At 35.9% G+C, this 72,089-nt stretch overlaps 2 protein-coding genes across 2 annotated transcripts; one reads left to right on the forward strand and one right to left on the reverse strand.

Annotated features, from left to right (window-relative positions):
- The first annotated feature begins 24,343 nt into the window (after nt 1–24,343).
- On the forward strand, nt 24,344–53,778 carry LOC131950896 (ATP-binding cassette sub-family C member 4). Its single transcript, XM_059313099.1, has 30 exons — nt 24,344–24,424; nt 36,366–36,476; nt 38,445–38,562; nt 39,352–39,600; nt 40,947–41,036; nt 41,461–41,630; nt 41,732–41,857; nt 42,159–42,408; nt 43,374–43,484; nt 43,840–43,890; nt 44,305–44,346; nt 44,646–44,837; nt 45,236–45,330; nt 45,527–45,613; nt 45,871–45,967; nt 46,388–46,633; nt 47,304–47,450; nt 47,636–47,673; nt 47,818–48,065; nt 48,948–49,024; nt 49,389–49,539; nt 50,110–50,260; nt 50,570–50,655; nt 50,904–51,010; nt 51,112–51,321; nt 51,627–51,782; nt 51,995–52,084; nt 52,351–52,523; nt 52,654–52,759; nt 53,094–53,778. Coding segments are annotated over exons 1-30 (4,101 nt in total). The 5' UTR covers nt 24,344–24,422; the 3' UTR covers nt 53,418–53,778.
- Nucleotides 53,779–58,984: 5,206 nt separating this feature from the next.
- Nucleotides 58,985–67,394, reverse strand: LOC131950897 (protein inturned-like; the record flags this gene model as incomplete). Its single annotated transcript, XM_059313100.1, has 12 exons — nt 58,985–59,023; nt 59,285–59,501; nt 59,778–59,879; nt 62,155–62,204; nt 62,710–62,997; nt 63,350–63,403; nt 64,087–64,363; nt 64,456–64,545; nt 64,721–64,836; nt 65,428–65,595; nt 65,835–65,920; nt 66,499–67,394. Coding segments are annotated over 12 exons (2,383 nt in total), but the record flags the coding sequence as incomplete, so codon positions are not given.
- Nucleotides 67,395–72,089: the final 4,695 nt, after the last annotated feature.

Consider the following 72,089-nt stretch of genomic DNA (forward strand, 5'->3'; position numbering starts at 1 on the left):
GTTCCTTCATCCAATATCACTACCCCCCCTTTAATATCTTCCTTTCCATCCCTCTCATGGTTCTATTTATTACCTTTCCTCGTCTACTCCATCCCACCCTCTCATTTTAGTAACTTCCCCCACATCCCTCACATTTGTATTATTACTTTCCCTCCTCTACCCTCTTTCCTCTACCCTCCCCTCATCCTCTACCCCAACCCCCCCCCCACCTCGTCCTCTACCCTCCCCATCATCCTCTACCATCCCCTCCCTCCTCTACCCTCCTCTACCCTCCCCATCATCCTCTACCATCCCCTCCCTCCTCTACCCTCCTCTACCCTCCCCGTCATTCTCTACCCTCCCCTCCCTCCTCTGCCCTCCCTCCTCTACCCTCCTCTCTCTCCCCTACCTTTATCTTCCCTCCTCTAACCCTTCCTCTCCCCCTCTCCCCTTACACCTACATCGATCCAATCGACTTACTACAGCTGACGCCCCTTATATCCGTTTTCTGGTGTAACAGCCACACTCCACCACACTACCACACCTCACCACACGCCTCGCCACACCTCGCCACACGTCGCGTGTTCACCTCCATCATGTGTGTTACTATTCTGTTACCGGTGAAGATGTGTAGCGGTCAGCTCACCTTGCGTGGTGTGTTGCGACGCTTGACCAAAACATACGTCACGCACTTAACACAGCAACACGGATAATTAAAGCCTCCTTTACCAGGTCAGATAACATAATTTTGTTTTTCTATCGATCACTTAAAAAGCAGATCAATTGTTTTCTTAAGTTCAACGTAACATTTTTCGTTAAACAACCAGTGGTAAAAACAAGTTAATGAATTAGGTCTAGTCTTTTGAAAACTTGAAAAATAGTAGGACTAAATAATTTTGTAAGTTAGTTTTTCATTGTATAGGAAGGGTAAATTACTAGTTATATATTTTTTTCCTTCACTTCTGTTGTTTTTATTTGTGGAGCAGAAATAACATTGATTGGTTAGCTTTGCATTATTAATGGACGACCCTTTGTTTTATTTTTATTAGAGGCTTAGTGTCTGAACTTATAAATTTTATCAGCGTATTAATGAATGAACTGAAAGGGGGGGGGGGGGGGGCAACACTGCAGTGTAGAGTTTTTAAAAATGTGACTTTATAATGAGTTTTTGTTTAAAAACAAAACTAGAGAAAGTCTATTTAGTTCCTTAATTTAAAAAAAAAATTCATTCATCCAATAAGCAACACATATCAACAGCTGTGAGAGCAGCTGTATGTGTGGTGAGAGAGGGATGTGTGTGTGTATGAGCGTGGGCGTCTGTGTGTGTAGAGAAACGAATGTATTCATCATTCATACATTGAATGTGTTCTGACACTGAGTAGCTGTGCGTACTCAAGAAAAAAAAGTATTTCTCAACCACCGCTAACGTAATGTATGTAAAATAAAACTTTAAAAAATAAATTTCCATTAGTATTAAAATTAGATTTTCCTGTTTAAATAATTTAGGAATAAATTGATGTTAAAAAATATAAGCTGCAATATTTTAGAGGGTTGTGGGGGGGGGGGGGGGTTGTAGACTGAAGAGTGACGTCATTTTAAGGGGTCTGGCATTTTGTGACGATTCGTGATGGATGGAGGGGGGGGGGGGGGGAAGTTAAATCGTCAAAAAAGTGTGACGTCATTTAGGGTGTCCCCCTTAATCAGAATGTTTTGCTTTCTCCTTAGTCCCAACCTTTAAACCAATCCAATTACATTACATTACAGCTGGTTAGCACATTACGACCGCTTACCCGAAAGTCTCGAGTTCGGATCCATGAGTCCGCGCAGCTATGGGTACCTCTACCTGACTCACGTTAGGGATACAAAGGCGTTTGTCATAGTGCTGACCACACTATCCCCTTGTATACCGAGGTCGTTGAAACAGGTGAACTCTCCTTCACCTGCCCCATGTGTGCTAGGCACGAACGGGAGACGATGATGATGTGGCTAGCACCTACAGAGAGGATGGTGTGGTTTAAACGTTTGAATTTCGTCTCTGTGACTTCTACACATGCCAGAACGGGCTCTCCTCCCCATCCACACCCCTACCCCAGAGAAATTAGAATACACTGCCAGTAGTAGTTTTTAAGATAAATTGTAAGTCGTCGTGATTACTTGTCTTTAAAAAAATAGTAAAAGTAAAATACCCTTCAAACCCGAAAGTCCGTTGCAAGTGAAGTAGAGTTCGACTGTCAGCGCGATACCCATCTGTACTTACTTTTCCTTACGAGAGCCGGGTACACATCAGAGCTGAGTGGACTCAGGGATGTCTTCCTAATGGATTCGAACCCGGGACCAGACCTCGAGACTTTGGGGTTAGCAGTTAGTCTGATACACCAAAGTTATTGTACAATCAATGAATTTTATATACATCACCTTGGAGCGGTGTAGTCGAGCTATACACCGCGCATTTTAAAAATAAAAACCCAACTGGCTTGAGTTTGAAGCCCGAATCAACTCAGCTTTATGTGGTACCCGGTGTAAATTAGTAAAAAAATGTAACTGGTGTAGGACTAGCCACACAACACCCCCCCCCACTGCGTATGTTTAGTATAATACGGTAGTAAGTTAACTCTACTTTACCTGCTATATTGACTGGCAGATAGGACATACCTGAATATGTAATAGTCGACATAAAAATATGTATGGGAATCAATCATGTATTGTAAATGAATGGAAGACAGGCAGCCAATCATAAAAGTGGGAGAATTGGGGCTAAAAATAGCTTACACATGGCTGTGCAGGGGGACCACCCTACATCCGGTCGACCCCTAGACCATACAATCCTTAGACGGGCGACCCCTAGACCCGGGCGACCTCTAGACCCGGGCGACCCCTAGACAGGCGACCCATAACCCCGGGCGACCCCTAGACCCAGGCGATACCTAGACGAGATAACCGGTAGATCCGGGAGACCCTTCCACCCGGGCGACCCATAGACCCGGGAGACCCCTAGATCCGGACGACCCCTTGACCCGGGCGACCCATAGACCCGGGAGACCCCTAGATCCGGGCGATCATCTTTCATTCTAATTCTTCCCACAGTTGACACCATGAAACAATTAATTACTGCCATCGTTTGACAGACACTTGTTAATCCCGCTGGATTAAACCTCTTTTTTACCGGTGGTGTGAGGGGTGGGGGTGGGGGGGGGGGGGGGAGGGGGCTATGGGTGACAATAATAACAAAAAATAGATGGTACCTATACATGACGTCACAATTTTTTGCATGCATTTCCCTTCCATGTTACGGCGCGGTCTAGTGGTAGAACATACGACTGCTTACCCGAAAGTCTCGAGTTCGGGTCCCGGGTTCAAATCCGTATGACGCCCCTGAGTCCTAACTCAGCTCTGATGGGTACTGAACTCATATTAGGGGAAGTAAAGGCGGCTTACAATAGTGTCAACCACCTTCACATGCCGTAGGTCACAGAAGCAAGTGAACTCTACTTCACATGTTGCATGGACCTTCAGGTATAGTGCTTCTTTCAGACTTTTTTTTCTCCGGGGGTGGGGCACTTGAAACTTTCGGGTTTGGTGGGGGGGGGGGGGGGGGGGAAATGACAAAATTTTCCGGGGAGACGGATACTGGTAAAAACTCCATCTGTCACAGCTGCCCGGGGGTTTAAAACAATCATGAAATTTACCCACCTGACCACGCCGACCTCCAAGCAGTGTTTCTTCCAGATTTTTTTCTCCGGGGGGGGGGGGGGGGGGGGGGCACTTGTAATTTTCGGCGGGGGGGGGGCGGTAGACTTTCTTCGGGGGGGGGGGGCGGACACTGTTAAAAGTATATATTTTCTATATAAATTATATAAATTTCATTTCGTTCGGGAAGAAACTCTGCCTCCAAGGAAACATTCTCTAAACAACCTAGCTTATGTGCCATCTGTATAGTCGTGACCATTTCACGAAAGAAGAAAAAACAAAATCATGCATCAAAAGGGAGGTTACTCTAAAAATAAAAATAATTTTATCACTATTTTAGAACACTACCAGTTCTCGTTAAAATAACTTCAATTATTTAAAACAAAATAAAATATTCTAACAATTTTATCAATTTGCTTTTTATATAATCTACAAATTCCTCATTTTATCAGCGACAAAGTCATCTGTATTTAAACTATACATTCCGCCTTCTATAAACGACAAATTCCTCTTTATTTAACCGATAAATTCCTCTACTTTGCTTAAATAATGAAAGACTTAGACATCAAAAACATGAAAATTAGACGCGACATTCCGGGCAGGACCCAATCACGCTTGCCGCGAGCGAATTTGAATATTTACATTAATCACGGGCGGGCAACTTTTACGTTACGCTTCAGGGCTAGAGGGCAGGCCACGTTATGTTGACACCTGACCTGTGTCGATTTGTTTGTAGTGGGGTAGTTGGCACGATTTTTTTGTAAAGGTTGTTAATTAGTGAGTTAAGGTGAGGTGAATTCGTGAGTTAGGGCAAGGTGAATTCGTGAATTAAGGCTCAATTCGTGAGTTAAGGCAAGGTGAATTTGTGAGTTAAGGCTGAATTCGTGAGTTAAGGCAAGGTGAATTCGTGATCTAAGGCAAGGCAAGGTGAATTCGTGAGTTAAGGCAAGGTGAATTCGTGAGTTAAGGCAAGGCGAATTCGTGAGTTAAGGCTGAATTCGTGATTTAAGGCTGAATACGTGAGTTAAGGCTGAATTCGTGAGTTATGGCAAGGTGAATTCGTGAGTTATGGCAAGGTGAATTTGTCAGTTAAGGTGTTGGTGAGTACCCGGTGTTTTAAATGGTGTTGTTGGTGGATGGTGGATTTTTCGGTATTGTGGTGTTGTAGTGGATCATGATCATATGATGTGATGGGAGGCTTACGCAGTGGTGGATTATGGTGCTAGGACATTCTTGTGGAGTATAATGTTGTGGTAGGCTTACTCTCTGATGGATTATAATGTTGTGGTACCCTGGATTATAATTCTGTGGCGCTGTAACTTTGTGGTGCTGTGTGGTGGATTCTAATGTTGTAGCACTCAGTGGAGTATAATGATGTTATGGTAACATGTGGTGGATTATGAGGTCGACTGACTTGTGACCAATATCATCACAATGGCTGCAACAAACGGCACATTTCTCACTGAATGCGCTTTCCACAGTGCGTACATTGAACTACACATAGCACCCTCAATGCGCTTTCCGCAATGCGTACATTGAACTACACATACCTCACACAATGCGCTTTCCACAGAATGTACATTGAACACACATAGTCACATACCACACTGAAATCTCCTTACCCTCTATTAGCTCACTACATTAAGTACATACGACATGCTGATGTACATCGTTTTTTTTTTTACATTGAATTATTCACTCGCTTAACACGCGATTTAAATTCTGTGAGGTATTTTACATTCCCGAATTCAGACGTACAGGTAGCAGGTACAATTTCTGGAGTCGTGAATTGGAATTTAGATTTGGCAACATTTATTTTTTTCAGCACCGTTTATTTTATATTATATTTGGTTGCTACTGCTTTATAAAAATAACTATTGTTTCGTGTTTTTTTTTGAAGTAGTAATTATGTTTTTGCTTTATTTTCAGAAAAAAAAACCCAGCGTATTACACTACCAGGGGATCGCTTGAAGGATAAATAGATGTCAGATGGACGGATTTAATCACAGGAGTTGGGATTAATAATCATGGGATTAAGGATCACTGGATTAACTTTGATGGGATACGCCCACACGGCCGCGCGTCCATTATTCGACGTGTGACGTCACGTGTCCGCCATGAGTGGGAGTGACGTCACAGAGGACAACACGGGAACGAGAAGTCGTGACTCGTCCTCCCTCAGGACAAGGACTTTAGGACATGCAGGACGGAAGACCCCTGGGTTTTGGTACGTTTCCATTTCTTTTAAAAATCAGTAAATTTGTGGGCTATGTTTGATAGGTACTTTAGTACAACACACGATATAAATAGCACAGCCAGTGTCTATTTTTAGAAGATTAACGGAGACAGTCTATTATTTGAAGCAGTTTCCTTGATCCTTTAAGTTCTTCTCTTACGTTGATTTAAGCGTTTGTAGCGTCAATGCGTTATGTTTGCTTGTAAATTAGTAGACTGGCTTATGTTAATAGTCGTGGTCGAGGTATAGCGCACCCAGCAGTCAGATCGTCGTCTTTTCAAGCCGAATGGGGCAGATGAAGTAGAGTTCGTCTCTGCATATGAAAGGATAGTGACGTCAGCACTAGCCGAGTTGCATTTGTTTTCCCTAATGTGAGTTAGGTACCCATCAGAGCTGGGTGGACTCTACTGACGAACCCGTATTCGAACTAGGGACTTTCGGGTTGGAAGTCTAGCGCTCTACCGCACCGCCCATTTGTTATCAAATACTCTCTGTTTAAGAAATGCGGAAAACACGGATATAAATAGACCCAAATTGCCTCGTATAAACTTTACGCCCCAAGTGTTAAGTAGCTAGACTTAGGATTGAAGCATCCAAATCTGACCGCTGAAAAGAAAAATGCCATAAAATTTGCTTCATCAGACACAAAACAGGGTCTAACGCACGTCAGCGGTGACTGACGGTCCTAACTTTCCAACCCAGCGATAAAATATCCCCATTAGCATTGATCTACCTCCATCCCACACGTAATCAATGTTCTATACCACTTAATGAGTAATTTTCCTTTCCTTACGGAGCACAAAAGCTGAATAGAACGACGTATGCATGCTATAAGTGACGAGTGTGGTTGGGGGGTAACCCGCACGACTGCTACACCGCAAGTCTCGGTTTCAGATCATGGGCCCGAGTCCACTCAGCTCAGATAGGTACCTGGCTAATGTTGGGCAAAGTGAAGGGATCAATTTTTTTTTATAACGCTACTTAACGAGTAATACGGAAATAGTAGTAATCGTACTCCACATTATCCCTTCATATGCCGAATGCACAGACAGAGTTTCTTCCAGGCATCTCTTTGGGGGGGGGGGGGCCTACCCTCCCCCCCCCCCCACCCGAAGAAAGTCTACCGCACCCCCGAACGAAATGGAATGTATATAGATAACATATATTTTTACCAGTGTCCGCCCCCCCCCCCCCCGGGAAAATGTACTCCACCCCCCTTCCGAAAATATGAAGTGCTCCCCCGGAGAAAAAAAGTGTGGGAGAAACACTGGTCACAGAAACAGCGAACTCTACTTCACTTGCCCCATAGACCGCCAGGTTTGAAAGGAAACTTTAATAGTAGTAGAACTCGAAACTACCTAAATAACCTATTTTTATTCAAGAAATAATACCCCCCCTCCCTACGTTCGCCGACCCCACCTTCCAGAAAACTAACTCCCCCTCCTCCCCCGAACCCCAACACTGACCTCCTCGTACTTGTCCGTCTAAAGAGGTCGTGTTGATCTTGTCACTGGTAGAACGTAGACCGACAGCTTTGCATGCGCTTACCAAGACGCCCAAGACATCCGAGTGGTGATGGTGGTGATGATGGTGATGGCAGTAGCGTAGCGAGGGGGTGGGGGCGACGACGACATATGTTCCCGGGCGCCGACCTTAGGGGGCGCCAAAATGGGTTGGAAAAATAAATTGAAAGGTTGAGGGTGGTGCAAATCGAAAGTTTGAAGGGGGGGGGGTGCAAATCGAATTCTTGACGGGGGGGGGGGGCTTGGGTTCAAATCGAAATCTTGAGTGGGGGTGCAAATCTTGAAGGGGGTGGGGGATGCAAATCGAAAAGTTTGTCCCCGGGCGCCGGGTAGGGTCGCTACGCCTCTGGGTGATGGTGGTGCACTGTGCTGTAAGAAAACTACCAGCCTCAAACGTTACTTGGGCTGAGAAGTTATTTTTTTGTGTGTACTGGGCAGCGGCTTTTTACTTTCTCAAAACGAAGTATAGAGGAAATATTGTAATTGTGGAAAAAAATCGAAATGGAGACTTTCAAAAATCTCGACGTTTTACACCTCCGTGTGCCGGAAAATTAGTTTTGCAATTTTGTCCTTATGTCTGTGTGTATGTATGGGTGTATGTCTGTATGTCTGTCTGTGTGTATGTGTGTGTGTGCTATTGGTGTGCAATTCTTTTTTCTACGAGATTATATTCTTATTTTTAAAAGTTTAAGCAATTAAAAATGGATTAAAATCATGTCTATATCCCCAGCTTTGTTATATAAGAATAGTTGAGAAAGTTTAGGGGAGATCACTCCCACTTTATTTTTTACTTTTCAATACAGAGAAAAGTAGGGCGCTGTGGTTGGGAGCAGTGTTTCTTTCAAACATTTTTTTGGGGGAAGGGGGGGGGGGGGTGCGGGCTCTTACAACTTTTCGCTTTCCCCAAGGAGGGTGAGGGGTCGGCGAAGAGAAAGCTGGAAAAAAAAACTCTGGTTGGGAGGTTTAGCGCACGACTGCTACACCGTAAGTCTCGTCTAAGATAATGGACTCGAGTTACCTCAGCTCTTATTGGTACCTGACCTACGTTAGAATAAACTAAAGGGGTATAACTCTCCAGACTATTGCCTCCTAATGTCGAGGTCACGGTAACAGGTGCACTCTGCTTCACCTGCCATGCTGACCGTCAGTTTCGAAAGGGTATCTTAAATCTACCTTTTCTTTTAAAAAGAGAGTAAATAAGTTGTTTTTTTAACAGTGTGGTTATTACGACATTTCCGCTCTTTCCTCGATCATTTTTCTATAGCACTACACAACGAACTATTTCCCATTCCTTACGTATCAGAAGAGCTTAATAGTAGGGCGTAGGGGCGGGTGTAGCTGGGTGGTAGAGCGCATGAGAAGCTACAACTAATACTAGTTGCTACCTCTAGTACCAGTTGCTACCGTAAGTACCAGTTTCTACCTTAAGTACTAGTTGCTACCTCTAGTACCAGTTTCTACCTCTAGTACCAGTTGCCACCTCTAGTACCAGTTGCCACCTCTAGTACCAGTTTCTACCTCTAGTACTATCTAGTACTAGCTGCTACCTCTAGTACTAGCTGCTACCTCTAGTACCAGTAGCTACCTCTAGTATCAGCTGCCTATGTAATATTGCATGAGGTATAAAAACTACGCGAGTCAACTTCAGCTAGATTTTCTAAAGCTACATCGATCTAAAATTTCACACTGATTTTAGCACTCGGTTGATTAAAGGATCGGAACTGTAACATTTATTGATTATCGATAAGACTTTAATCTTTATTAGCTTTAGTTTCAAGAATAAGTTTAATCTTTTTACGGTGATTCTACTAAGCTCTGTATTATTTTTTTCCACTATAACCATTTTCAAGTTAGTTACGTTTGTTTTTGGTTTTAAACATGTCAGTTATGCCTTTATTAAATTGACTTCATTTAACAGACTTGCCACATTGGCACGATGACATTTTTGTGTAGTGCTTCTAACATTAAGCTCAATTTATGAAAGTTGTACCACAACCTGCATACACGAGGATTATCACGTGACTATGGTCTAAAAATAGGGTGGGTAATTTTCCTGGATTATGAAACAGTTTTTGGTTGACTAGTAAACATGAAAGTTCAACTTTAAAACGTTTAATTTACTTTGCGCGACTTAGATGTTACAAGATTTTATAAATTTCATACACAAGATGCAGGGCCGGCGCTACCTATAAGGCGAACTAGGCGGTCGCTTAGGGCGCCATCCGTGGTGGGGGGGGGGGGGCGCAAAAGGGTTTAATAGCTATGATAAAAAGGTACCTAATAATTAATAACTTTGATTATGCACAAATAATTTTTTTTAACTCATTAAAAAATTAGTCCGCAACACTCGGTAATGAACGATATAATAATAAATATAAACAATAAAAACTCAATATTTATTAGAATATTTAGCTACTCCCTATTTCACTGTACTTCCTATTAAATTGATTATCCCGAATTGAAGCGTTCAACTTCATGGTGGATATCACAAAGAAACTAAACGAGCTAAATGTAAACCCAGCCTGTATCCATGCTCAGTGCTTTTTTGTGAAAAAAAAAAAATAGGTGCCGGTATTCAGTGATGGATTGCCTAACTTTTAACTACCAGTTCGAACCTCGATGTAAGCTAAATCACAACTGCAAAGGTACTAAATTAACAACTAACAAAATAATAATATAGTAAATTAATAATAAACGTTAAAATACAAGAAAAGTAATAATTTTTCCCCACATCGAAAAAGGTGCCGGTACGCCGTACCGGTGCGTACCGTCACAAAAAAAAAGAACTGTCCTTGCTTGAGGAAGTGGATTGTTTCGAAGAGCGGTAAATTACTTCATTTCGAAAAGTCTGAAAAAATATCATGCTGAAACGAGTGCAACTATTAACATAAATTACTTTAGTATTACAATGAACAAAATGAAGGATGGATTCACTGAGAGATTTGAGCCATTCAAAGCAAATGCAAGTACGCTGACGTTCATAGTAGATTCTCTCAACACAAAAACAAATGAGATTAACTTTGAGCTATTTGGAATTGATGTTGGTTCGCTTCAATTGCAATCAGTGTTTCTTTCAGACTTTTTTCTCCGGGGGGGGGGGCTTTTGAAATTTTCGGGGGGCGGTCAACATTTTTCGGGGGGGGGGGGGCGGACACTAGTAAAAGTGTATGTTTACTATATAAAATCCATCTCGTTCGGGGGGGGGGGGGGGTAAACTTTCTTGGGGGGGGGGGGAAGAGCCCCCCCCCCTTCCCCCCCGAAGAGATGCCTGGAAGAAACTCTGATTGCAATTGCTGGATTTGAAAACAACACATTTGTGGAGTGGTAAGTCCACGGAACTCAAGAGCAAGTTAGAAGAGTTGGAGGGCAAGTAAAACATGCACTTTTTGCTGCACAAGTGGATAGCTCTAAAAGATATGCTGCGAGTTGAGGCATTATTAGGTGACGCATGGAACAGTCTTCCAGGATGCTACCCTGAGGTGAAAAAGTTGGCCTCTGGAGTTCTGACGATCTTTAGGTCAAAATATCCGTGCTAGCAAGAGTTGTCGTACAAGAATATAATAAAAAGTATAGTAAGAAGCAAACTAGCACATAAAATATCTAGAGGAGTGTTAAAACTGAAAATAAGTTATGAGCCAGATGTAATCAAACTTTCAAAATGCTTGCAAGGCCAAACTAGTGTAAATATTATTAAATAATTATAGTTATATAATTTGATTACTGATTTCATTATTCTAGCAGAGTTAACTAAAATAAAATTATATATATATATATATATATATATATGTAACGACAACGCCAAATGTTACCGAGTCCAACCACTCATTCTACACAACATCGACCACAGTATAGATACTCGAAGATGCAGGTTCGCTATTGATCCTTTTATTACATGAATCAAAGAAATGCTTCACAATAATATAATGAATCAAAAGGAATGCTTCACAATAATAGTCTGAATCAACTGACCCCCAACAGTCCTCACTAGTCTTCACATAACTGAATGCACATGTCTATCGTCCTTCTTAACACAATACGGCTAACCCGTTCAATAACCAACTTGATACTGCCTCACTGACTGACTGATCGAGAGAGAGAGCGAGAGACTGCGAGCTCAGCCGTCGCCTTCCTATATATCCCCTTCGTATTCGTAATCGTATTCGGTTCTATCATAATCGTAATCGTACTCGATTCTAATCGTTGCATCAGAATGTTAATTACGCCGCTTCTGTCGTACAGTCCGATTTAATAAGCCATCTGCATCCTGTCACATCAAAGTTGACAGACCGTATTGCGTTCTTATCGTATCGCTTCCCAAGATACTACGCCTTGGCTTTCTGATCGTTATCAGCCAACACCTGTGTTATTGCATCAGTCGTGTCAAAGTTGACAGCGCTGTACTGCGTTCTTATGTCTCTGGTAACTTCCCCTAGTTACATCCACCCCTGCCTTTTTTTGTGTGTTATCAACCACAAACAACGCTTGGCAGGTGCAGTCCTTGAAAGTCAATCGCACCACCGTAAAAAAAATGTATTGTTCCACTCACTGTCAATGTCGTCACATTCGTATAAGATTGACAGTTATCCCTATTTCACATATCAAATGTGTCTACATCATCTTCCTCAGACACAAAACAGTTCTAGAATTCACATCCACCTTTTTTCGTTTGGTGCCTTCACCAGTTCACTTTTATGACTTTTTGAACAGTCTGTTCTCATACCAGCGCGACCATGAAAGAATTGATGGTTGCTGACAAAAAATTTCGTATTCTTTCTGTTTCTCAAACTTCTCCGCGGACCACTTATCTGATGGTCTACTGTCTCTCTGCTTCTGGGAGGAACGGGATCCTCTTCGTTGCCGTTATCCTCCACTTGTGTATCGCTGTTGTTCTGTTGATGGTGACATGTTTCCGGGATGGGTATGTGAATTTCCGTTATAGTTTCCGGTTCCCTAATTGTCTTGGGTTTCCTTGTGTGTAACTGCTCTTCTTGACTATGACAATATTTCTTTAATTGAGCAATATTCGCCCACCGATCCGGTTTGGCGTGATCGATGGGTCTTATCTTAAAGGGGCCACCTGCTACTTTAGGCATCTCCACGACTTGCCATATCTCCTGTCCCCAGAGGTCGTGGATTTTGTTTCTGCCTAACGGGTGGCTACGCAGTAATACCCTGTCGTTCAGTTTGAGTGGCGGGTCCTTTGTCTGTACCGGCGGTTCCCTTCGCCGTGCTTCATGTTCTAGTCTTTCCTGTACTACCCTGTACATTTCTCTAATTCGTCTCATATGTTCATTCACATATTCCAGTGCAGTGTATGAGCCAGTCATACTCTCCTTTTTTCCTAGGAACAAGTCAAGAGGGAGTCGAGCCTCCCGTCCGAACAGCAACATGTGTGGCGAAAAGCCGGTTGTGGCATGGGGGGTGCAGTTGTATAGATATACCAACTCTGGGAGAAAATCAGGCCAACGTTTTTTCTGTTCAGGTTCTAGAGTACGCAGCAAATCATGCATGCTGCGGTTGAACCGCTCGCACTGTCCGTTTCCTTTCGGATTAAATGTGGTTGTTCTAGATTTGTTGATCCCGTAGTGGCTGCACAGTTGGTTAATTACTTCTGACTCAAAGGCCCTTCCTTGGTCAGAGTGTAATTGTCTTGGTATGCCATATTTGATGAACCAATGTTCTATTAAGACCTTTGCCACTGTTTTGGCAGTCTGATCTCGTGTGGGCACCGCCACAGTCCATTTGGTGAATACATCAGTCATTACCAACACATGTTCCGTCCCATCCGATGATTGCTCCAACGACGTAAAGTCCATAGCCACAATCTCTTCTGGTTTTGTCGCCAGTAAGTGTCCTGATGGCTGTCTCATTTTAACAACTGGCATTTTCGCATGCTGACACCTCACACAAGCCTCACAATGGCGTTTGACCTCCATCTCCATATTGGGCCAGTAACACCTCCGTCGTAATATTTTGTGCGTCCTGTCCTGACCCTGGTGTCCTGCCCTGTCATGTGCCAACCTTAGCACTTCTTCTCGTAATTGTTCAGGCACCACCACCTGGTGTATTGTCCCGTCTATTTGGTCATGAATTCTCCGCATGAGAACACCATCCTTTATACTGAGACGGTCCCACTGACTCAGTAGTTTCTTTGTTTCCCGACCAAACTGTTCTCTTTCCCTTCTTCTTGGGAATTTTTGTTCCTGGACGTGTTTCAACAGCGGCTGTAAGCCACTATCCGTTCTCTGGGCATCTCTTATCTCTTTGTGATTAAGGCAATTAAAATCACTAATGTCCATATGTCCGGGCTCTGTGGATATGTGCTCCACCCCGGTCTGCCCGTTTTGCATCACTTGCACCCCGTGAGGGATATCTGTTGACGCTCTGACCTCACATATTCCTGTCAGCGTTTCTTCCTCATCGCCCGGTCTCTCGTAAGGATTCCTTGATAAGGCGTCCGCATTGCCATTGGACCGCCCCGGGCGATATTTTATCTCCAGGTCAAAGAGTGCCAATTCTGCTGCCCATCGCTGTTCGATGGATCCCAACTTTGCTGTCTTTAGGTGACTGAGGGGGTTATTGTCAGTGTATACCACACAATTAGCACCTAATAAATAGTCCCTGAATTTTTCAGTCACAGCCCATTTTAATGTCAAAAGTTCTAGTTTCATGGCGCTGTAATTTGTCATGTTCTTCTCTGATTCCTTCAGAGCTCGACTGGCATACGCAATAACCCTGAAACCTTGCTCTTGTTGTTGTGATAGCACAGCTCCCAGACCTTTAGAGCTGGCGTCAATTTCTAGCCGAAATGGCTTGTCAAAGTCTGCGTATCCTAATATCGGCGCCTCTGTCAAAGCCTTTTTCAGTAGCTTAAACGAGTTCAGGCATTCATCAGTCCATAATTCACCTATCAGTTGTGTTTTACCTTTCTTTTTCTCCTTACTGTGTTTCTTTGTCATTTTGTTTACCAAGTCATGCAACGGTGCGGCAATTTTTGCAAAACCAGGTACAAATTTTCTATAATAGGAAGCAAAGCCCAAGAATGATCTGACCTCTACTGTAGTTGTTGGCTGTTTCCATTCTTTAACAGCTGCAACTTTATCTGGGTCAGTGGCGATGCCATCCGACGAAATCACATAACCCAAAAAATGTACCGATTTCAGACCGAAGCAGCATTTGTCTGGGTTCAGCTTTACTCCTATCTCCCTAAGACGGAGAAACACTTGTTCTAATCTTTCTAGATGGTCCTCCCAAGTTTTTGAGTAAACCAGTATATCATCCAAGTACACCAACATTATTTGAAATAGAAAGTCACTCATAGCACTCTGCATTACTCGCTGGAATGTAGCAGGCGCATTAGTTAGACCAAACGGCATACGGGTCCACTCGTACAGTCCCAGTGGAGAAATAAATGCAGTCTTATGTTGATCGTTGGGGTGCATGGCCACTTGGTGGTAGCCGCTAGCCAAATCCAAGGTAGAAAAAAATCTTGCTCCCCCCAACGCATCAAGACATTCATCAATACGAGGCAAGGGGAATGCATCCCTTCTTGTGATATTGTTCAATTTCCGGTAATCACAACACAGTCTTATCTCCCCTGACTTCTTTTTTACCACTACAATCGGTGCCGCATACGGGCTTGTGCTGGTTGTAATAATTCCCTTTTTTAGTAGATCGTTCAGGTGTGCTTTCACCGCAGAGTAGTGACTTGGTGGTAATCTTCGATAAGGTTGCGCCACCGGCTTGTCTTGTAGTAAGGGTATCTGGTGTTTTATTACTTCCGTGTAACCCAAATCACCCTCGTACGAGGCAAATATATCCCTGTACTTATTCAGCAATTCATTTAGTTTTGGGTCCTCAGTTTCCGGGAATGTATATGATCGGCCATCCTCTTTCTTCACCTCGGCCGTCACATTGACCGACCTAATTGTTACTTCATTACTGCTGGTATTGCTCAGTTCGATGCACTGTGCCGACCTTAGTACCTCGACGTTCTGTGGTACTCCTACCAGAGTATTAGGCGGTATAAAAATTTCCTCATCCAAAACATTTGCCACTAATCCTTGAACTAGTCCCTTCTCCGCTGATGTGTATGTCCGCAGTAACACGACGCCTGCCCTCAGTGCGGCGCCACATGGTTCTATCATCACATCACCATTCACGCTTCTATCACCAATTTGTAATGTGATTGCCTTGACCGTGTTTGCCGGGACTGATATCCTTCCTCTGGTCTTGGCAAACCTGGCCAACTTGGATCCCCGACCTGGTGTGGTCGATCCGACAATATTTGTAAGAAATTCTGGCAACTGGCCAAGAATATTCATGCCCAACAGGCAAGGTATATTTGACACATTTGTCTCTAGGTTGTGTTTCGTAACGAACACCCCAACCTGCTTCAACCTATGTCCCGCCACCACGACATCCGCCAGAAAATAACCACAGTATGGAATGGTTAGTCCATTAGCTGCCGTCAGGCGCATGCATGTGTCAGACCTCAACCTATGGTCTTTTCCTTTCATCCATTTGGTGTAAAAATTTTCCGTAATTGTCGTCACCTGGGAGCCTGTATCCACAATTGCCTTCACCGCGATGTCCCCAATCGTAATCACCATTTCGGGACAGACTCCCATCATTTTGTTTCTTGGGCCATAACCTCGCCCCTCTGTAGCCTGGCCCTGCCTTACATAAGGCGATCGTTTCCCCTGACAGTCCCGTGCCATATGTCCGGGTTGTGAACAGGACAAGCAAATTGGTCGACCGTCAGCCGTCCACCGGAGCGATGGACCGGCGGGTCGCGGCCGTCCAACCTGTCTCTGTTTTGTCCCGTTCTTTTCCTGATTCTCAGCTGTTGACCTGCTTTCTAACCTCTCCAATCGTTGGTCAACCTTATCCAGGTGGGCCAACAGTTGAGCCATCATGGTTTCCACCGTGCCGGTCCCTGTGGGTGGGAATTGTTTCTGTTCCGGCACAGAGACTTTGTCCACCGAACAGTTCGATTGGTCCTCATCCTCGGACCTGCGGATCGCTGAGTTCCTGACCTGAAGGAAGGTCAACTGCGGGTCTTTGTGGACCTCCTCTTTCAACTCTCTCCTTAAGATCGGGGTTGCTAGCCCCTCGATGAAATGGTCCCTCAGTAGGCGTACATCAATGTCAGGTGTTTTGCTCTTTACCGAATCAAAGGCCCTGTTCATTCGGTGTGAATACTCCATCACACTCTCCGCCATTCTCTGCTTTAAGCCTACGAACCCCGCTAGCAGTTGCGATCCCGACCGTCTCTCCCCAAAGGTCTCCATAATTAGATCCAGCACCTTATCTGGATCTGATTGGATGGTTTTATCGTGGCATTTGACCTCTGCCCTAACCGTCTCTCCTATACTGCCCATCAGCAGTCTTAATCTTTCCTCTGGTGACATCCGTCTCGAGGCCCAGGCCGCTTTGACCTCTTCACTGAACCTGTTGGTTAAAGCTGGATCACCGTCCCCGTACAATTTGTTAATGTGGGACTCTCTGGGCAGGACCACAATATGGGTCTGCTTCTCGTCCAGAGTAGACATTTTATTCCTTGAGTAAAAAAAAAAAAAAGAGTTCTTTCTTACCGTGTGTGTATGAAAAATTTTCCTCGTTCCTCAATTTTCACTGTTCCTGAATGTTCGAATTCACACACACACGAAACACAGTTATGAACAAGGTTGACTATGGGTGCCTCAAGCGGCAAGTCTAGTTGAATTCACCCTGCTCGCAGCGCCAAATGTAACGAGACTATTTGCCTGTAGTGCCAAATGTTAACGAGTTCTGCTCGACAACGCCAAATGTTACCGAGTCCAACCACTCATTCTACACAACATCGACCACAGTATAGATACTCGAAGATGCAGGTTCGCTATTGATCCTTTTATTACATGAATCAAAGAAATGCTTCACAATAATATAATGAATCAAAAGGAATGCTTCACAATAATAGTCTGAATCAACTGACCCCCAACAGTCCTCACTAGTCTTCACATAACTGAATGCACATGTCTATCGTCCTTCTTAACACAATACGGCTAACCCGTTCAATAACCAACTTGATACTGCCTCACTGACTGACTGATCGAGAGAGAGAGCGAGAGACTGCGAGCTCAGCCGTCGCCTTCCTATATATCCCCTTCGTATTCGTAATCGTATTCGGTTCTATCATAATCGTAATCGTACTCGATTCTAATCGTTGCATCAGAATGTTAATTACGCCGCTTCTGTCGTACAGTCCGATTTAATAAGCCATCTGCATCCTGTCACATCAAAGTTGACAGACCGTATTGCGTTCTTATCGTATCGCTTCCCAAGATACTACGCCTTGGCTTTCTGATCGTTATCAGCCAACACCTGTGTTATTGCATCAGTCGTGTCAAAGTTGACAGCGCTGTACTGCGTTCTTATGTCTCTGGTAACTTCCCCTAGTTACATATATATATATATATATATATATATATATATATATATATATATATATATATATATATATAATACTAATCAAATTTCATAATTTTGAAATATATTTGTTAGTGGTTCTTTAAAAACTCGGTAATTTGGTAAATTGTGACTTTTGGCTCTTTCGTCTCAAATGATTGCCGACCCTTTCTTAAAGTCCAGGGGTCGGAAACCTTTTGAGTCGGAAGAGCCAAAAGTTAAATATTACAAAATTTCCAAGTTTTTAAAGAGCCACTAACATTTTTTTTAAAAATATTTATGGTATTGATTAGATTTAGGCAAATACATAAAAATAAGTTGGTTTTAGTATGAAATAACATGTGTACTTATAAAAACATACACATGCTTCGCACAAAACAGAATAAAGTATTTTAGCTAGATTCTAGGTCTGCTAGGATAATAAAATCAAATGAAATAGCCTAACTATAACACTATCCCTATCCAAGTTAGAAGCTAATAACTAAAACAAACTATGTCACTCAAGTCAAATGAATGCACACTGACACATTAAACAAGTCAATTAAAAAAGTCTAGTGACATTTATGCGCAATTTCCTTATGTTATCTAAAAATAGCTCTGACGTATAAATGCTGGGGTGCGTTCAACCTAGAAGAACGATCGGTTTGTAGGTGTTTATGTAATTTTAAAATTTGTGACGGAACGAGAGGATATTTTTGAAAACTTTCTTCGGCAATATTGTTCTAAATTATGGCAAAAATCGATTGGTACATGTTTCAAGTCGCTAAGTGGTCTGGTTGCCGAGATATGGGCCAAAAACTGAATTTTTTCGAGGTTTTTTGGCTTTTCCGGGAAATACATGAAAGAAACCCGGAATTTTTATGGCCTATGCTCATTCTCGTAACTTGTTTAACATAATTGCTTTTGGAACTAGTCATCGATATTGCTTTGTTGAGGAGGAGATACGACTTAAAGCCCGGACACACATTCATCCATACATTCATTCATTCATTCATCCATCCATTCCCAGAAATGACGAGTTAATAAACGCAATTCTCCAGAATGGAAATTGCGCTAAAAATGCCTTCTGAATTAAATAATTACTATTTAAAATATTGGGGGAAAATGTGCACTTCGGTAGCGGAAAGCATCGAACCACTGCCACTATGCTTGCCACAGCACAGTTGTGGTGCTGGGCCTAGTACCTTAGGAGCTGTCTTTATACGATGTACTCCACATATTCTTAGTGTTTTTATCATGTTTAAATTTTATTTTTCAAGTTTAATATTTTTATAAGTTATGAAAATACAATGATATAATTTTTATGAAACTGGCGAGCCGCATATTGACACCAAAAGAGCCGCATTCGGCTCGCGAGCCTCAAGTTGCCCACCCTTGTACCAAAGTACCGGAATTATTTTTCTTTTGAAAGGTGTCCCTATATTTAGGGGATCCAAAATTTTGTATTAATAGCATTTTATTAAATGTTAGTCAATAAGTGTATGTCATCAAAATTTACTCGAAGTATGTTATAAAAAGCTACCGTATTCAGACTTTCAAACAAAACCTACAGTTAAGTAGTCAATTGATAAAATATATTTTTTTGACACCGTTACATAGCTAACATAAAAGATTGTATATACTTATTACGTAATGATATTTAAATAGTTTTATTGCGTTTTTCAAGCATGTCATAGTTGCAATTGGTTAATTTAGCTATTCTTTTGAAAGTTATTTCCCTTGAATAAATTTTTTTAAGTATTTTGTTTTCCGAACGTGAGATAATTCGTTGCTTAACTTTATTCATTGCAAATTCCTGCACCTTAGGTTGACCGCTTACACACACACACACACACACACACACACACACACACACACATATATATATATATATATATATATATATATATATATATATATATATATATATATATATATATATATATTATATAACTTTAAGTTATTATTTGCTATTGTAACAATTATATAGCGCAGAAGTTCTAAACAAAATAATTTGGTAGGTTTTTTAGCTTTATAAAGTTGAAAAACAAATACATCAATAGCCGTTGTAGATTGCAATACTTAATGTTAATTAGTAGACAAATGCGTCTAAAATAGTCTCAATCATCTAATTAATTGTCCTTTTCATATTTTTCACCCTCTCCTAAAGGATTCATATATAACAATTGTAGGCTGCAATCTTTAACATTTATAACCTTTTATTTTTCAAAAATAAAAATAAATCGTTACTTAATCACACAATACGGACATTTTACAATTATAACTAAAGACAGTCAAGCTTAAAACAGGTAAGTTCCGTTCTGGAACTCACCTTGGGAGTTCTGCAGAGAGCCCAAAACCACAAAAACTTGTTTTTCCAGTGTTTGTTTTCCAGACTTTTTCTCCCTGGAGGAGGGGGGGGGGGAGCATTTGAACTTTTCTACGGGGGGGGGGGGGGGCTATGTCGGTAAGTACAAAGTAGACTCTTGGACTTTCAATAGAATGTGATTACGCTTGCTGACTGGAATTGAAAGAATTAGTACAAACTTTTGCGACAGGGACAAGTAAAATTTGATTTTGATGTCTACTTATAAAGTGTATGCAATTGATAATAAATTGATATGTCACTTTTAATTGTTTTCTTATGCATGTTTTAGTAATTAATTGGTGTGAAAGGGGGCGTTTTAACAAGTTTTGCCGAGGGCGCCAAATAACCTGTCGCCGGCACTGACAAGATGGCAGGCTGCCAACAATCTCTACCCATCGCCATCCCGCCCTCACACGACAAATCACCCCCCCCCCCACATACACCCACATACACACTCCCTTCCGCGTTCACACCAGGATGAGCTTAGCTATTGTTAAAAAAAAAACAATCGAACTTATATAGGCACAAAGTACAGTGATTTACAAAACGCAATCGCAAAAAATCTTATGTCTGATTATGAAACTTCGCGAGGAATTCGTGAAACGATGTACTTGGTCGAGGTTAATTTAAATCACACGAATGCAGAGGCGTAGCAAAGGAGGGGGGGGGGTACATATGTCCCCGGGCGCCGACCCTAGGGGCGCCAAAATAAGCTAATTTTAGCTGCTATTTTGAATTATAAATATAAAAAATATAGGGGGGGGCGCCAAATTAAAAGTTTGTCCCCGGGCGCCGGGAGGGGTCGCTACGCCTCTGCATGAATGACGTCATCCAGTAGTCGGCTGAACGCTTGGCAATCAAATTCAAAACACATTTAGGCACGCGCTGTGCTGTAGATTAAATCGCCTCTGAGTCAGGCAGGTTCCCTAATTAAAATCAGTCACGAGGCTTTTTAATTATCGATGATCGAAGCTGTTCGGAATTGATTTGAAATCAATATCGGAGACAGGTTGTTCTGTGTTACCACGTGGTTCTGTGTACAATAGAAGGGATGGGGTGGGTGTGACCCTAGGGTTGGAGATTAGTGCAGTGTTTCTTCCAGACTTTTTTCTCCGGGGGGGGGGCACTTAAAATTTTCGGGGGGGGGGGGCGGTAGACTTTCTTCGGGGGGGGGGGCGGATACTGTAAAAAGTATATATATTCTATATAAATTTCATTTCGTTGGGGGAGGGGGGGGGGGCGGTAGACTTTCCGCGCCCCCCCCCCCCCTAGGAGATGCCTGGAAGAAACTCTGGATTAGAGTGTCTAGGGAACAAAACCACTTCAAACCGAGGGGTCATCGTGAGCAGGCAAGGAACAACAGTGCATCTGTTTAAGTGAGTAGGCCTAGTACCACAGTAGATTTACCTTTGTGAGTTCGAGATGGAGGAATTAATGTTCAGCACTATGCCCAGTTATCTTTATTTGCTCCAAACTATCTCGGGTAGTAATTCGAGCTGGATGAAACTCAGGGGACTTCTTCTTACGGACGCAAACATGAGGCTTTTGGTTTGGCAGTTGTGTGCCTTGCCTCACCGTTCCACTAGTAGCTTTTAACACCTTATTTTTAAAAATTATTTAATTAATTTCATTCGATTCTAGCTTATTTCATCTTAAAACATTATCAATACCATAATCGAATATACCCGGACGATCCCGAATAGTCACGCTATTGAACAATCGATCACTACGTTTATAAAAGTAGAAATTAAATGTCCGAATACGATTAAAAGAAGAAAAAATCTGGGTAGAGGGTAATGTCCAAGACTAGCTTACTGTAATAATATATTATTATTTATGAGAGGTGGGGGTGGGTTAAGATGTGAAACATGAGATTAAATCTTGTACCGCAACAACAACAACAAAAAAATCAATAAATAATTTTTTTTTTAAATAATCCGAGAAGTGACGAGATCAATTTTTGTGTGACGCCTTTCGTCGCTTCTTTATTCGTAACATTAGACATTTGTTATAGGCCTAATGAACATGTAGATGGGGGGTGGGGGGGGGGGGGGGGGGTGGGGAGGATCTACCGATTCAAACATGCTTGTTAATACAAGTTATATTTAGTTCATGTGAAATAAACTGCTGACGTACATTTTGTTTTTCTGTTTAATTTGGTACTTGTACTACAATTATGTTAAGATATATTATTAATACGATGAGGATTAATCATGTAAGTTTTCATTTGTCTGATGAGTTTTGTCAAGTGATTTGTATTTCCTTAATTAATGCAATAGTTTATATCCAATCTTGCAATTGAAATTATATATGATGTTGCGTACTTATAGTTAATCAAAAAATTAGTTTTAGTTATATGAATCTAACCCATCGTTAAGAGATGTGCAGTGTAGAATCACGCTGTTGTACGATCTATTGATTGTTTAATGTTGTATAGTCAATGCTGTTTAGAACTACACTTCTATATAGGCGTACACTGTTATATTATATTGTATCTTGTAAAACTACACTGTTATATAAAAACGTTCTTTGTAGAACTACACTGTTATATAATACTGTACTATAACATTGTACAATGTAGACGTAAACAATTGTAGGTTATATTGTCTGTATACAGTTGTACAACTAAACATATTGTAGGACTACACTGTGTTATAATACTGTACCATAATATTGTATCCTACTGGCTGTATAAAGTATTACAACTACTGCTATTTTACTATAAAGTAGTACGGCTACAACTTCTGCAATTGTACAACTACACTGTACCATAAAGTAGTAAACTAATGCTATTGTAGAATTACACTGTTTTAATACTGTGCCGTAATATTGTACCGTGTAGATTTACATTGCTGTAAGCTCTACTGCCTGTATAAAGTAGTACAACTACTGCCTGTATAAAGTAATACAACTACTGCCTGTATAAAGTAGTACAACTACTGCCTGTATAAAGTAGTACAACTACTGCCTGTATAAAGTAGTACAGCTATTACCTGTATAAAGTAGTACAACTACTGCCTGTAGAAAATAATACAACTACTGCCTGTATAAAGTAATACAACTACTGCCTATGTAAATTAATACAACTACTGCCTGTATAAAGTAGTACAACTATTGCCTGTATAAAGTAGTACAACTATTGCCTATGTAAAGTAGTACAACTAATGCCTATGTAAAGTAGTACAACTACTGCCTGTATAAAGTAGTACAACTACTGCCTATATAAAGTAGTTCAACAACTGCCTGTATAAAGTAATACAACTACTGCCTGTATAAAGTAGTACAACTACTGCCTATATAAAGTAGTTCAACAACTGCCTGTATAAAATAATACAACTACTGCCTGTATACAGCAATACAACTAATGCCTACTTAAAGTAGTACAACTACTGCCGCTGTACTGAAGTCCACACTAGGATCTCCTACTCTCACTCAACTACATCATGGTCGCATGTTTGATCTGATAGCAGGCTTTAAGACACGACATTCTTCTTTAGAGGAGAATATATGTGTGTAAGTGGGACGGTGTGTGAGTGGGGGGGGGGGGATAATTAAAGAAAGGGTGGGGAGGGGGAAGGTTAAATGACAAGGTCGACAATATTTTGGGAAATTAAAACAGAAATGGTTAGCAGCGGCTTATAGGGAAACACTTCACATAACCATCAAAGTTAGGTATTGATTGGTTACAGATCTATGTAAGATATTGTTTCAGTTTTGTAAACACTAAACTTGCCCCAGTCTTAAAATCTCTACGCCATCTTTTCCCTCTCCCCATCCGGCTTTGTTAAGCATCACTATACAGCTTAACTTTTTATAAAATTTGACCTCTTGATAAAGTTAACTCGTAAAACCTAACAACTTTATATGCTTTAGGCCTCACTCTATACAGGTTTTTTAAAAATCTATTTTTATTCTTATAATAAAAACACTTAGCCTAGATCGTACATTGTTTTATGAGCCTTAGTTTTCCTTAAGACTCGCAGTTGACAATTGCATTCAGTGTATCTGTCACACTTATTGTGAGCAGGCTAAAACGCCGCTCGCACGCCGGCAGTTCAAGTGACTGAGGCAGTCTATAAATAGACTGACGACGACACTCAAGTAGTGTGTCCGTAAGAATGTGTTGAGCGACGGTGAAATAAAATGTGCTCAAAATGGATTTACATTGTGCGCTGCATAGTTACATAGGATTAACGCAATTATGTATGTATTGTACTAAGCTCGTAGCTTAATATACACATATGTGTATGTGATATATATACATTATTTGTCCCAATATAAAATTATAAATATGTACATATTTACGTATATAAGTATATATTTATATACAGGTCTATATATATATATATATATATATATATATATATATATATATATATATATATATATATATATATATAGTTCTATATATGATATATAATGAGATATACGTGTAGATACAAAAAATTTCTCGCCCCATATATATATATATATATATATATATATATATATATATATATATATATATATATATATATATATATATATATATATATATATATATAGTATATTACGTGTATATGTTAATGTTTATGGGTGTGTATTATGTATTGTTTTTTTTTTACATATGTAGCCTCACTCCAGTGGCGGAACTAGAAAAAATGGGCCACCCCGCAAAAAATTTTTTGGGCCCCCCATATATGTATATATATATATATATATATATATATATATATATATATATATATATATATATATATATATATATATATATATATATATATATATATATATATATATATATATATATATATATATATATATATATATATAAAACAAGGTTCGCTCTCAATTTTTAAAAAAAATTCCATCTGGTACACGAATAAATCAGAGGTTTTCCAACACACGAGCTGGCCCCTTTCAGTTTTCCAAGTGAGAAGCACGGACTTTCTAAATCTAGTCCAACACACCAAACTGAGGCTTTCATCAAAACGTTACTAACCGTGTGCCCTGTTTTCCAGAAGTTGAATTAAATGTTAACAATGTCGGCAGTTCATTTCTTGAATCTTTGGGCGCGGGTTTGTCCACACTACCAACTAGACACGCCAAGGCATGCTGTAAATCCCTCGGCGACGGTCCAGGTGTCAGGGGAGTCACGGGGCTCTTGGAGTTACCGGTTACATTACTGCACGGGTGATGGGTGTGACACATTATTTCTTCCGGCAGAGCTCCCCCCCCCTCCCCTCCCCCGAAAACAGTCTACCCTGGAAGAAACATTGGTGCGACACCTAATTAGATTTAGTCTTATTTAGACTTATTCCTAGTGTTGTGGGAACGACTGTCTGTGGGGGCCAACTTGCTCATATGTGATGCGCTCAGGATGACATTGACGCCGTTTGTATTCAAGTAGTAACCTCATCCGCTTATGCAGGATCACGGGGCGCTAAATCACATATTTCCGTTAGGAGTCCCCACTCCAATAAGTACAAATGTTAGGCCTATGACAGAAACCTTTGCGGGGCTGTACTCAACAGCTTCCCAAGTTTTCATGGCGATTGGGTGAATGATGCAGTAATGCATAATAGAGAGAAAAATGTTTTTCACATGTACAACTGTATGTGGCCAGGTCACGCGTTGGATAACCTTCTGATTTAGGGGAGGGGGGGGGGGGGTTAACAAAAAGCCAGACCCTCACACACCCCCACCTCAATGACTATTAATAATGTTCAATTAATTCTAAACGTTCTAATTAATTTCTAAATAATTATATAAAAAATAATCTTACCTGCCCTGTTTAGTGAATTAGATGTGCCTAATACTATGAAAGTAAATTAATATGTGTTGACTAGATCTAGTGCTGTCTAGTGTCTGACAAAATGTACTGAAGTGGTGAATCGTACGGTTAGGAAGCAGTTCATAAACGATACATTTATCTCCTCGATACTTGTGAGGCTAAGAAAGAGGGATGGGATAGGGGTCGGCTCGGGAAAAAAACTTGAAAGAGACAACAAAACGCCTTGATCTATGTACGTCAGCATCGCCCATTGTAAAACTTACTCAGGGTAGATAATTTGAAGTATAGGCCTTAAAAGTTTACTATGATATTTCTTGTAAAATCAAAAACAAGTAAACGTATATAAAACTGAAGTTTCTAGTATTATATTATTTTTTAAAAATTATTTGTAGGATACAAGATAGTACAGGATACAAATTCAACCACTATCACAAACACATATTAACATTGAAAAATGTACAATGGATTTCGGGTCCCCTACCAATGCCGCAAATAAAAACCGCGCATCATGAAAGCCCACTTCATATGTAGCGGCTTTTCGTGCTATGGACTTTGTTGTTTTTTTAAAAAGAATTTTGCCGGCGACAGCGTGTTTGATTGTAGGGAAATAGAACTCGGCCTTGACGATGGTTAAAAAATACAACTATAAATAACTGTTTTAAATATGTAAAAAATTTGTCGACAATTTTTAACCCCCTTTTTGGTCCCCATCCCCTGCCCCATCCGCCACAGTACAGTTTGGAGGATCGGTCAAACAGTTACGTGTCCTCTATTTCGCTATCAAAGGGAGGGGGGGGGGGCAACGAGTCAAAGAAGTCATTCAAAATTTGAAGAGTTGCCTATATTTTACACTGTAGTTTGTGTAATGGATTTTATCTTTTGCGGAAGACCGTGGTATAGTGACTGTAAAATAAAGATAATCGTACCGCAGCTACAGTGTTTTTCTTTTACAAACCAAATATTAAGGCAAAAATTAAATTCAAAATTTTTAAAAAATATTAATTTTGGTCAGCCGTGGGCCCCTAAACGGCCTGCCCCCCCCTCCCCCCCCCCCTCCCCGCGCGCATTGCGGGGTCTGGCGGGACTGTAGTTCCGCCCCTGTTCATCAGGTAAATGAACAACTACTGACTAGTGTCTTTAACAAAATATGCAGAAGTGGTCAGTTTACAGTTCATAGACGGTTCGTTAATCTATGCATTACATCTTATTGTAAGAGTAACGGTGTGGTGAGGGGTAGAGGTGAGGGGTAGGGGGGAGGGGGGGGGAAGAGAGAGTTGGGAAGGGGACAAGAAAGCGCCGATAAACATCTACATCAATAGTGCCGACTTTTTCCGATCGTCTAGAAGACCAGGATAGTCGCCTCGCCGCAACATTTCCCCAGCCCGATTTCAAAGCGTACCGGCACAGTCAAATTTCAGATGCTTCGTCTTTGAAGTTGTCTATATGTCTGGCGGTCTCTCGAGCTATAGTCTGTGCATTTTTCTCACAGACGTTTGCCGACTATCGTGTTTGTTTGTAACTGTAGAAGAAAGATAATTCGACCTCCACCTAATTTTTTTTTTAAATTTTTAAAAAAATAATTTAGCCAGGATTTTTGGGCCCCCAATTGGTCTGGGCCCCCCCGCATTGCGGGGTCTGGCGGCACTGTAGTTCCGCCCCTGCCTCACTCATGTATATCTATAAATATTACATCACGACTATAATAATATTCATGTCAACATTGCAAATCGGGCACAAGCATGATTTAAACAAAAGATTTTTTTTCTAAACTCCACCGTAACAAATACAACAGGACTGACTTCCTAAAGCTTTCGTTTAATTAAGTCAAGGGTCCACTCCATCCCCCAATCTTTGAGTGTCAGAGCAGGCAAATTGTGCACACATTTAGCACAGGGTTAAAATATTACACCTACACTTGGGGGATACACACATACATACACACAAACACACAACACACACACACATATATACACACACAACACGCACATATACACATGTGTTTATATATTTATATATATATATATATATGTGTGTGTGTGTGTGTATGTGTGTGTGTATGTATTTGTATTTAAATCTAGATAAATGTATAAATAAATGTATATATATATATATATATATATATATATATATATATATATATATATATATATATATATATATATATATATATATATATATATGTTTATATATATATATATATATATATATATATATATATATATATATATATATATATATATATATATATATATATATATATATATATATATATATGTTTATATATATATATATATATATATATATATATATATATATATATATATATATATATATATATATATATATATATATATATATATATAAATCCATCTATACGTATTACGAGGAAATACGTTCTACTGTGTGAAGAGGGTTTGAGAGTTTGTTAAGAGGTTATATAACTTGCATCACCATTAAAGACTGCAATGACTGCACTTTTAAACTTCAAATTAAAATCTGAATCCGAAGTGTTAATAATATACTGTCATCAGCGATATTAGTTACTCAAACCTACCTAGCTATTTAGTTACTCGATAAAACACCTATTCGCAGCCTTCAACCCATTCCTCCAGCCTTTGACCTAACAGCCCCATCCACTCCCCCCCCCCCACCCCCCCCACCTCCACATTATCTAAGGATTATATATTGCAGTATTTCATCGATATTTTCGTTGAGCCAATATTTGCACGAACCGCCGATTCGCTTCTATTTTCACTTTGTTGACTGTTCGCTGCGCGGCGATTCTCCCGAAGAATTCTCGTCTGCTTCCGTTGAACTTTGACGTCTGACAAGATCAAACGCGCGCGAAACGTTGTTAAAATGACGTTTTGTGATATTACTTTGTTACATTTTTTAATTTTGTTAATTATACGTTTTAATAATCAATGAAACAAAAATAAAACGAACTAATGATAATTTTATTAATATATACACTTAATTGCAGTAGTAAAAACTTGGCCTGAATTGCACAAAAATCTGGTAACATTGTTAAGATATCGAACAGTCAATTATTGGCCGGGTAGGTATCTTATCATTGACAGACAATCCATTTTTACACACCATTTTATTATGACTAGTTAAGGAAGTTCATCAAAAATACGATGAGTAAAGTTATATTGAATTACATGTATGCAATTTGAATTGGATTTTACATGCTTTTATTTAACTTGCGTCCTCTGTCGGTGGTGCTTTTGTCGTCATAGATCAAAACGGGCTGGCGAAATTTCGAGCATTTCTAACCAAACAATTTCTCTACAATTCGGCACGAGGTTCAATACCCGATGACAATGCAATTTCACATCGAATTTGACTGACTAATTGGATGACTAATTAATTTTTTATGAATTAATTACATTTCCCCCCCCCCCCGAAATTTTTTTACCGCCCCCCCCCCGAACGAAATGAAATTTATATAATTTATATAGAAAATATATACTTTTAACAGTGTCCGCCCCCCCCCCCTCCCCGAAGAAAGTTTACCGCCCCCCCCCCCCCCGAAGATTTCAAGTGCCCCCCCCCCCCCCCCCGGAGAAAAAATCTGGAAGAAACACTGGTCTTCTACTTCTCTTATACGTGCATTAATATTAACAAAGGTATCCAAAAGATAATAGAGTGACTCTTGCTTTTCCTTAAAGCTATTTAAATAGTAGTGTATTATAATATATTTAAAGAAAAACATTTATTTTCTCATTTTTAGTGTTATAGTCTATTCCTCATGCCTACTAATCATCAGAATCAAATTAGCTCAAAGCTTTAAATCCAGTTTCAAGATTTTAACGAAATTCGTACTTCCTTAGGATGTATTAAAGCCTTGCTTCGCGTGCAGTTAAATCTCTTTTCTCCCCCCCCCCCCCTCAATCTCTCCGGCCGGTTAGCCTTCAAAACAGCTGTGTTTGTATAACAACAATTTTTTCTTTCTCAAAAACCCAAGCGCAGTAATTCTTGATTGAGCGATATGGAAGATAACTCCAAAAAAAAAATGTGTCTATAAAATGTTGTCTTAGCGCTAACATAATAAACTATGGTTGAAATTCTAATTAAGTATTTACTTTTCGTTAATAGTAAACTTGTTTTTGGTCATATTTCCTTTTAGGTTTTTTTTAGTGATATAGACCTTATCCCTCCAACCCCCTAGTCTACCTTTTAATATTTTACACAGGCAATACATCATTAAAGCAACACAAACTAAAATAGTGTTTCAAAAAAATATCCCGGTTTATTGAACCCGATGTGATGCCATACAACTTAATTAATAAACAGAGTAAGTTAGTTAAAAAAAAAACAGCTAATCATGGGTTACTTTTAGGGCGTCGTATCGGCTGATGTATACAGTATCGGCTCTTCTTCGTTCTTAATTTTAAGGTTGAAGGGATCCCCTCCAACACAGTTAAGAATACGTGTCTACTGGTTATGCGCCATTGAGGCCAATGACTCCGATTTCGGCCTGATTTTCTCTTATGAATTGCTTCCATAGCTTTTGTAGAACAAACTACAAGGCAGCAGTTTTTTTTTTTTTTGAGTTGTCTCTCCTAGAAGAGTGGCTGTCCCCAGCTAACGAGTCTCATCTGCCCGAAAGTTCGAACTCGAGACTTTTAGGTTTAGAAGCCATGAGCTTTACCGACTCAACCATGCCGACCCCTCAGTATCAGGAGATCTATCCAGTAACGGTTAAAAATTCCATCTAGTTCCGTCTTATACCTGACTCTAGACTCTAGACCAGGGGTCTCCAAACTACGGCCCGCGGGCCGGATGCGGCCCGCGAGGTCATCTCATCCGGCCCTCGGAGATCTTTTAGCCCACGGAAAAAAAATGTTTGTTGTATGTGGCTGAGGAAAAATGCCACCCCAATGAGATGCCTGGAAGAAACTCTGGCCCCCGAACTTATATTTGATAGTTAATGCGGCCCTCGGACTGAAAAGTTTGGAGACCCCTGCTCTAGACCAACAAAATAAAGACTTTCGAGTATACTATTCTACACGTTCAGACGCAGAGTCGCAGGTTTAGATGAACTCTGATGAACACTACTTCACCTGTCACTCTCGGCACCAAGAAGCATAGCACCCGTTTTTTTCTGGTAACCAAGGTCCCAATAAGTATAACAATACATCTAGCGATCCAGTGGGTTTTTTGTGTGGTCTTATTAAAACTTATATTACTATTTTACAAAATTAAAAACTATCTCCTTTAACTAGAGTGTAAAAAAATGTAGCTTATATTCAGAAAGTAAAATAATAGTAAAACTTTGAGGGATATCCATAAATATTTCGTGTGAGAAAAAATATTCCTTCTTAAAATGGCGTGTGTAGGCTTGTGTAATTAACTTACATAAAATCACTGCCTAGAAAACGAGTAAAAAAACAATATGATGTAGCTGATCGATATTATTGATTGCCCCCTTGACTGATGACCCTTTGATTTATATTTTCTTCAATCCTCGCTGCGCGATTCACTTTGACTTGACGTCTTGACAAGTACCTGGCAACGTGCTCGCGATGCGCTATACACATGCACTTTATTTGCCAGTTTGGAGTGGAGTAGCCCCAAGTGCCAAGCCTCACGTCACAGCGACCAACTGCGCCATTCTAGTACGGGCTAGATATTTGCCGAGGACTAGAGCCTAGGAGAGAGAGAGCCAGGAGTCAAATATTTCGGTCACTTTTTGGTCTTCTCGTGTTAATGGTAAAAAACAAATCAAAGGCGGGCCTATAATGGGGGAGGGGGGAATAATCGAAGACAAAGAATGAGACCACTTATTTTAATTCCTGTTATTTTAGATAGTTTACATCTATTTGTAAAAAAAAAATAATCTCCTCGCACACTCACACACCCTCTCTCTTTTTCTCTCTCTCTCATACACACATACACACACACGCGCATGCGCGCGCACACACACACACACACACACACACACGTGATCAAACGTGTGCTATGGCGTACTAAATGTAAACAGAGAACTATTTGTCTGCATCAGAAACTCAAAGATCACTGCAACAGTAGGCCCGATTAACTGCCTGTATCAAGCCTGGTGTTATATTTAAAAAAAAAATGCTTTTAAATGTTTAGTTTATCACCAGCTTAGTCTATGTTTAAAGCAATAAAAGAAAAAAAAAAGAAAAATATTAATGCTTTGGTTATACTGTCCACGAAGTTAAATATTATAGCCCCATATTTTAATGTATTTATTTTATAAACCAGTGGTGGGTAAATTTAATGGTAGTAAATTAAATTGTCCTGAGTTAGGGTTTAACACATGTGTTTAATGTTGTTTTTTTTACGTCGTCATTGGTCAGTGTCCATTAAAATTAACTCGGCTTAAATTTAATTGTTTTGATTTGCGTTAAATATATTAGTGTAGTGTTAGCATTTAGGTTTATGTTAGGTTCGTTTTCTGTACCCTTTGCGATCGGTTCAGTGCTATTGTTAGTGTATCTATGTTTTCGGTGGGGTTTTTAGCGCAATTGCCATACTGGACAATTGCGATTATTAACTCGTCAAGGATGGATGTGTGTCCGATGTGTGTCCGCAGCTTTAAGTCGTATCTCCTCCTCAACGAAGCAATATCGAGGACTAGTTCCAAAAGCAAATATGTTAAGCAAGTTCCGAGGATGATTGTGGGCCAAAAAAATTCCCGGAATTCCTTCCTGGATTTCCCAGAAAAGCCAAAAAACCTCGGAAAAAATGCAGTTTTTGGCCCATATCTCGGCAACCAGACCACTTAGGGACTTGAAACATTTACCAATCGATTCCTTCGATAATTTAGAACAATATTGCCGAAGAAAGTTTTCAAAAATATTCTTTCGTTCGGTCACAAAAAATTAATTAAGGAAATTGCGCTTAAATTGTCACTAGACTTTTTATTAACTTGTTTTGTTTGTTGAGAATAAAACTAATTAAAAATAATCTTCCACGACATATAACTTTATAAAGAGCACCGTTTTCGAAGAACTGCGTTGTTTCTACTAATGTAACAAAACAATTTCGTATAGAAGATAAGAATCTGATAACCAGTCCATGCATGTACGCAAGTCGCCGCCTATGTATGATAGGAACAGCTGTAGCGATTTGTTGTGAAACTGAACTAGCTCCCAAACGTGGGTCGGTTTAAAATTGGCCCGTTGACACCTGACGATGCTAATCTGGTCACGTGATACTGGTCTGCAGGTTATTCTGGGATGATCAGCTCAGAGTTAGTCTGTCATAAAGGCATGTTACACACTCAGGCCGATTCATTAGAAATGAACATTTTAACTCTTAAAAAACGGACAATGTACTGACAAATTTTCTGCAAGTCTTTTTTTATATTCTGGACTATGATGATTTTCCGTCGGTAAGATTTTATTTTTAATTTCCTTCTGACTAATAATAGACACGCTTAATAACTGACACGGTAGTCAAGAAACTAATTAGATTAATGACTCAAAATAGAGAATAGCACAAAAAATGAGCGTTTTAAAATATTCAAATAATACAAGCATAAAAAACCTGTATAATAATAAACGCTAAAAATGAAAATACAACTTATCTATTTCTTTAATAAAAGCATTGGTAGCCAAATTGTGAAATTGTGTAGGAGATTTAATGAACGGCCAATGCTTTCAATAACTAAAGCAAATTAGTTTTATTAATCTTATTTTCATCGCATTTAAAACTTTATTATTATAACGATTTTTATACTTGTTTTGTGTTCCGCATTTTAGTAATTCGTTTTAAGTTAAGTTTACACATCCAGTGTTTCTTCCAGACTTTTTTTCTCCGGTGGGGGGGGGGGGGACCTGAAATTTTTTTTTTTGGGGGGGGGGGGGAGGGAAAGATAGACTTTCTTCGAGGGGGGGGACACTGTTAATAGTATATATTTTCTATATACATTTCATTTCGTTCGGGGGGGGGGGGGGGGGCGCCGACCCCCCCCCCCCCCCCCCCCCGAAGAGATGCCTGGAAGAAACTCTGTACACATTATACGACTAAAACATTTAATAACCGATCAGTAGCTTGCAATCTCTAAAAGACAAGTTAGTATCCTCCCCTTTGTAGTCAGTGTTCGACGCTCATGCAGATATTTAATCATTTAATTACTGAAATTAATAATCTTTTAATTACATTTTAAAGACGAATCTAATAAATAGTTAAGACAAAATTAGATATTATTGCGCTGTATTCGGAGACGAACATATCTGGAAAGTTGGAACGAAATCGTTACATTAGAAGTGGGCCAAACTTAAATTGCATGATTTGTTACAAAACAACAAGCAAACAGCAAGCAAACAAACCAAAAAGCAGTGTGAACTTAATACAAGCTTGTGAATGGTAGACCACAGCTTTTCCCCATTAAAAATAAAAGGCAACGACAAATTTTATCGTTGCAGTAGCTATAACGACGTAAGTTATGATCAACATGCATCACATTTTCGGACAATATCTGTTATTGTAAGAGATTCTGAAGTGTGTTAGCGGGTGGGTCGTCCATAAGGACATTAGGGTGGAGGGATAGTCGTTTGAAAATTAGTTAATACGGTTAAGGTTTTTTTTTTCAGAGCACATCATTATAATTGTATAGGATGCATCGTGAGATTTGTGTGGCGAACAAATGATTTGATGATGTCGCGCGTTTTTAACTTGTCAATAACCAAGGCTATATTGGTGATACATTTGATGTGTGGATATCAACCCAGTCTCAACTACCACCCCTCCATTCAGTCAACATGATTCCATAAAAGTCGACATTTGTTGTATTCCCCCCCCCCCCTCTCGACCATATGAATTCATAACTAGATGACCCATATTGTATTATACGGGTTAGGGAATATACAGAATCTATAGATTCAAGACTTTTCTTTGATCTTCTGTATTCTAATTTCTTTTAATATTCAGAATGGTTGCATGAATAAGCTGCACAGCAGGCGTACCCATCCTAATACACATTAACGGCTCTACAATAACTTTTCTAATGACGTACCATTTCGGTCATTTATTGACAATAACAATTCATTAAGTGCCTAATTGTGTCGGGTCTAAATGGGCTACTATTGTTGATTGATTTGTGCACGATTCATTGGGTTAGACGTCCCATTCGTTTGTGTATGACACTTTATGTTTCACTATTTAAAATTTGTTAATATAACATTTTGGCATTAATATCTCAATTAGTTATTGCGTAAAACATCAACATCAGTCTTAAATTGTAATATTGAAGGGGATTTTCCACAAAGTTCAATTACGTATTATGTGTCGACGTGTTATGCGGCATATGCAGTTTCTTCCAGGTCGAAAAAAGTCTACCCCCCTTCCCTCGAACGAAATGGAATTTATATAGAAAATATATACTTTTTACGGTGTCTCCCCCCCCCCCCCCCGAAAATTTTAAGTGCCACCCCGGAGGGGGGGGGGGGGAGAAAGACTGGAAGAAACACTTGGCATATGGTCTGTTAGCTCTGACTTCAGCCTGCTTTTTTCCCCTGCTGTCTTTACTTCCATACCCTTTGTCTAACCAAGATCAAACTACAGGGGGGGGGGGTCCAATTTTTTACCGTGGACAAACTTTCGATTTGCACCCCCCCCCCCCCCTCAAACTTTCGATTTGCACCCCCCCCCCCCTCAAACTTTCGATACTTTTTATATATATACCGAGGGGTCTATGGGGGGGGGGGTATGACCCCCCTGCCTACGCCACTGTACAGCAGTCGCCGAGCTATGGTTGTATACAGTGACGTCATTTGGTCGCGATCAACCTTGGAAGGTAACTCAAGATGTCACTTTCCCCACAACAATTTTGGATTTTTTATTTATTTTTTTTAAACCCACTGCTTAGGCCTATTATTTTAACAGGATTGAATAGTGTTTGTAAATTTTTTTTTTTTACACCCAATGCTTATTATTTTAACAGCATTAAATATTGTTCGTAAATGTTTTTAAAATATTGTTTGTACATTTTTTTTTACACACACTGCTTATTATTTCAATAGGATAAAATATTGTTAGTAAATTTTTTTTTAAATCAAATGCTTATTGTTTTAACTGGATAAAATATTGTTTGCTAATTTTGGATTTTTTTTTCTAAGAGTGTATCCCATCAATTCCCCAGCCCATCCCTCTACATTATGACGATGTTTTTTTTTTTCGACAGCATTTTAAAATGTCTAGCTACAGTCAAAGCGTAAACATTTTGGATTTTAAAAATTAATGATTTTAGGCCTACAGAAACAATTAATTCTACTTTCATCCATAAAAATATGCTTATTACATAAATTTAAATGGACTTCTTCTGACGAGGAGCTAAGTCAAAGTTCATGGTACTGGTTAAAAATTGAGAATCTAAAACGATTTTTTTCCATACAGGTGGACGGGTAGAATATTCTGGAAAGGCTATCATCACACCCTCGATGAAGCAGACGTGTACGATGTTCTCCCCCAAGACAGAACGGTCAAATTATCAAATAATCTTGCCAGGTAGGTTAACGTCTTATTTTTTAAATTTTGTTTCGTTGAAAAAAAAATCGATTTTAAAAAATATTGTTATTTTAGTCTGCTCATTCAGTATCACAACAGTCAACATACACAAGTTCAATATTAGGCCTAGTTAAGTAAATACTGTCAAATTCATTGTTATAACTAGTATGATAATTTTTTTTCAAAGTGAGGATTGCATAATAATAAAGTTAATCTGAGTATATATAAGGACTTGCTAAAAGGATAGTGCTTACTTTAATATAGAATCAAATATAATAGTTCTGCATCTATTTATGAATGTTAGGTGCTTGAGTAGTGTCCCTTGAATTATAAATGTAAAAAAATAAATTTCGATCGGCATATTATTTTCAAACTTGTGACTTGAAACATAAGACATTAAAAAGCTAGTAAAAACAGAATATGATTACTATTAGTGCCAGTACAATAGGGCATATTTTATTTAAAAATCAATTAGACTACTTCATACTGGCGAGTGTGTGATTTTGTATGTGTGTGTTACAATTTTTTTCATATATATGACAGCTTGCCTTAGTTAAGTTAAGTTAAGTAAAACTACGGTTTCACGCATGCGTTTTTATGCATACGTTTCCTAAGCATAAATAAAAATGACTGCATTTTTACAAGACTAGTATTTTTGCAGAGGCCATTAAAAAGCCACCCCTGCCAAAATGGTAAACGGAAAAAAAGTCACAGGAAAAAAAAACACAAAAAAAAAGTCACAGTTTTTGCTAGGAAAAAAAGTCACAGAAAAAAAGTCACAGTGGAAAAATTTTATCGGAAAAAAAGTCACAGAAATAAAGTCACAGAAAAAAAGTCACAAAAATCTTTTTAGAAATCTTTTTATTAATTTGTTAAGAATTGTAAATTTTGTATGTTTATTGTTGTGGGTTGTATTTTTTGATAGCATAAATTATTTATAGACGTTAAAAGCATTATGATTTATAACAATTGTAAGTAAAAATACTCTAAGATAATTAACATAACAATCTCAACTTTTGTTACGTATTTAGTTAAATACGCGGTAGAAAAGTTAACTATAAAAGAAATTTAGGCACATTTTGCTGTAGGCTATTCTCTGGTCGGCCTCTCCTCGGTAGGCATTGTCCGAACATATTTGTGTTGTTGACGTTATACGTCAATGACAGCCTTTGAACCTTGTCGGCTTTCTGTTTTGATCCTAAGTTTTGTTATGTAATGAGCGTGATTAATGTGGGCAGTAAAGGTGGTTGAACTAAACATAACTATTGTTGCCATGAGTTGAGGGCAGTAATTCAGATGACCTTACCATTTCACGGTAATTTAATTAAAAAAAACACGATGAAAACTGTGGACATTCTATTAAATGCTATAAATATTATGTTTAACATAATTACAATCTACATAATTCATACTAAATATTTTTAGATGAATTATAAAAATTACTAGGCGTATACAACCTACACACTTTACATTACATTTAATTAATCCTAAGTTAATTTGCACTCTCTGAATATTTAATACATAAAAGTATTATCAAATTCAATGCAAATATATATTTGTGACTTTTTTTCCTGTGACTTTTTTTCCTGTGACTTTTTTTCTGTGTTTTTTTTTCCTGTGTTTTTTTTTCCTGTGACTTTTTTTCCTACAATCGCCAAAATCTGGCAGGTTCCTGAAACAATTAGAATTGTTTTATTTTCACGTAATAGTATTTTACTCTTTTTCAACAAACATGTTTATATATATATATATATATATATATATATATATATATATATATATATATATATATATATATATATATATATATATATATATAGCCTACATATATGTATTTAATGTATTTATAGTCTATATATATGGGCCTATACAATTTGGCTACATATTAATTTTTTTTAAACTATTTTTTATAATTATTAACTGTTGCCTTGACTTATATTTAAAATATTGTTACTTTTATCCAATCAGACAATGGGAAAAGGAACTTTATAACTACAAAACTGGAGGAAGGCCAAAGCTGACCAGAGCCCTATGGAGATGTTACCGCACACAAATTTTGACTTTCACGCTCCTCATATTTCTAGAGGTAGTAGATTTAGGTCTATGCTCTATTTTCTTGATTAAGACTGATAGTAGTTTAAAATCTATAGGCTACTAAAGACAAACATTGGATTCTTCTCATCGTTATGATAAGGTGTCGGATTAGGTTGGGTTTTTTTTGTAATAAGAATAACAATCTAGATTTAAATATTATTTCTACAATTTCTAGTACCACTAGCCAAGTAACTTAACATAACATAAATACAGAAGAGATCTTGTATTACAACTGACTACAATTTACTATGCCTAGATATTAATATTATATGATAAAGTGTGATTCTTTCAAGCAAATAATAGGAAAAAAGAAATTGGCAATAGAAAAAATATATTACTCTTAACTACTTGCAATTTTTAGGAGTGTAATAATAATTCTGCTTGAAAATTAAATAAAACAGTATGACAAGACTGAGAAGAACATGTAAATGTATAACTAAATAACACTTTTGAAAAACTTGTAAAAAATTGTAACTTCCCTTAACTCACACAGCTTTATTGGATACCCAGTTTCAGGGGAGTTAACTGGCCATAAAGCTAGCCACTTTGTATACCTTAATAGTTCTCATTCTTTTATTAAATTTTACCTGTTTATTTGTAATGTCAGGGTAAACAATTTTTAACCTTGGCTAAACAAATAAATAGCCAGAGTTATATAAAACAGTGAGTAGTAATTGCTTATTTATTCTTTCTTAGTTGGGCAATAACATTTAATCAATACTAATATGTTAATAAATATTTTGAATATGTAATAATTTAATCTTGTTGTTCACTTTTCAAGGAATGCATTCGTTTAGTCCAAGCTGTGCTTATGGGAATGTTTATCCAGCTTTTTGAGGTTGATGACACCCAAAACAACACAATGACCTTTGCCAGCACTAGAAGCAATCAAACTATCGCCAGACCAGACATCTTTTTACTCATCACATTCATCATCTTGTCCTACCTAGTCAGCATTTTCCTTGATCACAATTTTTTCCATCATGGTTATAGGATGAGAGTGGCTACCACGTCATTAATATACAGAAAAGTGAGTTGAGATGAAATTTTTAAAATTATTATATATACCTATGGAAAAGTTGAGTTCGAATCCAGGTTCAAGTCAGTAGACCGTCCCTGAGTCCGCCCAACTATGATGGGTACCTAAAGCATGTTAGGGAAAGTAAAGTAGTTTTTTATTCTAAATTAATGGGGAGATGGCAAAATTAATAGGGAAGAAATGGAAGGCAATGGTGGAGGCCCTATGTTCCATAAGGAGCAAAGAGGATTAAGTCAAGTAAGTCAACGGGGTATTCCAGATAGACAAAATATTTGGCAAACCTATATTTCCATGCTCTGTATGTTTCCTTGTTCTGAGAAATTGCTCTTATTACCGACCATCTTACATCATTACAAAAAGCCATCAGAACCCATCCCTAAAATGATGTCACACATCAGCCTACAAACCCCCTCCCCCATTTTTTTCTATAGCAATTTGAATTTTTTTTTAAAACATCAATTTGTTTGTAAAATATCAACTGAGCTCAGTCAAAATAAAGTAAATCAATCAATTGCTACTATAATTCACAAAAAGTGTAAAATAGTAGGAAAAATTCAGTCTTTAACAATGCAACAGTGTGACATCACACTTTCTGACCCCCCCCCCCCCCTTCCACCTCATCATATCTCATGACAAAATCCAAACACACTTCCCCCCTAGGAGTGTAATGTTTCATGGATGACCCCTAAGTCTATATAACTAATGATTAATATTTATATTTTTAAGGCTTTACATATTGCACATGGCTAAGTTAAATAAATAAAAATAAAAAATTGTTTTAAACTGAATCAATCACATAAAACTATTTTCTTTTTTTCAACATATTTTGCATGTAACAGCTGGTGGCCAATGTTGGTGCAACAGCTGAAATATTTATTCTCTTGTTGCAAAAATTTAGACAAGTTCAATGCAGGTGCTACCATAGAATAAGTGGTATATTGGGGCCAAGTAGTAATTTATATGTATGGGACTACTGAATTCAATAACTCACTGGGGGGTCGGTGTGGTAGACTCCGTCAAGCTCATGGCTGCTAAACTGAAAAGTCTCGAGTTTAAACCCTCTGGCAGATGAGGCTCATTAGCTGGGGACAGCCACTCTTCTAGGAGAGACAACTCCAAAATTAAACAAGTGCTGCCTTGTAGTTTGTTCTGGGTTGGACAAAGGCTATGGAAGCAAATCCAAAAAGAAAAGCAGGCTGAAATCTGAGACAATGGCCTCAATGGTGAATAACCAGTTGACACGTATACTTAATTATGTTGGATGGGATCCCTTTCAATACTAAAATTAAGAACGAAGAAGAAGAATAACTCACCAATAAATAAATGTTATTTTACAGGTAATGAGGATGTGCAGCTCTTCATTGAAGCCTGCAACCATGGAGACAATTATGAATCTTGTTACAAAAGAAATGGATGTTTTCCCAGTGGTAATGTAAAATAATTAACTTTGGTTACAGCCATATTTGGAATTTAAAAAGTTATAATGTATCAAAAGTAAAAGTTGAGTACCCTTGTAAATAGTTCTTAGGACAGATGAAGGAGAGTTTATCTATTTTGTTGCGCAGCCTCCTCCCCTTTCCATCCACATAAAAGAAGAGTAGTGTGGTCAGTACTTAGCTTAGAATGTTACTTTTTCTGATTTGTCAATTACACATCAAAACTGGGTTCTACTAACTTGAGCCCAAGAATTGATCAAATAACTTTAATATCAATTATAAGTGTGCATCATCACTCTACCAAGCTTTTCCATGTGGTATTAATTTTTATTCTTAAAACTTTATAAACTTATTTATAAAACAGTTTTTAAGATTGTACAATTAATATTTTGTCAAAATTTTGCTTTTTAATTAGGTGGTGTTACCAGCAACTTATATTATGATTGGACCAGTACAGTTAGCAGTCACATGTTATCTGCTCTGGGATTGGTTAGATCTAGGTCCAGCTAGTGTTACAAGTTTAATCATTCTGTTCTTCATGTTTCCTTTACAAGTCATCATGGGACGCCTATCTCGAATACTAAGGTATGTTGGCATATCATCTTGGCATACCTTACTTTAACATCATTTCTAATTTATTTTGATTAGAAAATTATTGAGTGCCGTAACTTTTGATCTTTTGACAGAGAAAGACTGGACAGCCTTACCAACAGTAGGCTTCGACATCTTCAGCTGGTTATATCTGGACTGGAAGAAATGAAAACTTCTAATTTAGGAGAGTTCTGTGTGAAAGTAATTGGCAGAGCAAGAAAGTAAGAATAAAATTTATTATAATTAAATTATTTTTCATTTGAAATAAAATTTCTTTCCTATTCACTTTATTTTTCAAACTTAAAACATAAACACCTCTTCTGCTTTATTTCTAGAGTGCTCTGATGCATTTCTGCTTTCAAAACCTCATAAAATGGAAATATTTAGCAAATGTTACAGGAAATGAATCATTTTAATCAAAAGCAGATTAAAGAAATGAAACCCTAACTGTCCTCAGAAAATACTTTGGAATAAACCAACAGCCATGTTTTGTATTTATTTTTATTTTTTTACAATCCACAGAGCAGAACTAAACCTCATAAGAAAACTCTCCAGACTCCAAGCTTTTAACAGCTCCATGACCCTGACCTCTGGCAAGGCCGTTGTCATGGCAACGTTCGTGCTGCTGGTGGTCATGGGTCATGACATAAACGCAACCAAAATCTTCACAACGCTGGCCCTGTTGGAGTCACTGAGAGTGAGCATGAGCATACTGTTGCCAGCTGGCATGTTGGCACTGTCTGACACCTTGGCCACACTCAGGAGGGTGGAGGTGAGTACTTTCATACTTCTTCATGCTTGCTCTCTTAGACACCCTGAACACACTAAGGAGGGTGGAGGTGAGTACTTTCATACTGCTTGCTCTCTTAGACACCCTGACCACACTTAGGAGGGTGGAGGTGAGTACTTTATGAAAGGTTCTATATGTTTATATTGGCCATTAGATGATTTAAGGGACGGCATGGTCAAATTGTAGAGCATTCAACTGCAAACCTGAAAGTCTCTAGTTCGGATCTCAGACTCCAGTCAGTGGGACGTCCCTTAGTCTGTCCTTCTCTGATGGGTACCTGACCTAGATTAGCAAAAGTGAAGGCTGCTGGGTATAGTGCAGACCACTTTTCCTTCATATTCCAAGGTCACTGAAACAGTTAGCTCTACTTCACCTGCCCCATGAACTATATGGTTTGAAAGGGTACTTTACTTTTATTAGATGATTAGTTTTAGTTAGCCTGCCATCTCACTAGAAAATAGACTGCTGACCATGAACATTCTAGGCAAATCAATCCTGAGCTAATTTCAAGTAGAGTAAGCACATATGATTTGTTTGTTCTTCATAACATGGGAATAAGATGAAAACTAATATTGTTTTGTATCCATGGTTACCGCAAGAGATGGTAATCTTGAACTAAGTCCAGTGAAACATGTAAAGCTTGAATTGATTACTTATTGCCTGATTGTACACTGGTAAGGTTTGCAAGGCTTGATTGGCTAGGTGAATCAGTGCAGCTCTGTAGGGATTATCAGATTAGCCATCTGTTGGGTGAATTTAAAGGCTTTGGAAATAAAATACCATTACGAGCTTTTAAAATTACGAATTTATCATTGAAGAAATGTTACTATTAGGTGTGCATTGAGCAGCTTAAATGTTATTTTTTTAAATTAGTTTTTTTATTCATTTTAATGTATAACTTTGAAATGGAATTTTATAAGTATTCTCTGGGTTTGTAATGTTTACAGAAAGTGCTACTGCTGCCAGAAAAGTCATCTGCTCTAAGCCGGCCCTCACCCGTGGCACTGAATGAGGAGACTGTTGTCAAATTCAGCAACTATTTTGCTAGCAAAGACAAGGTTAGTTTGATTTGTAAGATATGGCTTTGAAGAGAGCATGCATAAATTTTGAATCTACTAAGGACCAGTAACTCAAGGCAAAAAAAAACTTCAAAAGAATAAACTGTCAGATTTAGTAAGTTTTTCCCTTATACAATAAGACAGAAAATTAGATGCATTTTACGTTATGTTTACTATTTAATATACATACACATAAAATCCTATCTACAATGTCCATCAAATTGATCACAAGGCAGGTGGCCTCATTAGCCAATATGTTTTACCTCTCTAGAATAATATTTTAGTACTTGTCTTTAGTATTTAATGATTTAAAAAACTAAAAGAAAAGTGACATACATAAATTTTTGTATTTCAGAGTTTTGATGCCCAGATGGTGCTAGTCAATATTGATGTGGATATAGAAAAGGTAAAATTGTAACCCAATGTAGCCTATATTATTTAATGCAGCAGGACATTATTCATCTATAAGTTTATATTATCCCCCCCCCCCCAAAAAAAAAAAACTGCAGCAAGACTCCAAAATTATAGTATTTTACAGAATACAGGGTTTCTCACTCTACCCATATCATGTAAAAAAAATTATTCCCAAGGGGTGTGGGGTTTAATTGACAAGTGGCCAATTAACCAAGGATCATCCTAGACCCATTATTATAATATACTTCCATTCTGTTTTTAATGATCTTTAAGGCTAGTTAGAAAAGTTACATCCTTATTTCAATGTTGTTTCCTTTTAAAAAGATGTATGTAAAAAAAAAAGACTAAGTATAAAATTAAAATGATGTTAACATTGAAAGAACTATATTCCAATTCACATTTGTAGAGCAAACTTTACTGCATTATTGGACCTCCAGACAGTGGCAAAGTAAGTTTTAGTTCTGTGTTTTTTCAAATTGTTGATTTGTAACAAAATGTTTAGAGAAAATTGACTAACACAGATTTATAAATAGTAATATTGTAAAAAGAACAGTGATTGAAAACATTAGTTGAATTTATACATTTTGTAAATTCATGGCTGTTTCATAAAGGCATTAAATGAAAAAATTAATAAAAATATGTTTTCAGTAAAGAATAGGGTATTTTTATAAGGCTTTTATGAAGACTGTAGTTCTTTTAAAAAAATAACATAATTTTCTACCAACTAACTCATTTTCTTTTCTTCAGAGTTGCTTTCTTCTGGCAATACTAGGAGAACTTGAGAGACACAAAGGGCATATCTTTTATGAGGGCAAACTAGGATATGTGCCAGCTAGGCCTTGGCTGTGTCCTGGCACCATACGTGACAATATTGCATTTGGTTCAGAGTTTTCTCATTCCAGATATACTCAAGTGCTAAATGCATGTGCACTTAATCAGGTAAAACTGAGCATTTTAGATTTTCAGACACTTTGACATAGTAAAAATGATAAATAATTTTTAGATCAGTGATAATTTGAAATTCAGGATCTTTAGTACTACAAGTTTGGTTTTAATTTTCACTTAATATAAAAAGTTGTTGATTAGAAAAAAAGCCCAATATCATTGTATTTAATTTGGATAAGTAAAATTGTAAAAATTGTGTACTGTATAGAAATGTTGGTTTGGCTATAACTGTGTACTTAAGTTAAACTTTAGTTTTGTTTTTAACTTTTACTTACATATGTATGAATCATTTTCTGTGCTGGTGTAAATTCAGCACAATTTCATCATAATTTGATGAAGTATCCTGTCTGTATGTTTAGTTGCTTAGTTTAGTTTACCATTAATTATTTTAGGTGGTTGATTCTTTGCCACTTAGAGATCAGACAGTGGTTGGGGAAAGAGGTCTGGCCCTTGACCCCAGCATTCAAGCCAAGATAACTCTAGCAAGGTGAGGCTGCTTTGTTATGTTTGTTTAGTCCCTTTGTAAACAAGAACAAAAAATTAATTCTGTTCACTCTTAACAGTAGACATTATCGTATTTTTTTTGTCTGATTCCTTTTTTTATTACTTTCTATTCTTAGGAGTAATTGGATGTTTGCTAAAAATGTTTGATAAAGCTGTATATGTGCACTGTTTATTTACAGAGCTGTGTATCAAAACTGTGATATTTATCTAATCGATGATATTTTAAAAGGAATGGATGCAAAATCAGCTATGCATATATATAAAAAGTAAGTTCACCTTGTTTAACTGTATATATATATATATATATATATATATATATATATATATATATATATATATATATATATATATATATATATATATATATATATATATATAGTACTGACAAAATAAGAGAAAAAAAAAATATTTTTAGGATCAAGGGTCACTTCCAAAGGCTGAGGACAAAAAAAATTCAATAGCGTATTTTTAACATACATGAGCTTCAAAAATAAATAGTGAAATAACATGTTTTCTTTAACAGGTGTATATGTGGACTTATAAGATCTAAAACAAGACTAGTTATAACTGACAACACCCAGCACACACAGGTGGCTCACAAAATTATCTTAATGTCTCAGGTAAAATCAAATTAGCAGAGAATATTTTAGGTGGCTCACAAAATTATCTTAATGTCTCAGGTAAAATAAAACTAGCAGAGAATTTTTTTTTAAAAAATCTGTTTAATAATTCAATCAGGTGGATTGAATTTTAAATTTAAATTGAATTTAAAATTTAAGTTGGATGATCTGCAGTAGGCCTACATGATATTAGAATTGTGTTGATTTTCCTTGTTTGAAATTGTTAATTAATTCTTATATAGATAGAATAATGGATTGTAAACATTTCAGTCAATGAGATGTAAAAAAGAAAGCTAGTCAGAGTTAATATTTTATCAAACATTCCACCAGAGTAGAAAAGTTTAGGTAGAAATTCACTGGTTAGATAATACTTACAATTTTATAAATATCATTAAATATTATCTAATTGTGTTTTTACAGTGTAGAATACATCATTTTGGTAACTACACTGAACTTCTAGAGTGCGGTGTGAATATCAGCAAAATTCTGACCACTAGATCATACAAAAATCTGGAAAGAAGCAGAATTGCTGACTCAGCTTCTCCGCTTATCCAGGACCTCTCTAGCACCAACCTAGCCCTCAGTTTGTCTTCTAATACTCTCAATGGAAATGGAAAAGACACTACGTCAGGGTCAGCGTTTGACATCCTACAAGCAGATTTTAAGGTAGTGTGATGAGCAAATGTTAGTACACTCAAGAAATGGGTTCTATATTGGTAAACACCAGTGATATAGCACTCATACAAGATAACATTCCTGTTTAGACCTAACAATCCATTGGGCAGATGGAGTTCATTTGTTTCTTTACCTCAGCATATGGTGGAATGGTGTGGTCATCACTATGCCTAGCTGCCTTTACTTTCCCAACATAAATCAGGTAAACCTCAGAGCAGTGATATTGCAGAGCAGTGATATTGCTCCTTTAAGGGCAGGCTATTTTTGCTGCCTGGTGTGACCTGCTGTTCATTGATAGAGTGCATTCACACTTTAAACATTTTCTGATCTTTTTAAAACAAAATTAGAAATATAAAATTGTTTTTTATTTTAAAAAAAAACCCACTAGTTTGCGGTTAAGAATGATTTTAAAATAATTCACGTGATGTAAAAAGCTACAATCACTTATGATGATGCATTCAATTGGAAACCTGAATTTTAACTTGGGGTTCAATAAAACACATTTTCTCCGTTGTTACAGATACTAAACTCTCAAAGGAAGTTTTAAACATGTATATTTAATACAAGTAATTCTAATCAACTAATTAAGTGACTGCATGCTCTTTTATAAAGTTTATTTCCTATGTAAAGACAAATATTAAATGGTTTATTTATATCTCAGGAGTCAGGTGACCCACTGATCTCCAGTGATGGAGATAGCAACCACAGTGGCCCATTTCATAAGAGATCAATTTACACCACCTACTTCTTGCTTGGGGGTGGAATTTTTGGCATTTTCTTTTTTACCATTATCAGCTTACTTGAGCAGGTAAGTGAGAATATGAATTACTCCAAACCCTTTTTTGTTTCCTTTTTTTTTCTTTTTTTAAAATACTTTTTTCTTTTCAAGTAATGACTATATCAAATGACTAATGTTTTATTAATTAACTTGAGTAAACATTATAATTTACTAAAATAATAAAAATGTATATTTAATGTGTTCTCAATTTTTAGGGTGCCTTTGTTTTGTGTGAATGGTGGTTGGCTTATTGGTAAGTCAATTATATTTAGGTTTTAATCTTTTTTTATTAAAAGCTGGGAGATTATAAAAACAAAATTTGCTAAAATAATTGCTACTTTTTTAATAAATGAAGAAAATACAAACCTAAAATTGAATGCTCTCCCCTTGTTACCAGGTCCGAGAACTACCAGAACACAAGTGCCAATGTTTATTATGAAAACCCTTTGATAGGACAAGCAACTTCCTCCCTGGACTACCAGATTTATGTTTACATTGGTATTGTGGCAGTGACCATCCTACTTGGCCTTCTGCAAGCCATTGTGTTTTATGCTTTGGCCCAAAAGGCAGGCTGGCTTCTGCATGATCTGGCAATAGGATCTCTGCTACAGGCACCACTTTCTTTCTTTGATGCAAACAGTAGAGGTTAGTACATCTATTTATCAAGTGTTATCGTTTTTTAATTTACTAAAGAAAATATGTTAAACGAGCCGACCCGCTGCGTATCATACGCCGCTATTTAGTTGTTTTTTTTTCTACTTTTCAGTAATTTATAATTTGTGAATTCGACAGTACCAATGCTGCCACTGAAAATATTTGCTTAAAAACACTAAACCCCCCTTCCCCCCCCCCCCCCCACATGAAAGCAGCCTCCTCTTAGTTACCTCCTCTAAGTTTAAAATTGTTTCAAACTAAATTATCTGCCCCTAATAGCCGTCACAGAACCCGTCTCTATGATTATAAAATGTAAACAGCGTGACCACAGCTCACCAGACAATGTGAGGGTGGGGTGGGGGTGGTAGTGATAGTGATAGAGAGAAAGAGAGGGGACTGCAAGGAGGCGCTTGCAGCTTGTTTTCTAACGGCTCCCAGAAGAGAATTATATATATAGATATCCAGCAAATAGTGTAGTCCTTCTAAAATGTTTTTTTTGTAGTTGGCTTTTAAAATAGTACACTACACTATGTAGGTTTGTATACAATTTATTTTTTAAGTTTGTCGTAAAGATTGGTTTTCATTAATTTTCAGATGACTTTAACACCTTGTCAAATTCATTTAATATTACTTTTATTAACATGGCACTAATTTTTTTAAAATAGTTCTTTCTACTCAAAGTAGAATAAAAAAAAACAATTAAACTTTTAAAAATTTCAGTTACTTAACGGACCCCTTGCTTGACCTTTAGTCATGCCAAATAAGGATAACATTTTTTTTTATAACAAACAATTTAATAAGCAATTAGCACATTCAGTTTTATTTTTGAAAAACTGAAAAAAAAAAAACTATGATTAATTAAAATTATTCCAGGGGGAGTACTCAGTCATTTCTTGAGGGACGTTGGAATCGTGGATTCATTACCGCCTGTCTTACTTGATCTAATAGAGGTATTTTAGTTAAGTTTTCTCTTGATGTCAAGGATATAACTTAATAAACCTGCTTTATTTAAAACCAATGGTTATGTATAAGTTTATTGCCTATGTAGAACAATTTAATTTTATTGCTGCAAGAAAGGAATAATTGATTATTTTCTATACATTTTTAGAATCCTTAAAATCACTTTTGCATGTTAAGGAACATATTTCTCTCTTTCTCTCTCAATATATATATATATATATATATATATATATATATATATATATATATATATATATATATATATATATATATATATATATATATATATATATATATATATATATATATATATATATATATATATATATATATATAATATGTTTTGTTTTTCAGTCAATAAGTGTCCTGCTAGCCACATCCCTTATAGTATGCTGTGTCAACTACTGGCTGTTTATTCTGATCATCCCTTTACTTTTGCTGTTCATGTGGGCAAGGGATAGATTTCACAAAGCTACACAAGATGTGGAGCGCATTGAACTTGCATGTGAGACTTATGTGCTAAATATAACTTGTTACTAGTGATGAGATTTTGTTGTATCTAAATTGTCAATTTTTTACAATGAGTAAAAATAAAGTTAAACTAGTTAAAAGTAAATTTTATGTAGTAAATGTGGAGTATTAAACAAATTGATTACAAAAATAAATAAGGCTAGCTAAATAAATTTAACAACTAATTATGTTAATTAACAAAATGAAATACCTAAATAAATATAATAGCTTGATAAATGAGTGAAGAAAAATATCTGTGGCTTTAAGTTAATAAATTACACAAATTAAACAAATGTTAAAAAAGTAATGAAAAGAAATTAGGCTAGGTAACTAACTTAACCTAATTATATTAATTACTTAAATGAAATACCTATATTAATCTACTAGCTAGTTAAATGTATAAAGAAAAAGAAAACTAATATTAAATATTAAATTAATACATTAAATATATAAATTTAATGTTTATATAAGTAACTAAAAACAAAAAAAATAATTTAAAAATAACTAAAAACAAAAAATATTTTAAAATATTAAGGAATAAATTAGTTAAAATATATTGCTCTAGCCAAAAGTGCAGTGGCAGCTCATGTTGTGAGCAGCATGGAGGGCATACAAACCTTGAGATCCCTGAATGTGGAGCAGAGGTTCCTACACAAGTTTGATGTGTACCAGGACAGAAGCACTGCTGCATGCTACCTTCACCTTGCTGCCAACAGGTAGGATTTTACTGTGTTACCTGTAATGAAAAATTCTTCTTTTTTCCCCACAAATGTTCTGGGTTTTAGTATGATCTCTAAATGGTTTTCTGTAGAAATCATCTTTCACATAATCTATTATGTAGAAATTATCAAAATGATCCAACTCTTGTTTAATAAAGCAAAATGTGTCTTTTATTGACAATTATTTTTTGTGCTTTAATCAAAAGGAAAGCAAATAATTATATTTTGTGATTTATTCTTTTTTTGTGCATGCTTTAACCATAATAAAAAGAGATATTTTTGAACTAATTTTAACCAATTTCTCAGGTGGTTTGGGATCCGAGTTGATCTGATTGGGTTAGCCATTGTTGCTGGTGTGGTTGTAGCAGGCTTCCTTGTTGTTGAAATACAAGGTAAACATATCTGATACACTTTAATTGAGAATTTATTTTTAATTGAATCAAAAAAATTAGAAGATTATAGTTTATTTTTTCTTTTAAAAATCTGCTATAATATACAAAGCACTTGAATGATTTGAAAAAAAAATTATTAGATAATATGGTAGGCCTAAATAGTAATTATTTAATAAATAATTATTGAGTAAAAAAATTAATTATATTAATATAAAAAAGCAATAATATGCAGTTTTTTTTTATAACAGAATTGTACATACCAGCATCCTTGATTGCTTTGTCACTTTACTATGCCATCAACCTTATCAACGTTAACCAGTCTGTCATTCGCAAATCAGCTGCAGTACACTTTAAGGTATGGCACAAAAGTCGCCACCTTTTAACATCTTTTTTTATTTTGATAAATATTTGTTTTGTTTATTAACATTGTTGCAATTAAACTTTTTCATCCCTTAGATGAACTCAGTTTCCCATCTCTTGCAATACTACCAACTGTCACCTGAAGTGCCAGTCATTGTAGAGTCAGATACACCAACCCCTTTGGGTTGGCCCAGATATGGAATAATAACATGTGAAGGGGTCTCTGTTCTTCTATCCAATGGTGCACCAGCCAAGGGAGGTAACTTACTGAGGAATCTCTGGTGCTGTGTCAGAGCCCAAGAAAAAGTTGGTTTATGTTTTTAAACTCTAAATAGATCTAGTACTTTCTGTTTAGTAATAATTTTTAAAAGTTGAACTCAGCTTTTTTTTTCAGTTATTTATTCTTATTGTTTGTGGATACTGTGTTTTATTTTAAAATAAATAAATAATACCTTCATTTCTGTTCAGAAGTTGTCATTTATATTTTATAATATTTTTTATTACATAATATCTCATAATAAAATACCTGCCCAATATTTGGTACAAAAGTATGTAAACTAATTGCTATTTTTAATAACTTACATACTAAAAAATAATTCCCTGTTTTGTAGATGGGGATGATATTTGGAACAGCCTCCGAGCAAAGAGCATTTCTCTCAATGTTGTTCCGTCTCACTGAATTTGAGGGTGTGGTGCGTATTGATGGTGTTGATATTTTAAAAGTGCAGAAAGACAAGTTAAGAGACAAGGTCACTTACATCTCACAGGTAATGTCAAATGGTGTAATAGAACATTTCTAAAATGTTGTTAAATTTATGGAATGTTTTCATGATTTTTTAAATTAAAATTTCCATTTTAATAAAATTAAGCAAGATAACTTTAAGAAAAAAGTATAAGAATCATAGTCATTTACTAACTTTTATTAAGTGTAGATTTAACTGAAGTTTTTAAATGTTTTGTTAAATTTAATAAATTTCAGAATCCAACATTATTTATTGGTACCATAAGGGAGTGTATAGACCCAGAGAATCATTTTACAGATGCACAAGTATGGAAGGTGTTGGAGGAGGTAGCTTGAAATTTTAAAATTTTAAATTCCATGCCTTGCCATGTATATGTACAGGATCCCTAAGTTTGTTTCTTAAAGTTGACTTAGTTTTCTTACTTGCTGTTTAACTTACAATAAAAATGAAAAAGATCATTTAAAAAATTGCTTACATATGAAATTTTCAGATATTTTAGTTATGTAAATAATTCCCATACTAAATTAGTGATTACAAATAGTCAATCTTAAAAATTCTATTAAATAAATTAAACAAGAGCTAATACTTTTAGGTACATCTCTCCATACTGGTCCAAAATCTTGGCCAAAAACTGGCCACCGACATAGCTCCACTGGCAGATGGGATGACCGTTGGCCAGAGACAGCTGTTGAGGCTAGCAGGGGCCATGTTGCAGCAGTCCAAAATTATTATTTATGAAGAGCCAAGTTCTAGTCTAGACATAATGTAAGTTATATAATGCAAAGTTAATGCCTACATTTTCGTCAGAATTTTGTTTAAAAGTTGGTCGGACTCAATGGCAGTACCATTTTAAAATTATTTTTAAACCATTCATACACTTTTTATTTTATTGCAGGTGCAATATAATAATTCAAGGAGTCTTACGTACACAGTTCCCAACCAGTACAGTCATTCATATAGCACACTTACCTGATTCTGTTATACACACAGACAGGATTATGGTAAGACACAATGCAGACTATTTCTATTTGAACAAATATTTACCTAAGATAAAAGACATTCAAAAGTTTGTAACTAATCTGTTTGATGTGGACAAAAATTTAATTATTACAGATGATGCAAGATTTTACCAGTGATCATTTTACTAGTAAATTCCATAAAATCTTCTAGGACTTTTTAAAAATTAAAAAAAAAAATTAATGTTTTTAGCCTCTAAATTCAAAAATGTTTATTTTTTTTCATAAATTAATAATTAAATTAGCTGCTTGTACAAAAAAATGCTGTTTGAGTTTTATATGTGAAATAAATGTGTTTAAATTTGTCATTTTTTAACAGATATTTTCCGAGGGGAGGATCGCGGAGGTAGACACACCTTTTTACCTGCTACAAAACCCAAACAGTAAACTAAGCAGCATGGTGGCAGACCTGGGGTCCACCCAAGCAGAAAACTTGAACCAGCTGGCGTTAAACAAGCATGAGAATCGTCCATACGTGGCGCCTCACATTGATCCTGAAGATTTCCAAGACTTCTCACCTCCTCTGGGAGGGGATCTAAAATCCCCGAACAATCTAAACGTTCTGCCGACCTTTCATTCGTCAAGACTTGCCGGAGTTTTGAACCAGCTGCCCACGAACAAATTTTCTACAGATAGGTTATAACTTCAATGACATACAGCTTTATCTGTAACAAAAATAAAACTGCACAATTGTAAGACTATATATAAAAGCTTATGTATTTTGGTGATGTAATATTTTGCTTGTGTTTGCTTCTAACCTACATTTTCTAACAGGTAGTAGCATTCAACAACAAATATAATTCTATATGTAAAATAATTAATGTAATATATAACCTTTATCAATGCATAAAAATTGTTTTGCATTTTGTTTAAACAATGATTATTTAGCAACTGGAGTGCTGTTTTTAATTTGATCTGCTAATTTTATCTTGCGCTGTTGAAAATATTGATATAAGACTTGTTGAAAGAAAGCTACCATTCTGATATATTTTTGGCAGCATTAACTAAATATTTTATTACATGATATATAATATTTTTTCCAAAGTGCACATTAAGTAGCTCATGAAAACTTTAAAAAGTCACATTTTAGATACTTTTTGTTACATGCAGTGTTTTCTACATGAATATTTGCTTACTTTATATATAGTTTATATCTAAACTAAATTTCATTTATTTACTGTTATGTTACAGCTAAAGTATAAACTACAATTGTAATTTGCTTTTAGTTATGTTTTTGAACACTTTTAATGTAAGCATTTAAAATTTAAATGCTGCAACATTTATTTTTTACTAAAAGATTTGAATTATAAGAAAACAAATTTACAACTTCTTAAATTCCCCAATGGTACTATTAAACAGCTCTGTTTATTTTAAATGTGTATTTTGATCTTGTAAAAAAAATGTTAAATACCAAAGAGATTTATGTTATTGAATTGTTTACTTCAGTATATTTATATTGTCCTCAGATTTCATATCCTATAACTAATGGCTTTATCTCAAATAAAATTGTCTTAATTTTCATTTAAATAAGATATAGCAACAACAGTTGTGGAATATATATTAAAATGTCTAATACAAATAAAAATGTTAATATATGCAAACCAATCTGTTGTTTTATTTCATGAAGAGTTAATGTTAGCTGATTACATTATTGATCAAAATAATTACTCTAATTATCACTTTTATTGCTGGACTTGAAATTTTGACCCTGTAAATTTTGTACATGTGCTTTATGTATGCAAAGTTATATTAAAATATTTGCAACTTGAAAGGGTGAATTTTTGTTTGACCCTTAAATTAGTCAATTGTTTAGTTTGACAACCAAGATATATATATATATATATTTATATATGTATACGTGGCGACCAGAAAAATGCAAAGAATCTCCACATGTAAACTGTAGCATTATAAAACATCTTACCTTGAAATATGACGGGATGATATAAGTTTGTATTTGAGTAGGGAATCGTAAAAAATATATATGAATACATATATATATACGTATGTATAAATAAACAAAGACAAATAAAATACAAAACTAACTTTGATATAAACATTGTTTATTCTTTTGTGGAGGTATATAACATATTGCACTATAAGTTTCTTAAACTTCTGAATGAAATTATTATAACTTAACACCTTTTTAAAAAAAGCGACAAACATGACAAACCTAAATGTTCAGTTATTTCAAGTTATTCTAATGAAAATTAAGCATGAATATAAAATGTACTATGCTGTATTCAGATAAGAATCTAATTTAGATTTACTACAGATGCCTAGATCTTCAAACATAGAAGTTCCAAAGTATGTCACATTTACTCATAGCAACCATAGAAAACAACTAAGACACATATGCCCTAATAATTGTCAGTTTTTTTTGTACAGCAAGCTGGAAAGCTTTTGTTATTTTTTATAGTGCAAAAAATATCACAAATCAAAGGGGAATAACTTAGATTAGACATTATACAAAATATTAAAGAATTCTAATTAACTTACATTTGGCGTGTAATGAAGACTACATTTTTCTACCAGCCACAACAAGTATAAACTAAACAAACCTACCTTTCAAAAAATACTATTAAAAAAAATTATTATACACCTTCAATTTTGCGCAGTGATTTTAGAATTAAAGTTTGTTAATACTTTCAATGCTTTAAAAAATATTTTATTTATATACTTTGTCACAACAGTTTCACAAACTAAGATACAAAAATAAGAGTATAAAATGTACTAAGTACCGGCCCTCATATTCCCATCAAGAGAAAAATTAAAATGCATCAATATGAGGTAGAAAATGCAACAACTATCTGTGCAACATTTGTTATGCATTGAATATTTACATGACTAGAAATAAATATTATGTCATGGGAAGTTAAGAAACATAAAAGATAATGATAAAAAATAAACAGCTTACTTAAAGATTGATGATACCATATATCATGATAATAACAAACACAATTAAATATAACATACAGCATGACATATTTAAATAATAACATACACAGTAAACAATTACAAATATAAATACAAATATACATCTTCATAAACGATATAAATAATGAATATTATAATGTTAAAGGCACATATGGTTTGTAGATGAGAAATAACTGTACAAATGACATTTTCTGAACACTTGAAGCACAACGAAATTTAAATCATATTCATAAAACTTGAATTTTGAAACAATTTTAAAATAAGTTTCAAATATAGATAACATTTTTTTTTTAAAAGCATTCCACAGGAGCAAAAGAATGTGACAATATTAACAAATCACTCGGCTTTGCTTAACATCAATTTTATAAAATTTATTTCTGTTTATTACTAATTAAATAGCTAGAAAGAAAAGCTTCAGAATAAGTTTTTTTAAGTTAAAAGTCAGTAATTAATAAAAATGTTTTCTTTACCAAAGTTCAAGAAAATATTAGTGAAGTTTACTTTAAATAATATATGATGCTAGGTCCTAAAAGATTTATTTTCAAGCTAATTTTCAAATTAAATGCTTCAAGTAAACCATGTAGTTTCAACAGCAAAAACACTGGAAGACAAGAATTGGATAATATTACCTAACCTAATTGTTTCAATATTTTTTTTCTACAGTTTTAAAAAATTTACAACCTTATCAAGTATGTTCTTTTAAAACATCAGAATATACAATGATAAAAGTCAATAATAAGTTAAATAAGAGACAGAAATTTAACCTTTTATAAATCACAGTTTAAAACATTGCAATTTTTTTTTTTTTTTTTTACAAAACTCAAGAATTTAAATTAATTTTTTTGTTATACAAGGAAGCAATAATTTAATAAGTTTTTTATATTCTTGATTTGTTCCTTTTTTATCAAACATAGATTTGTGATTTTGTTTTCCCTTAGGAAGGAATTTCATTCAGCTAAATTTAAAGATGGAATGTCTGCTCATATTGTTAGCAGTATTCAAATGTAGATTAAAATACAGTAGATTAGAAAATGAGAGACATAAACCTTACAGCCCTAACTCATTCTAAACGCAAGCTCTATAACACTCTGAGAGGCTGATGCATAGAAGCACACAAATGTTTCTTTTAATGTTGGTCTTTTCAATCTGCGCCTGTGAAATAGTTAATCTATTATTAGGAATTACAGACATTTTTTATTATTACAAGTTACATGGCATATTCTTTAACAATATACTGTTTGAACATGAAACTGGCCAAGGAAAATAATATTTATTTTCTAATAATGATATTTTTAAAAAGGAACATAATAAAATATTTATGTCCACTTTAAAATTAAAATGAAAAGCAATTTACAGGACAAAGAACATAGTTTACTAAGCTGAGTTCTAAATAAAAAATAACATACCTTCACTGCTTATTTAATTTTTAAAAATCATTTAAAATGCTAAAATAAATTATTAATATCATCAATGTAACTACTTTTTTTTTTCAATATCAGCTTTCGCTAGTATCTTTTGAATTTTTCCAGCGAGACTTTAACTATTTAGTATTTATGAGGAAATGAAAGTTCAGGTGCATTACGGTGATGAGGACTGAACATAATCTCAGATACATTGAACAGTAAAGGGTTAAAAATGATCAAATGAATATGGTACACATGATATAAATAAACATTAGGAGTTACTCACCCTACTACCCAGTATTCTAATGGTTGTCTGCTCTTGAGTCCGTTTTCCTTACAGTGGGGGTTAAAAGTGAGTAGAATCCCATGCTCCTGAGCTCCCCTTAGGTGAGGTTCCAACTGCATTGTGTCATAGCTTTCTTCATCATCGCTGTCACATGACATATGTTTCTGTGAAATATAACACACTTAATTAATTACTGTATAACAATCATGGGACAGAATGGCATAGTGAGTCTAAAGGTCGAATCCGGGTTCAAACAGCTTTGATGGTTACCTAAGTCATGTTAGGGAAAGTAAAGGTGGCTGGGCATAGTGCTGACCACACTATCCTTTCATATGCCGAGTTCACAGAAACCGGTGAACTCTACTTCTTGCCCCATAGACCACCAGGTTTGGAAGTGGAACTTAAATTTACTTTTCTTATAACAATCATTAAACAGGATTAATTTTAACAACTTAAATTATAGAAAATTGATCATAGTCATTAACCTTAAGTTTATTTGCTTTTAGAAATTGTAAAAGTTATGCATTCCAAATTTTAAAAACATGAAACTAATAACTATATAAAAAAGCAGCTACTTACAGATTTATCTCCCATGTCCATAAAGAAATCATGAACCTGTCGACATGCCAAGTAGAAGTTTTGAATAATCTGGCTGTGAAAAATGCCAGGGGTATCAAATTCAGACCCTGAGACAAATGTCCCTTCTAAGCCATCAAGATAACAGTACTGGTAAATTGTTGGGTTGCGACAACTAGAAATTCTGAAAAATAACAACACATTCTTTTATGGAAATCCAACACAAATACAAGGCAGCAAGAATGATTTTTAAAAAAAATTAAAATATACTTTTGATGACACAACTAGAGAGGGTTTTAGTAAGAACATTACTTTGTAGCATCGCAACAAGTAAACCAAGGGAAAAACAGAATGATTTAAAACAACACATGGTTTGTATGAAAGGAAATGCAGGGTGGCAAGAATAATTTCAAAAAATTAAAATTTCAATTTAATAACAATACTAGGAATTCTGAAAAGAGCTTTACTTTGTAGCATTGTAACATGTAAACAAAAAACAGGTTGATTTAAGAAAACACATGAATTATATGAAAGGCAATGAAGCTGAGGCTACCTGGAGACCATAGGCATGTTGGAGAGAGAATTAGGAACACTGTTGTTGGATGCTCTGGTGTGTATAGGACTTGTCAAAGGATATGCTTTACCGGCAGTGGAACTCTGTAGACAAACAAGAACAATGGAATCAAGAAAATTAAATCATCTTCATGATTACTGCACTGGTATACAAACTACAGGGGATGGAGTGGTTTACGGTAGAGCGTCAGACTGCTAACCCGAAAGTCTCAAGTTCAAATCTGGGTTCAATTCAGTAGAATGTGCCTGAGTCCACCTAACTCTGATTGGTATCTGACTCACATTAGGGAAAGCAAAGGCGCCTCGGTGTCAAGCTGACTGCACTATCCCTTCATTTTTGAAATGGTAAAAATTTCAAGAAACATGGACTCTACTTCATCTAACCCCAGAATGGCTCGGTCTAAAGAGGAATCTTTACTTTTATACAAACAACAAATCCTAAACTAACTCCTGCATGACAGATAAAATATTCAGTTGCTAAAAAGTATTCAATAAAATGGTAATGTTTCAAACTTTTGCAGGTCATATCTGATCTGAGCTATGTTTTTACCAGTACCGCTTAGTTAACTCCTGATTCTGCCATCTATCTAAAACAACCATAATGCTGATCCTACCCCTAACCCTGGATTTAATCCTTTTCTTAGCCCTAGTTCTAAAATAAATACTAAGGAAAAGCATTTCAATAAGATACTGCACTGTCTTTTCAGCCTGCTTACAAGAACCATAAAACGTACATACCTTGAAAGAAGAATCAGGGGTTTTAAAACTGTTGATAAGTGAAGGATTATCCACATGTGATCTCCAATCAGAATGCATAGACAGCATAAAAGAACTGCTTGGGCTTCTCTGCTTCTGATTATCAATAAAAAGTTGCGCTGTCTTCTCACCATTAGTGTGAACATAGGTGGCGCAGTAGTCAGACTTGGTGAAGTCAGATTGTGACTCCTTACTCACTCTGAGTAGATAAATGTGAAAACAAAAATTAGAATCAGGAGTTCAACAAAACAAAAGTAATTTGTTAAATTGTATTAATTAACAAATCATATCTAAATAATCTAACTAAAACAGATTTGCCTAATTAAGTAAATAATAAGCTGATTACTTAATTAAAATTACCTAGCTATGAACAAGACTTGCATAGTTAGGTAAGTAATAAACTGATAATTTTATTTCAATTATCTGGCAATGAACTCATTAAGCCTTAACCAAGTGTATAGTTTGTACACAATACCTGAGATTCAGTTCTGTGAGTAATTGTGGAGCCTGTAGCTGTAACAGGCAAGCTTTTGCTTGCTCTACATAGAACACATCAGCGGTTAAAGGGGTTGGGTTTCTGAAGAAAAAAGAAAACAACATGCAACATTAAAACCAGAATTATTGAATAAAGGAATGATTGCTTTTCTTAAATAAACCGGTAGTGATCTCCCCTAAACTTTCTCGAATATTCTTATATAAAACAACAGGGGATGGTAACTGGGGATATAGTTATGATTTTTACAAGCTTTTATTTAACTCACTTCCTCTGTCGTCAGTCTGTCGTCAGTCTGTCTAGACGGAAACGCAGGAGTGAAAATTCGGACAGTTCTACTTGACCGACACGATTCACAGTTGGCACGTGGGTCAAGACATGAAGACAATGCAATCTGAAACTAAATTTGACTTAATTGGATGCCTAATTGATTTTTTATGAATTAATTAAAATTTGGACCGAATTAGTAGGCATGTCTAGCCAACCACACCACACGCGTCATCAATAGCTGCGCCATCACGACCACGTAATGGCTGCGTTCAAAAACCATTGCGCGCCTACTGAACGTGATATTCAGTAGGCGCGCAATGGTTTTTAGTCATGTAACTCTATTGTAGATAAAACATGTAAAGTACTGAAAAAAAAATTCATAAAAAACGTTTTAATAAGAAGCTTTTATGTAATGATGCACTAAAAAGTAGAAAATAAATTATAGACTACTATTTAAATAACTATAAAGAAAAGCGTGGGTGTCTTCCTTAACATTAGTAAAGGTATCCAATAGATACTAAAGTGACCCACGCTTTTCTTTATAGTTATTTAAATAGTAGTCTATAATTTATTTTCTACTTTTTAGTGCATCATTACATAAAAGCTTGTTATTAAAACGTTTTTTATGAATTTTTTTTACAAGCTTTTATTTAACTCACTTCCTCTGTCGTCAGTCGTCAGTCGTCAGTCTAGACGGAAACGCAGAAGTGAAAATTCGGACAGTTCTACTTGACCGATACGATTCAAAGTTAGCACGTGGGTCAAGACATGAAGACAATGCAATCTGAAACTAAATTTGACTTAATTGGATGCCTAATTGATTTTTTATGAATTAATTAAAATTTGGACCGAATTAGTAGGCATGTCTAGCCAACCACACCACACGCGTCATCACCTTCAATAGCTTCAATGGCTGCGTTCAAAAACCATTGCGCGCCTACTGAACGTGATGTTCAGTAGGCGCGCAATGGTTTTTAGTCATGTAACTCTATTGTAAATAAAACATGTAAAGTACTGAAAAAAATGCATACAAAACGTTTTAATAACAAGCTTTTATGTAATGATGCACTAAAAAGTAGAAAATAAATTATAGACTACTATTTAAATAACTATAAAGAAAAGCGTAGGTGTCTTCCTTAACATTAGTAAAGGTATCCAATAGATACTAAAGTGACCCACGCTTTTCTTTATAGTTATTTAAATAGTAGTCTATAATTTATTTTCTACTTTTTAGTGCATCATTACATAAAAGCTTGTTATTAAAACGTTTTTTATGCATTTTTTAAAATCCATTTTAAATACTTAAACTTTTAAAAATAGAATAGAATCTCAGTAAAAAACAATTGCGCACCAAGCGAACGCCTAATAAAGGTGTGTATAATAGTGCGCAATAGTATTAGTACTTAATAAATTTACATTAGTTTTTTGAGAAATCGGAAGTAGCGTAAATTACTACTTCCGGTCAACGGAAGCTACTCAAAATTTAACATAAGGTAGAGAATTAGATCTTATACTTACTTGTGGAATTTCATTTATCTATCTGAAATAGTACTCAAGTTATAGGCTTTTGAAAAATTCAAAGTAGAAAAAGTACCACTTCCGGTTATTGGAAATCGCTCAAAAGTTGATACGGATCTACGATTTTGATAAAATACTTATATGTGAAATTTCATCAACCTAGCTGTAACGGTACTCAAGTTATCGTGTTTACACACGGACACACACACACACAGACATACGGACAGAATTGCAAAGCCCAGTTTTTCAGAGTGGATTACGCATAAAACCTCTTAGTTTTGATAAATCTGGATTGATAATTTTTGCCCGATTAAAATAAGTCCTCTAAACTTCGGATGTGATGAAGGACTGAGGTGTAATACGGTGAAAGATGTTAAAATTTCAAGTGATTTTTGTGCACGATTACAATACTTTCTCTATACTTCGTATATACGAGAAAGTAAAAACAAAACAATCATTCTCAGGGAAAAAAATAACACAACACAAAAAAATTCAATTAAAAAAATAGGTATGAGTATTTATCATGCAGCACATGAATTATGGAATAAACTTTACAAGTGACTCTACTTACAGTGTTGAGAGTTTGATGGTTTCTAACAAACAACAGAACAGACCATGTTTCTGTGGAGGGTGATCATTTAAAATGTTAATAAAACTCACATTATCTTATCTAATTAACTAATTAATAAAAAAAAAACCCTGACAGTCTCCCCCCCCCCCCCCCCCCCATATTCATTATCTCTTTTGGAACAGGACAGCATTCAAATTTAATATTGCATATGATAGGTTCCATGACAAATGATCTCAGTCAAAATATCCTAGACAAAATATCTCACGGACAAATGATCTCAGACACAAGATATAAATATGTAGACCTTGTACTCCATTAAACACCACCTCGGTTACTAGGAATATTCTTGGTTAACTGAGCTCAACGATCACTACAGATATGTAACCAGATTAATGAGAGCAAACTTAAAATTAACCCCACTGATATTGTAGAGGATAGACTTTATTTAAAACATATAAACAAATTAATTTTCTCTAGCAAAAGTTTGAAAAATAAATGATCAACTTTTAAAATGTGAACACAAGTATTAAAACAAGTGCAACTATGAAAACTTACGAGGCCAACAACAAGCAGACACCACCTAGAGTTAGGCTCGGAGTAGCCGAAGCTGTTGTTGATCTCCGCGATGTCGCTACAAAACCTGGTGGGGTACACCTCTCTCCAGGCCACAAAGTGAGCAACACTAGAGCGGGACGTCACGTCCAGTATACCCAGATGTTGCAGGTACACGTACACATCGCGTAAATCCTGGGGGGATAGGTGGCTACAGACGAGGTGACCAGAGTAGATGTAAGCTGACCCGAGGATGTTGTACTGGCGCCGACAGCCATAGTAGCACTCAGACTAAAAATGGATGAAAGAATATTCATTGATAAAAATATACATATTATTTTTATAGCGATTTCTTGATATAAATGATTATGTTCATAATTCTTAATGAACAAAAGGATTCACAAAAAAAATTAGTGAATTTACTTCATTTATTTTGGAACTTAACTATTTAAGAGACATGTTAATATAACAGATAGTTATAACATAACTGACACATAATCTTAGCAAAATCTAAGTTTATATTTTAAATTGCATTTAGTTATACAACTGGAAAATGTATGAAGTTAATGATAATATGTTTAAAAATAATGTTTCTTCTTTTAAGAAATAAGCAACTACAATTTAATGGTCTAATATAACTTACCATATTTGCAAAATCAGAAGATTCAAATTCATTCATAATCTTTTCAAAAACTATCTGTTTAAAATAGAAAGAAATGCTTTCATTCACTGTATGCTTTATATGAAAATGTAAGTTATTAAAAATAAAATTTATATTCAGTGAAGTTATGAATAACAATTTTAAAGATATACCACTTCACTAGCTATCTAAACAAACTTACTGAGCTGATAAATTTAAAGATATAACACTCCACTATGTACTTAAATAAACTTACTGTTCCTATAAATTTAAAGATATACCAATCCAATAGTTATCTAAACAAACTTACTGTTCTGATAAGTTTAAAGATATCCCACTCCATTATGTATCTAAACAAACTTACTGTTCCTATAAGTTGAAAGATACCACACCACTAGCTATCTAAACAAACTTACAGTTCTGATAAGTTTTATAATATACCACTTTACTATGTATCTAAACAAACTTATTGTTCTGATAAATTTAAAGATATCCCACTCCACTAGCTATCTAAACAAACTTACTGTTCTGATAAATTTAAAGATATCCCACTCCACTAGCTATCTAAACAAACTTACTGTTCTGATAAATTTAAAGATATACCTCTCCACTAGCTATCTAAACAAACTTATTGTTCTGATAAATTTAAAGATATCCCACTCCTCTAGCTATCTAAACAAACTTACTGTTCCAATAAATTTAAAGATATACCACTCTACTAGCTATCTAAACAAACTTACTGATAAGTCATCAGTGAGACCTAAAGACGGCACATGCTGTGAGTGTCTGATAAAGGGAGAAGCCTCCACACTCAACTTTTGCTTGAACACTGACCCAGCTGACAGGGAGGCAGATGACAAGGTTGCCTGCAACACTTGCCGAAACAGGTACGTGAGAACTGCGTCAAGGAAGGCAGTGTGTGATTTATTGCAGAAAACTGACTCAAGCGTGCCAAATAGCAGTCTAAAAAATCTGGCATACTCATTTAACAGGGTATTGAGTTGGGATATTGAAATACTGAAATAGAAAATGTTACAGTTAAAACAGTGCACATGATTTGTTTAAAGCTGTGTCAATAATAATCATAAAATATTTTACAAACAACTTACATTGAAGCAGGCATGGCAAAGACTAGAATATCACTACATTCTTGGAGATAGGCTACATTCATTCTCTGTTTATCAACCATCAAAACAGTGCTAAAAAATAAATTGAAAATGAATAACAAATCAAAAATTTAAATTAACATTCCATTATGTACAATACAATTGGACTACAATATTTTAGATTATTTGATAAAAAAAAACTTAAAGCGAAAATATTATTTAAAAATATTTCCAACCCTGATTTTTGTTTCTTAGATGTTAAGCTTACTTTTTGATAGAATTTGTCTTATTGATGTCTTTAATCAAATGTGCTAGTGTGTAGAACATGCCTTGCAGTTGATGAAGACAGTTCTTCTCAGAGGGAAAGCTGTACGCTAAACCATCCTGTTCATTAAACAGATATTTGAATTACAATTTATTATTTAAATAGTAAAAAAAAAAGCATTCCTCTTCATAAAAAAGTATATATATTGGAAAAAACTTTTTATAATTTTAAAATCACTTAAAATTTTGTTTTTATAGAGCCACAAGATTAGAGTCAATAAACCAGTTGATTCTTTATAGCAGACATTCACACAAGTTAAACTTTTATCTCAAATTCCAAACAACTTATGCAAACATAACTCTTAAGTGCTTAGGAAAGCTTTATTACTATGTGAGAAAAGAATAACAAATAAATCCTAAAATAAGGTAATTTTAAATTTTCTATTACAATTAACTACAAGTAGAAACATTGTTCAAATAATCAATAATGCTTTGACATTGATTTGATCAATGTTAGTGTGTAATTTACTTTGTTTGAGTTATAACAATTGAACGTTCCCACACTTTAGAAATGAATAAGACTTTGTTTTCACGTGGCACCTTTATCTCCTTCATTTATCTTTCCCCTGTCAATCCCACAAGCACCTTTCATATACTCCCACATTAATCTTAATCCACCTTAATCCCCTGGGGCTAGGGTAACAACCTTACCTTGGTGTTGGTGGGATCATCAGGACTGACACCCTCCAGGGATATATACATAGCCGCCATGTTATCCAGAACCAGCTGGTCATGAGAATCTGAGGTCAGTATGTGAACCAGGCCTTCAAAGTCAACCGTCGAGTTTTCAGGTTTCAATGACTTCAGAGTCAGCCTCACCTGTTGGTTTAGTTCAAAGCAAGTGGTTAGAGCAATTGTACATCCAAACAACTTTAAAACAAAAACACTCTAGAAATTATACAACATAAATAAATCACTATACATAAATAAATAGAATAATTTAAAAAAAAAAATGTATCAGTTTCATAAAAAAAAAATTAATATAGGCCTAATTGTAATTAGAAAGTATAAAAAGGAATTTTTTTTAATAAACTAAAGAGACTACTGTGTCAACGTACCTTTCTAAGCTTACACAAACTAGAGAGTAATGTGTCCATATTGTACCAAGTAAGTTCTTGTCCGTTAATGCTATGCAACCAGCTACCTACAGTTTACAAGAACAACAAAAAAAAATCTCTTAAAAATCAGGAACATTTTGAAAAAATATAAAATGGTGAAAGGTGATCAGGTTGGAGAAAAATGACTAAAAATAACTTAGATAACAAATGGCTAGTATTTCTGATTTATAAATTTAATGGCATAGAAATTACTATTCAGTGTTATGTATGCAACAGATATCCACTGGATCAAAGATAATGACAATAAATAAAATTTACATATGATTAGCATTATATGTAAATCTTTAATAAACCCTTGGGGGGATTTTTTATACCAGTATCTGAGAATAGAATCTTCTTTAAAAAGGGGTGTTAGATTACAGGTAAACTAAATACACACATGGCTTGCTAATGATAATGCTTACCCTGTCCCTAACCCTAACCCTAGTCCAACCAAATGCCTAACCTTTACTTCTAACCATAAAACTAGTAGAGATTACAATACTACTAACAAACTAACACATCTATTTTCGAAAGAGTCTGTTATGGGATATCAGTATCCTCAACAATCCAATACTTGTTTTGTAACATATAAAAATTAAAGCAGCAATTTAAAAATACTTACCCACAATGGCCTCTGAGCTTAAGGCACTATCACAATCAGATGTCAAGGCCTTGACTATCACTTCTGGACTTTGATTCCTCCCCATGATGTGGCTGTCCTCATTACACGTGGGAATAATTCCAAGAATCTGCTCACACAAAACAGCCCCTGTTGCACTATGGCAACTCTGTAATGGTTCTCTGCTTTTTAATGCATTCACCTTAACATCAACATTCACTGTTTTCCAATCAATGAAACTGTCATGTCTCTTTTTAGTACTCAAACTTAATCCTCCAGAAGGTTTACTTTTTAATTTGCTATTTCTAGTCAACTCAGGTCTAGGTAATAATTTACCATCATTAAAATTGTTTATTCCAAAGGAAGACCTAGAGTTTGTTGAGATGCTGCTAGTTTTACTGGATCTAAGATCTGATTTGTTTAAAAATATTCCATCGTCGCAAGCCTCTTCATTAGAGAGAGATTTAACAGAAGAGTCGAAGGCTTTACGTTTTGATGAAAAAAAGTCTTGATGTCTCCCTTTTTCATGGGCTTCTGAATGGGAGAAAACTGACGAAACAGATGACAGTGATATTCTGGGGCTATTATAACGTGTGTTTCCACTTTTGGGATGGTGAATGTTGCTAAATTCATTTTTTATTACTGCCTCAGGCTTAAAAACATTCATGCAAGAGTGTTCAGATGTGTTTAGGTCCTGATCAGAGGAGTATCCCGTATCCTCACTGTTACATCCAATTCCCAACGCAAGGCTGCTAACAGATCCACCATCACCACTGCTTAGGCGAAGAAGTTTTGTCTCTAGCCCCGCAGGCAGCTCTAGGTGAAAGATTTCTCCATTCTCTCTAGCCGAGGTCAACCACAGTGGGGGCCGCTTTGAAAGAGATGGCCTAGCTATTAAACTGTTGAGACAAAAAAATTTGAAACTAATTTACAAAATATCTAGATCTACAAATAAAACATTTTAAACTACAATCATAAATTTAAGAATAATTAAACCACAATTGTGATAGATCTACTAAATATCAATATAGCCATATTGCAGGGATTTAAGGTTTGAGAAAATTTAAGTAAGTCAATACAATTACAATGCATCCATAAAGTCAGTTTAAAGACATCTGCCCAGCATACTATCAAAGGGAATATCAAATATTAAAAATTTTCTGACAGTAAAAAGTTGAATGTGTATTACATTAGAACAGATGTAATGTATAGGCCTATTTGTAATTATTATTTTGGATTACTATGATATGGGACATCCATAAATCTCTTTTTTTATATTGACTTTATTAATCTTTTAATTAAATGTTAATGACTAATCTAATTAGATTAAAAATTAGATATTGTTGCATTGTCATTATAGACATACATTTCTGAAACATATCTGGAAAGTTTTAACAAAAGCGCTGCATCAAAAGTGGTTCAACATAGAGTTCAAAATTAATTTGACACAAACAAAAATATTTATCAGATATAGGCCCTAAGCTTTTTTATACTCAATTGGATCTGAGCCTACAAGCTATAATTATGAATGATGGTCCTGAAACTGACAGATTTTTTTTTTCATTAGGCCTGGTAAAAATACTGGTAGTAGTGGTAGGGCCTACATCTATATTCTAGTCTAAAGGCCTAATTATTATTCGAATTATTATAGCCAAATAAAGCTTGTATTCATAGAAAAATTGTTAGGTTGTTTGCCTCTGTAAATTCTTACAACTTAAATAGTATCTAGACTAGATCTAGATTTGTTTTCTTATTTTCTTCAGCTTTATTTTGAACTTTGTGTAAGACAAAGTGGACTAAAAATAAAGTATGTTTTGGCTTGTGTCAATAAAAATGATCTGGCTCTAGCTAGATCTAGTAGTAGTAGCTAGCTAGCGCTGATGTCAAAACATTAAGGCAAAAATTAAAAGAACAAGATATTATGAGACAAAAAGACTATTATAAATCTCGAGTTCTAGAACAATGAAAAAAATGAGATTTGGGCAAAGATTAAAGAGGCTACCTCTCTATAATTAAAGAGAAAGTATTAGAATATTTCGCTAGATCTATCCTTCTGACGGTTTGCTTAGATCTATTATTCTATATCTTGGGTTTGCTTTAAACTTTGCCAGATCATTTTGTTCAAAAGTTGCCAGACACACTTCACAATGAATCGAATGTCACTAATTCGAGTCTTTAGTTGTTTAGTCTACTTAAAAAGTAGCCCAGTCATTATTGTGCTATCGTAGATCTATCTTAAAATTTTAACACTTTAGACATTTTTTTTCCCTTTAAAATGCTGAGGTTTAATAATAACATCAGCTTAGACAAAATAGAATCCTAAATATAGAAAATTAGGTTGTACTAAATACCAATTTGATCGGAGATATGGGTCTAATTTCTTATTTTTATTTAGAACCTGTAGTGAAACGAATATAGATCTAGTTATGTAGGCTATTGCTATACAGTACATTATTTATTTCGAAAAAAAACTGTGGCTCCTGTTAGAAAAGAAACCGTTTCATTAAAAAAATAGATCTAGCCCTAATTGTAATTGGAAAGTAAATATATTTTTAAACATTCAGATCTACAAGGCTTATAATTTTTTATCATAAGAAAATAACAGGTATTCCCATATTCTTTCAGTAAAAAATTAGGCTACATAAATCTCAACAGACAAAAGCCGATTACAAATAAACCGTAGTATATTACATGTCCTTTCAGTTATCAAGCTGCCAACATTTTAAATTGCCTGGCATAAAAACGCGTCCCTACTCAAATTACCGCTATCCAGATAAAAAGAAAAACAAATATGGATCACACAAAAAAGGTATGTGGAGAGTGTGAACAAGCTAAGCCGACACACTTCAACGCTGGAACATTATTACAAACCAAGGACGTACGACGAGTAATGTTTTATACTTGAAATGAATTTATTTTCAATCAAATCCAATTGAATTATGGGATTCGATTAGATTGATTAAAATTTCGTTAGAAAACGTAAACATGTTTTCAATAAGGGGAGATTTTTTTTATCCGGGTCTTTTTCTTTCGATTGACTCGCGGCCAAAGACGTCAGAGCTTGTCACTTTTATTAACGGCATTTAAAAAGTAGGTCGTAAGTTCAATATAGACAATTTGAAAGGTTATTCAGTTAATTAAAAATAACATTTGACAGCCTGGGCCAATAAAAAAAAGAAACGGCACAAATACGGCAGAGGACGGCATTAACATTTTAATAAAAAGCTACATGATTATTGAGTTTGTACATAAACTTTCTGGTCTAAACTTTCTGGTTTGTACTTCCTGATAAGTTTCGCGTGATAAAATAAATATTATTGGTACTTTTCCGCAACGGAAAATAAATGAGTTTCCTGGACTCGTTTCAAGTTTTGACGCAACATTAGGTGGTAGGTTTTATTGGTGGTGATATGGCAAGTGTTTCTTTCAGATATTTTTATCCGGAGGTGGGTGGGTGGGAAACAGGCACGTGAAACTTTTGGGGATGGGACACACCAAAATTTCCGGGGAGACAGGGGACACTGCTTAAAGAGCACTATCACCCCCCCCCCCCCGAAGAGGCGCCTTAATTATTATCAGTAAAACAAAACAAAAACATGTAAATTATCTGCATCTTTAACCAAGAACAGTTGACGGCCTTCAAGTTAGAGCAAGTGGTTTTGTTTGCCGATAAATGATGGGCTTCTATTCTAGATAGCGGAAAAGCGCTGTTACTTAAGCTTTTTTAGCGAGTGAAAAGCTTTCTTCGAGCGTTTCCGTAAACTTTAAAAAAAAAAATGAATCCTTTTAGTATGCTATTCAGCAGACGGCAACACGGTCGTCAGCCGCGCTATCATTCATAACGTCACATCCATCAGATGTCGCCTGACACACTCTATATTCAGCCCCCCCCCCCCCTCCCTCCCGCTACATACTTCACTTGCACCGGTTCAACTTTCTAAATTTTGAATTTGAAAACACCCGCAGGGTCTTCGCATTCCATCTCTACTGAGTCGGCCTTCAACAGCACTGTAGTAAGCACGCGATCGATCAAGCCAAACTCAGCAAGGTGTAAATTGGTGTTGTTACAAAATGTACTGTGGTGCAATGGTAAATGTAATATTAACACTATCAGTTGTAGGTTAAACTAGTATTTAAAATTAAGAAAAAAAAATTATTAGGTGTCATTTTATCTAGTTTTTGCTATAAAGTTTTTATGGAACTGCGGAGACATACCATTTTTGTAAACTAAAAAATAATAAACATTAAAGTATAGGTACATTATCTAATTTATTTGTTCAATAACAGTCTTGTACAACACACGTTTTAGGTAGGTTAAATGATTATCCCATTTCTTTGTCTAATAGCCCTTTCATACAACAAATGGTATAGGTAAACGTAAAGAGCACTTTCGAACTAGGGCAGGTAAAGTAGAGTTTAGTAGAGCCCCAGTTCCAGTCACCTCGGCATATGGAGAGATAGTGTGGTCAGCACGGTGCCCAGCCGTCTTTACACGAGTCAGGTACCCAATACAGCTGGGTAGACTCAGGGACATCGTACGAAATTGAGCACAGTATGATGACAAAGCTACATAAAACTATTGTCTGATTTTGAATTCCTTGCTCGCTCGCCACTAAAGCTAAAACACTTTTACTCAAATTGTTTACTAAATAAATAGCCCACTAAACACAGTCCCTGACTTTATTCATAACCAGTGTTTCATTTTTTCTCCGGAATGGCGACTGAAATTTACGGAGGGAGCGGATATTAATAGAATTTGAAGTATATATTTTGTATAAACACATTCTATTTCTTACGGGCGGTGGGTGGGGAGAGTGGAGCGGTTGAAGTGCGATGACCACCCCCCTCTCCGCAAAGAGATGCCTGAAAGAAACTCTGTTCATGACTCTAAACATGATCGTACAGCGACACAGATAAACAAAAGCAGCTAATTCAGTAAGACTAGATTCTATGTTGTCGTAACTGACTATAAACAAACTAGTGCTGATCTAAGGCCATAGTTTCAGAACCCTTGCAAACAAACAGTTTATGTATTTTAGACAGCTGACGTGTCAGACAGTTTACCGTTCTATTAGCGGGTAATACTGGGATACAGAATCCGATTTTGACACTCAAAATACGAAGGCGCTAAAAGCCGTCGTGCCATTTATTACACAGTGAATTGAGACAGTAACGATTTTATTTCTACAAATCTAATCTACGTTCATACATTACATTTAATGGTAGTTAATGTAGTGCTTTAATAAATAAAAATAAATTGTTGTTGTTTTTACTTAAAGTTTGTTTACTTGACATGGGTGGTTGTTGGACAATGTTGGTAGTACAAATGATTGTTTATACGCAAATCTGACTCAAAATTTGGTTCCAGACTTCAAACCTAGAAAAGCGACGACTTCACAGATTGTAACTTATTGTAGGACCTACTGACCCCATCGTCCCAGTGTTTGATCTAATGGACGCTAAAAACTCCATGAGTCCACCCAGTTATGATAAATAATAGAATAGATTTATAACCCAGTTTGTAAAGACGGCTGGGCATAGGGCTGACCACACAATCCTTCTTGAGTAAAAATAAAATATAAACTTAAATTTTT

The sequence above is a fragment of the Physella acuta genome, unplaced genomic scaffold, assembly GCF_028476545.2.
Source record: "Physella acuta isolate Inbredline_101_S28 unplaced genomic scaffold, ASM2847654v3 ptg000785l, whole genome shotgun sequence".
Taxonomy (NCBI): domain Eukaryota; kingdom Metazoa; phylum Mollusca; class Gastropoda; family Physidae; genus Physella; species Physella acuta.

Bases quoted from the DNA above. Each gene is read 5' to 3' on its own strand.
- LOC131950896 (XM_059313099.1), top strand. The intron at 44,347-44,645 runs GTAAGTTTTAGT...TCTTTTCTTCAG, and splicing joins GACCTCCAGACAGTGGCAAA to AGTTGCTTTCTTCTGGCAAT. The intron at 50,261-50,569 runs GTAGGATTTTAC...CCAATTTCTCAG, and splicing joins CTTCACCTTGCTGCCAACAG to GTGGTTTGGGATCCGAGTTG.